Source organism: Rattus rattus, chromosome 14, assembly GCF_011064425.1.
Source record: "Rattus rattus isolate New Zealand chromosome 14, Rrattus_CSIRO_v1, whole genome shotgun sequence".
Taxonomy (NCBI): Eukaryota; Metazoa; Chordata; class Mammalia; order Rodentia; family Muridae; genus Rattus; species Rattus rattus.
In genome coordinates, this window is record NC_046167.1 from 40,749,162 (window position 1) to 40,821,250 (window position 72,089).

The 72,089-nt window shown below is 41.4% G+C and overlaps 3 protein-coding genes across 3 annotated transcripts in view; all 3 read right to left on the bottom strand.

Annotated features, from left to right (window-relative positions):
- Nucleotides 1-14,946: 14,946 nt before the first annotated feature.
- LOC116883200 (sperm motility kinase X-like) lies at nucleotides 14,947-33,022 on the bottom strand. The gene is given in 3 exon segments (XM_032884228.1): nucleotides 14,947-15,750; nucleotides 15,752-16,366; nucleotides 32,954-33,022. Coding segments are annotated over 3 exon segments (1,488 nt in total).
- A 10,688-nt stretch (nucleotides 33,023-43,710) lies between these two features.
- Nucleotides 43,711-45,521, bottom strand: LOC116883201 (sperm motility kinase X-like). The gene has a single exon (XM_032884230.1). The coding sequence runs from the start codon at nucleotides 45,472-45,474 to the stop codon at nucleotides 43,711-43,713; it is 1,764 nt and encodes a 587-aa protein (XP_032740121.1). The 5' UTR covers nucleotides 45,475-45,521.
- Nucleotides 45,522-68,107: 22,586 nt separating this feature from the next.
- Edaradd (EDAR associated death domain) overlaps nucleotides 68,108-72,089 on the bottom strand; it is a 29,698-nt gene continuing 25,716 nt past the window's right edge. Inside the window, exon 5 of the mRNA XM_032884993.1 lies at nucleotides 68,108-69,468. Coding sequence (XP_032740884.1) covers nucleotides 69,086-69,468 — 383 coding nt within the window. The 3' untranslated portion in view covers nucleotides 68,108-69,085. The remainder of the gene's footprint in view (nucleotides 69,469-72,089) is intronic.

A 72,089-nucleotide genomic window follows, 5' to 3' on the forward strand; every position in this document is an offset into this window, starting at 1 on the left:
AGTCAACATGTGTCAGTCATACTTGTAATCCATATTATATGCTGTACTAGTTGTAAGAGTTATGAAAGAGGGCCAGCGGAAATGTCATTCAACACATGGGAGGAAGAAGAAAGTCTGATAAAATATATGACAGAAGCTTATTTAGTTGGAAAAGAAAATGAAATCATGATATCTGTAGAAAAATAGATCTAGATAGATATTATGTAAAGTAAGATAATCACACTTTGTAAAAAAATCATGATGACAGAAACATCGCAGCAGCGTTAATGGTCTGCTGATGTGTTACTGTGTATGTATGAGATGCTTTTCAAGAAGATGTACATGTTGAACATTTATTCTCCCAGTTGATGGATCTAGTTATGGAAAAGTTATTGATACATGGATGCTCTATTATCCACTGATAACTGCTAGCCACTTTTGCATTTGTAATGTGATGGCATTGTTGAGAAGTGGTGGCAAGCCTTAGGGAGGCCTTATGGAGCTGGTAGACCACATGCTGTCATGTCCCTTGTTCTGACTTTCTCTATGTTTCCCAGTTGCCATGTGGTAAGCAGCCCCTATGACACTCTCAATGCTAAGAAAACATTATCTCCTGTCATCAGTTCATATCTACTGAAACATGAGAGTGAGGGATGCAAAGTAAATTAGCTCAGGGTATCAGGGGTATAGTTGGGAGCCCTTTCCCAGGTTACGTGAACAATTGGAAATATGAGTATACAGCTGGACTCAGTAGGTAGTACTGAGTACATAATATCTGTGGGGGGATGTTAGGGCCAGATAATGCAGTGGTCATTGGGGCCATGAGTCCTTCTCAACCATGCTTGAGCGTAGACTCCAGAGTTACCTGGGTACTCCCTAATCCTTTTCCCATGTCTTGTACCCTCAAGGTGAGGCAAGAGGATCACCAGAAGTTGGAATTTCATGCTAGTCCCAGACACAACAAGATCCTGTCTTAAATTCAAGTGAATAAATAGTAGTATTGTCTCAGCAGTGTGGAGGTTGAGGGAGGTTAATTGCTGCACGATAGATACTGCTGGACAAAATACTATGAGATCTGTTCATAGAGTGAGACCATTTCTCAGATAACCAATCAACATAGATACTGTATTTGTATACATACATGTGCATATTTGTCCTTATATGTATATCTACAGGCCTCAGACATAGCACAGCCATACAGACTTTTCTCAGCCTGAGTATGGATCGGGGTTCTATTCCTTTGCAGTAAAATAAATGTATAAAATAAGTAAAGGAATGACTTAATAAAAGAATAAATAAATATGCATAACAAATAAACAAATGTGATTTTGAGCCACATCAATGGTAAGAATCTATAGGTTACATAAGACTGCCTGTTCCTCATGCTAATAGCTCTCTCCTGGACCAGGGACTCTGGGCCGACGTAGCAAACAGAGGCATCAACGTGAAGAGTAAGGTGGTGGAGGCTCCACCTAAAGGTATCTCCCTACACAACAGCAAGAACCCTGAAGTCAACTCAGATTTTCAAGTTCTATGACCCCTCCCATTTCACCACCTGATATGTCGTTCCATAACAGATCAAGTATTTATTAAGGACCCAGACCTGCAGCTCTGAGGAATTTTGCTTCATGTCAAACTCACAAGGTAAATAGGTAGAGAGGGCATGTGAGAGAGATGTTCTGTGCCTGGTTCCCTTGGTGTGGCTCAGGGTAGGAGATGCAAAGGAAGATTAGGAAACAATATCAGAGACGAAAAACCCCAATACATTTAGGCACATTATATGCAACACTGCATCAGACATTTACATACCTACATGTATTGAAATATATTAAAGGGATTGTGGATGCAAGTCTTGTTTGGTTTGCTAAGACATGTGGAAAGAGTTTCTAGGAGAATGCTATACTTCTTAAACCAGCATCACGGGCAGTAGACAACAATTAAGATGATTGCTTTCAATAACCATTACTTTTAGGACAGAGGGGGCATTGTCTCCAGTGTGTCATTAGTCTTTGCTGTCTTTCTGGGATAGAGTGTCATCACACAAGACGGCAAGGGGATAACCATACACTTTGCACATATTGGCACTGCTTTGTGACACAGATAGGTTCTTTTCTCCTCTCTGTTCCTTCCTTACAACATGTTTGAGGCTTGTACTGAACCCACTAAGATTTAAGTTTATGAGGTTTGGTTGGAGCAGACGACACAAATTTGGTCCCATTTGCCAACTGTGAGTGATAGATTTTTGACCCACAAGTTATAGAACCCGGTTTTGGGGGCAAGGGTAAAGGTTCCAGCCACAGTTTGTGCCTTTTTACCCCCAAGGTTTTGAAAAAGTAGGGTTGAGAACTCCATGTATGGCATCAGATCTGGATAAGAGACCTGGAAACAGGAAAGACACCATGGAATCTGGCATACGATACATGCTAGCTGGCCTTGTTTCAACTCCCTAGTTCTATGTAAGTGACCACACTGTTCCACACTTGGAGTCCCATGCAATATGGCTAGGATATTAAGTGTATGGCTGAGGGAGTATCCTAGAACTCTGGACATAATGTAGTGGGTGGAAACCTATATCTCTCTGTGTGTGGAAAGGCTTTCAGGGGGAATAAGCAGTGTGGTTGGTTTTTTTTTTTTTTTTAAGAAGTTCTGGGATTTCCTGATGTCCTGGGCAACCCCATGGACTCTAAACTCAGTGTTGGGAAGAGAGCTTCAGTCCTCCATAAAATATGATCACATACAAAGCCACACTCGAGTTTAGAGGAACAGGTGGAGAAGACCTGATAATCTAAAAGTATAAGTCTTTCCTGGTGGAATGGAGGCCAGCACCTGTCCTATGATTTTGCTGGTTCAGTAAAGCAGCAAATGTAGGTTCTCCTACGACATCTTGACTTTAATAGCATTCAGCAGTTAGCAAGGTTTCCAGTACCAGTCATGTTTCGCCTCTTGTTGAGTAGGCTTTAACTCCATTTACAGAGTTGCTGTTTGCCACTATTGCACCCTTTGAGTTATTATACCTTCCCAGTAGTTGATCTGGTTCATAGCTTTCATAGCTGTGTAGAACTTCTGTCTCCTCTTTCCTTTTTGAGTTTCCATAGTTCCTTCTGGTATCAAGAAAGCTAGTCTTGAGAGGGAATCTTTTAGGTCAGTTCCAGCTAGGGGCCTCTCAGTTGTGTTCCTAAAGTACATATTGTCTTCTTTGGGGATTTACATTTCATCTCAAGGTGGCAACCAATGATAATAATAATAGGCTGTATATTTTTGAATCTCTTAGACAGCTCTGACCAACACTTCAATAGTGGGATTCTCATATCTAGTTTTGAGGTTTGTGTTAGGTGGTCTTTGGCTCCTGGAAGGAGAGTGAACTTTATCACACGTGCAGCATGTGTTTGTTGAGTGGCAGTGGGTGAGGATGTGAAAAATTACAGAGACTGGTAGCATGGTCTGAATACCAGATACGTTGATTCCTATGCTGAGCAGCTATGAACACAGGACATTCCTCTCATTCAGGTTCTCGAACACAAACATGGATGAATATAGGCTTGTGGCATAATGTCCTTCCTTTGGATTTGGTTTCTAAAGATGGGGGAGTCACACTATGTAGCTCAGGATGGCCTTAAGTTCATTTTTGGTAATATCATGGATAAGAGTATGTATGTATCTCTCTCTCTCTCTCTCTCTCTCTCTCTCTCTCTCTCTCTCTCCCCCTGTGTGTGTGTGTGTGTGTGTGTGTGTGTGTGTGTGTGTGTGTGTGTGTGCGTGCGTGCGCGCTAGGGGGGTTCAGTACATCTTCAAGGACACTTCGGTATATACACAGGTATGAATTAGCATACCCAAGTAAGAGATCTGGTGTCCATGTACCTTTATATTTGCCTGAATGTTTAAGACCACACTGATGAATGTCCAAAGCTTCTTTAGAGTGAGAGAGTCACAGTTGAGAACAACTTCCATAAGATAGTGCTGTATTCAAGTTTGTAGGGCATTTTCATAACTAGTGGTTTGTGAGGGAGGCCCAGCCCACTGTGTGTGGTGCCTATCAGGGGCTGTTGTTCTGGGTTCTATAAGGAAGCAGGCTGAGCTAGCCAGAATATACAGGCCAGTAAGTAGCACCTCTCATGCCTCTGCTGCAGCTCTAGACTTCATATTCTAGCCCTGCTTAACTTCCTATCCTGATTTCCTTTCAAGATGAGCTGTGAAATATAGAGGCAAATGTTGAATAAACCCTTTCTTCCCCAAGCTGTTTTGACCCTGGTGTTTCTTAGCAGCCATAGAAACCCTGAAAAGTGCTCAAATATGTCTAAGAACTGTGGGTAATTATGCACATTTTGAAGTACATAGGGCTTCATACTGAAGTCACGAGTCTTTGTGTGTCAAAGGATTGTTGCATGAACAGGATGTAAGCATGTGTACCACTTCTCTGTAGGCACCTGTCTGTGGGTTTCGGTGTACATGTTAAGTAAGTGTGTCTTTTCACTCATCCCTTAAAGATCAACTGGAGCTTGATTCAGTTTGTAGGAAGGGAAGTTGCCAAACCCCGTATAATTGAGCTACAAAGAGTTATCAAACAGTTCCCTTAGTTTTCTGTCTTTGAAATCTTGAGAGTCCAGGCAAAAATGGCTTCTCTGCCAGTAGCCAAGAACAGTTTCCTGTGTCTTACATAAGCTGGCCACCCTGCATTTGTCTTAGTCCTGTGGTCCATGGGCACTTTGCTGTAGCAGTTGATGGACTTGCTCAGTGCAATTTCACAGCTTTATCTTGGCATTCCATCTGAGGGCGGCCTTAGGGACAGATGTAGGCAATGACCAGGAAGTCCCTCTGTTAGTGCCATGAAGAGGATCCTGGCCTTCTGGCATCAAAGCCAGTTGTGCTCATCATCCTCTTACAAACTGAGCCAGCCATTTCTGGTTCTGACTGTCAATGTGACAGTGATGGTACCCTCACCTGGACACCTTAAACCTTAAAATGGCTTTGCTACAATGCAGCATAGGCTTGTCCTTGGCAACAATGACAGGACAGATAGAAGCAGGAAGAACACATGCCCAGAACTGGTAGGAAAGTCAGGGGCAGGCTGCAGAGGTGAAGTTGTGGTTATCTGGACAAGGGACCAGGGAGAAGAGAGCTGGCAGTGGGAAAACATCCTTGGCATCCTTACCTGGAGGCCAGATTGTTCTCTCCATGCCCAGAAAACCATGGAATGCACTATCTGACTTCAGGTCTAGCCTCCTGATAGTTAGGATAGCAGGCCCACTATGCTTATTTGGCTGTGTCTGAACAGTGTTTAGTGTGTTCCAGCAGGTGGGCATTCCATTGCTAGACATTATTTTTTCTTCTAACCACTATTCCTGTACTCACTGAACTGTTATGTCTTCCTGACCCTTGTCCCTGGCCCTTTCAGCCTCCAGTCTACTACAGTGTGTTGGAACCACCTGATTAGGCAGACAGAACAAGGATCACAGAACAAGGATCACATGTCCTTCAACTGAGGAATGGATACAGAAATTGTTGTACATTTACACAATGGAGTACTACTCAGCTATTAGAAACAGTACTTCATGAAATTCTCAGACAAATGGATGTAATTTGAAAATATCATCCTGAGTGAGGTAACTCAATCACAAAAGAACACACATGGATTGTATGTACTCACTGATAAGCGGATATTAACCTAAAAGCTTGGAATACCCAAGATACAATTCATAAATCCCATGAAGTTCAAGAAGAAGGAAGATCAAAGTGTGGATGTTTCAGACCTCTTTAGAAGGAGGAACAAAAATAATCAGAGGATGAAATATGGAGACAATGTATGGAGCAGAGACTGAAGAAATGGCCATCCAGAGACTGCCCCACCTGTGTGTGGTATCCACCCCTTATACAGACACCAAACCCAGACACTACTGCAGATGCCAAGAAGTGCATGCTGACAGGAGCCTGATATAGCTAGCTGTCTCCTGAGAAGCTCTGCCAGAGCTTGACAAATACAGAGGTGGATGCTGGCAGCCAACCATTGAACTGAGAACAGTGTCCTCAGTGGAGGAGTTAGAGGAAGAACTGAAGGGGTTTGCAATTCTATAAGAACCACAGTGTCCACCAACCAGATGGCCCAGAGCACCAAAAGAGATCACAAGAGATCACAGGGATGAACTTATGGCTCCATCTGCATACGTAGGAGAGGATGGCATTGTAGGGCACTAATGGGTGGAGAAGCCCTTGGACCTGTCAATGATTGATGCCCCAGTGTAGGGGAGTATCAGGGTGGGAACGTGGTGAGTGGATGAGGGAGCCCTCTCATAGAAGCAAGGGCAGAGTGGGATAGTGGGTTTCTTGAGGGGAAATCTGGAAAGGAGATAACACTTAAAATGTAAATAAAAAATCATCCAATCAAAGTTAAAAACAACAACAAAAAAAAGACAACAGACTCAGAATTGAAGGGGAAAATCATGGATTTATTATGCATATGAAGTAGCCAATTATAAGCTTATAAACATTATAAAATCATATTTTCAAGTGTTTGAATCCACTTTATTTTCTATCAGAAATGTGCAAAAATTTTAGTTTTGTTATTACATATCATTGTTCCAAAGTACAATTTTCATTTCTTATCTCAATTTCAAGTTTATGTTGTAAATTACAATAAATTTCAATATAAAAATTTACATCCTACATATTTAGTACCTATCTAAACATCAAAATTTGTTGGGACATAGAGTAAAGTAGTTTGTTTCACTCATAAAATCATATTTATTTATTTATTTGTGAACACAATTTAGAAGATGCCTACATAATACCGGATAAACTCCTTATCTCAAAATTTGTAGCTTGATCATGTCTGTAAATATATTTCCCAAACTAGGTTATACATAAAACTTTAATACTTAGAACAGGGTCTTTCTTGTGAAACAATTTTAAGTTCATATCAAAGCCTATGCTTTGGCAGTATTACAGTATTTTCTATTTTCTGTTATAACAGTCATACCTGACATATACAGTCATGTTCTTTAATATATAAATATCCTCTTGAATGTTAATAGTCCTATATAATGTTTATCCTGTTGTTGTACCCATATCGCCATAAGTTATTTTGTATTATTTCAATGTGTGGCTTTAATTAGTTAATAAAGGAATCATTTTTTTAATGTTAAAAAAGAAGTAGGTATGTTATTGACATGACTACTTTACATGGCTCTACTGAGACCTAGAGGGAAAAGGAATCTTGCCCAGAGCTGTACCACATGGAACAGTATAGACAATGCTTGAAGCTCTGAGCCTAGATGGTGGTCATGCTGTAAGCCCTGTATATGCTGTTCCTTCAGCCCCCTTTTCCCTCAGGATGTCTGATGGATATAGGACCACACACTAGTTCCCAGGCACTTTCACAGTGAGAGATGAGATTGTCATGAGTAGTTCTGAGTTAGTGAGTACAGTCTCTTGACTCACACATTACTCTCCTTCTTCTCCCACTTGCTAATTTTATTTTGCTTTGAAGAATTTTTTTCAGTTGGTAGAAGTTAAGTTTATTAGTTAACAGACTAATGAACAAGTGATCAAGGTCAACAATATTTTTTAGTTTAAATTTGATTCTTTGTTATTTTAGAAGCTATGTATGTTTTTCTACAAAGAATGCATTTCAAGAAGTTATCTTAATAAAAAATAATAAGCTAAGTATGGTAACTCATAACTGTAATTCCAGCACTGTAGAAGTTGAAGCAGGAGAGTTGCTGTGAGTTCAAAGGCTACAGAGGGAGACTACCTTAAAGAAGTGAACAAACAAAAACAAAACAAAACAAAACAAAAAAAAACCATAACAATACTGGAAAATAACTTATTAGCACCCAAACCACACAAATGTAGAGTGTGAGGGAGATATGCTTAGTATTCATTGTTTATTTTACATTCATTTTGCCATATTTTTCTTTCACACTTAATAAAAGTAAATCACAATAACACAATGTGGCAGTAGTCTTTTAATTGTGGCCATTTATTAGTCCAAAAATGAGGCAGTCATTGCCTCATTTCTTTCCTTTAATATATATGTGTATGTATGTGTATGTGTATAATGTATTCCTCTCTGGGCTGAGGAGAAGACTCAGCAGGAAAAGGCTCTTGTCACCAAGCCTAACAGTCTGAGTTCGATTCCTGGTACTCAATTGTGAAAATGGACTCCTACAAGTTTTGGACCTTAGTGCACATATAGACACAGAAATATACATAGATAAAAAATGTAATTTTAAAAATGAAAAACATTACTATTAAGTTAGTTGGCTTTATTTACTAAATGTGAATTAGATACTAAAGTTTTAAAATAAATATATTTAAAAAGATTAATTTCTTAAAGTTTGTTAGCCATGTAAGTCTCCATTTTCTAAATTTAGACTTTGCCTTGATAGGCCATCCTCATCATCTTAATATGGAGTTGAAGGTGACCCTGAAACAGGGGTGGACTTGCACTCAGCAGTGTCTCCAGGCGATGAAGTCCTGCCAACCTTTGTGTTTCTCTCTAACAAAGCCTTTCTTTTACCTGTCCTTGGGGACTTACACCTCTTCAATGGTATATATTCCTCCATGAAACATTTACAAGTTTTAAATGACACACATCTTACATAAATTAACCTGAGAGAAATACTGATCTCTCCTTCTTGACTTGTGTTTAGTAAGTACTGCTTTCCCAAGATTCTAACATTCACATTCAGGACATTTTTACCATTTTTTTTATGGAAACTTTCCTTACAGTTGCTATGTGATGTGGAGATGTGGTTTCTACCCTCATCCCATACACGTAATCAGCATTCTTGGGAAGTACAGTGACATAACTAGGAAATCTATTTATGTAAATCTTATCTATGACTTTTAATGTGTGTAGGGGTGTTTTGCCTGCTTATGAGTCTGTGTACCACAGATATAACTGCTGCCCACAGAATTCAGAAGAAGGGATGAGATTCCATGTAGCTGTAGCCACAGGAGATTGTAAGCTGCCATGTAAGTGCTGGGAATTAAGCCCAGGCCCTCTGCAAATTCAGTCTGTGCTCTTAATCATTGAGCTACTTCTCTTCCCTCTTTTATTCATGATTTTAGTGCACTCTATCCAAGTAGTGAATTTTTGCAAATACCATTTAAAAAGTATTAAGTCTGGATGGTTGTGTTTGGAGTGTATTTAGATTAGCGAAAATAAAGGCATGGGTTCTAATCTCATTCAAAATGAAATGAACCAAGAAAGAGTTTTCATCAAACAAAAATTTTAAAAGTCCTGATTTTAAAAAGAAAAACAAAACAAAACAAAGAAGCAGAGAGGTGGTGGCACACGCCTTTGGTCTCAGCACTTGGGGCAGAGGCAAGTGGATCTCTGAATTTGAGGGTAGCTTGGTCTAAAGAATGAGTGCCAGGGATGGGGATTTAGCTCAGTAGTAGAGCACTTGCCTAGCAAGTGCAAGGCCCTGGGTTTGATCCTCAGCTCAAAAAAAAAAAAAAAAAAAAAAAAAAAAAAAAAAAAAAAAAAAAGAATGAGTCCCAGATGGGCCTGGGCTATACAGAAAAAGCCTGTCTCAGAAAATCAAAACAAGAATAACAATAGCAACAACAACAACAACAACACCCTGTCACAAAGTGAGGGGTGGGCTGGGGATGTGGATAGATGGCTTAGAGGGGAGGAACATTCCTTGCTCTTGCAGAGGACCAGGTTCAGTTCCCAGCACACACATCATGGCTCACAATCATCTGTGACCCCAACTCCAGGTGATCCAGTGCCTTCTTTTAAATTCAGAGGCACCAGACACTCATGCAAAAAAAATGCCCATACAGATAAAAATACATAAATAAACCTTAAACAATGACAGTTAGAGCCAGGTACTCTTCTTCAGAGGAGGAGTAGGTCTGGCATGGTTGTAGTGCACCCACGTGGTGACTGTGTTCAACAGGATGATGAAATGTCCTTTTCACCTTGGTTTATGCTCAGCTTGGTGAAATCTTAACTCGTGAGGTTCTGGAACCAGGCCTGCTTCATAGAGGGTACATAATTTAGGCCAAACATATTCATGAGCCTATTGCATAGCTCTGACCTTAAATATTACATTATCATTTTTCAGTTCTGTAATAGCTGTCAACTGTAGGCTGGACACAATGGGGGCTAGAATGCCATCTATATCTAATATAGGGCAGAGGGAAGGAGCATCATGCAGTCCCCACCAGTCTCCAAGGCTAATTTAATTAAGGTCTCTTTTAGAATTTTATTAATCTCTTTTAACTTTTCTAAACTCTGGGGACGATATGCACAGTGGAGTTTCAAACTAGTCCCCAAGACCTTAGCAAGTCCCTGACTTACCTGAAATACAAAGGCCGTCCCCATTATCTGATCCTATTACATTAAGTGCTCTAATCCTGGGTCAGCTGGCAAGACTTCAAGTTTGTCATATGTCAGTGACTCTGGATCTTTCTGGGAACAGTTATTGTTAAAGAGGTGGGTACTATTACCTTACCTATAGTCGATCGTCACGAGCCCATTTAATTTCTTTTTCTACATATATCAGCTGTTCTGGGCAGTTTTGTTAGACAGTGAACAATCTAGAACTTTCCCACTGGTCTTCAATTGACCCACACCTCTGGCTCTTTCAAGAGTGAGTCCTTCCCACAGGCAGTGGTCTTTGTTGTAGTAGAATCAAAGATGGGGAGAGTATAGAAAGGAGGCAAAAGAAGGAAATAAATAATTTAGGTTAAATAAAAGTGGCAAGAAACCATTAGCCAGAAAAAGAATTTTAAGATGGGGAAGAGAAAATATCAAAAGGTAAAAATAGAAAGTACTATGTTGTCAAATACAGAGTAGTCAGTCTTGAACAAATATATACACAAACAACAAATATGGGCTCTGCAGGTATATTTATATATATTTGTGGATACACAAGATATGTAAAAATATATAACAAATTTAAGCACATAGAGGAGTCCATCAACTTAAGAGTGAAGGCATGAGAAATGTTTGATATAGGATAACTGGGAGAGTTTGGAGAGGAGGTACAAAAGAGGGAGGTGATGTCACTGTTTCAATTAAAACATTAAAATATTAGATAAATACAAATGTATGAACAAAATTATATACAAATAAGAGGAATAAAAATCAAACCTTACAAGCTTCAAGTGAAAACACACAGAAATAAAAGCCACAAGAAATCTATATCTCGGAGCATCTTCCTTTCATCTGCCCTCCTAGTGGAAGGAGCAGGATGATGGAGACCCTTTTGTTATACATGGATTTTAGTCCAGGTGAGTCCCAAATGGTCCAAGGGTCCACTCATCAGGCCACTCATTGTGTCCAGTCCGTTGTCCAGCAGGATCAAAAGTCGTTGGCTGCCTGGACTGCATAAAGAAAACTGGAGTTAAACAAGAGAAAGAAAAAAATATTGATCACTAGAAAACCCTGGTAGGTTTTTTTGCCACGGGACTTAGGTTTATGTTCACTGGCCAAGAAATAGACAGACATGACTGTAAAATTTAGACAGTCCATAGTTGGAAAAGTCTAGATAGATCTATAAAGAGTTAATGTGTGCATGATACATACATTACCTCAGTTACCCCTCTCTCTCTTTCTCTCTCCCTTTCTCTCTTTCTCTCTCTCTCTCTCTCTCTCTCTCTCTCTCTCTCTCTCTCTCTCCTCCCTCCTTCTGTGTGTGTGTGTGTGTGTGTGTGTGTGTGTGTGTGTGCTTGTGTGTTGGTGTCTGTCTGTTTGTCCTCATACCTGGAGGCCAGGAATAATCATCAAATGCTTTTTTTACCTCAATATTGAGACAGAGTAATATGTTAGTAATTTCAAGCCATCAATCTGCCACACCTGCCTCTGTTAACTTCAAGGCCTAAGATGACACCATGATTCTTCCTTGTCTGATGTCCAGAGTCCTTTTGTTGCACTGTGACACTTTACCCAACATCCATCTGCCCAGCTGCAGAGACCAGATCTGCCAGGTAAAAATATTTAGAATGTCCTTTTCTGACAGGATAGCACTCAGCCTGGTACTTCCTCTTGCCTATACTGGCCTTGAAGTTGTGTTACTTGACAGGGTAGAGTGGCTCAGAACTGAAACTTCTACATTGCAGAATCAGAGGAAGAACAGGATCGTGCTCAAGGTAATCTTTAGCTACAAGGTGGCCTGTTGGGATTTAAGAGACCTTGATGAAAACAGAAATGTTCACAGCATAGCATTACACTAAAGGAGGAACAGAGGCAGCAGGATTAAGAGGAAGACAAAGGTAGCCTGGGCTTTCATTCTATCCCGAGTGGTATTCTCTCTGAATTTTAGGTTTGACTGTGTGAACACTAAAACCAGCATAGCAACACTTTTCAAAAATAGAAAAAAAAAATGTCGGAAATAAAAGTGAAAGTATGCTTAATTTACAAAAACCAAATAAGAACCAATTTCTTGTGTTTATTGTACATGGAATATGTTCCCTTAGCATACACCTGTGACTCTGTTAGAATTAAGAGTGATATATTAAGGATTTTTTTGGAGTGGTTAGTGTTTTTCATCTGTTGGTTTTTAATTTTGTGAATCTATTTCCATCAATTGGGATTTTATATTTGATGTTTCTATTTTGTGTTTTCCACTTGAGGGATACATGGCTCTCTAGGAGTCCAGCATAAGAAACATCCATGGAGACCCACCTGCATGGAAGTAGTTCATGTAAAAGTAAAGACAGACACACTGACAGAGATATCGACTCACCAGGGCTTCTACATATCAGTGTATGGATGACAAGGAGTCATCAGGGTGTGAGGCCAACTCTTAAAACCTAGGCTGGCCAGGGTCTGTGAGAGGGTTTTCCTTGGTTTTGTCTGAGTAGTTAACCTGGTTCAGTGCTAGAGGCCAGCAAAGAACCCCTTTAGTGAACTTTCCCAGACTTGTGCGTTGTGGATTCAGATACACGAGTTCATATAGTGCTCTTCTTGCTCCAGAGTGGAATATAATATGCTTTCCCACTCAAATTAGAGAGGAAAAGATTGTCTGTCCTAAGAGAATTTAGTGTAACTCATGGGATAAAGCACATGAGAAATACGTATGTGATCAGAGTGGTAGAGTACTATAGGGACGTGCTGTTAAACTCAGCATATGTCACTGCAGGATTATTATGCCAGGAACCTTGATGTCCTTTGAACAGATTAAGAGAGACATTGGGTCAGAGGGACCCTCCATGTCAGTCATATGGTATTCTGTACACCTCATGCTGTGGAAGATGTTGGTACAGTCTAGTTAAAAAGAACACAGGAGATGATATCTTAACAAATGTAACAGTAGGAGGGACAGGGAAAGCTTCCCAGAAGCTCGCACAAAGGAATTGCAAGGCTGTTTAACTGGGCATAAAAAAGCAGTGTGCAAAGTCTCAGGGTAATGGAAGCAGCCGGGTAGATTTATCCAGTGGAATGTACACTCCAGGTGGAGGCCTGAAGCTGGCATGAGGTAGGGCCACACCAGTTTGCTGCTCCATCATTAAGTTGTTCTTTTGACTCTGCTCATGACACCTGCCCCTCCTCCTTCGAGGAGGCTGTGACACTGGTAGGAATCCTGTTACACATTTGAAAGTTGGCCTTGAGGGAGCAAACATAGAGAGGTGAGTAATTACAGGGCAGAACTGGTGAGACAGAGGGCACAGCTGCCTTGGGAGTCACTCCACAGTATGGGTTTTGTAAGCTTTACCCTGAGTTGGGTCTGAGGACTCAAGCAATATAAACTGTGAAATCTTTTGCAGGGCAGTAGGGGTGGGTGAGGGTCTGGTCAAAGTTTGACAGGAGGATTCCCTTCAGAGGAGACATACAGGCCTCATATTCAACCTGGGAACCCATTTTAGCTCAGGTCTGATGGGCTGACTAGGGAGACTTTTCTGAGAAGTCTACTTCATGATGAAGACCATGTTCTCTGCAAGAAACAGGAAGCAAAGAACAGCACAGTCCCACAGAACAACCTCTGATGTTTCCCTATGCTAGAAGAGAGGGCAGAGGGCTACTGATCCACTGACACTTTTAGGGCACTGTGCTACTTCACCCTCCCTTCTGAGCCAGACCCAGGGAAAAGGCAGGCCTTCCGGCCTGGGGTTTACCTGGGGAGACCTTGCTGTGCTGTGGACAGCTCTTCCTCTGGAGAAGGGGCCTGCAAGCACACAGGCACCTGGGCGTCTGGCCTGGCTCCTCTGAGACTGTATAATTTTCAGCCAGGCCAACCCCCACCACTGGCTTAAAAGCCATGGAGCTGAGGCTGCTGTTCTTCAGGACTTGAAAAGAAAAAGACACAGAAAAGAGGCTCTTGGTGTCTTTGAGAAACAGAGAACTTCCTGTGCTTTCTATAGAGGGCCATAGCACCCCACTGGTTGTCTTAGGACTCTCTCCCCATTTGGGCATGCCCCCACCTCCGTCTCGTCCTGCTTTAATCAGTGTCTCTGATTCCCCTTATGACTCACGAAGCATCAGATCACCCTTCAGGGGTTTCTATGGACTTAATCTTTCTGAAGTTACAGTTTGTCAAGTTTCTGTGTGCCTCAAGGACCATCATCATTTGTCACAAAGGACAGGAGGGAATATGGATGAAATGAATGAGGACATGTACCCACCTGGTCCTGTGGGTGACATAAACTTCTCCTCTCTTCCTGAGAGCCATGTTATTGCAGGAGACTTGATTTTCCGATGGTGGTGGCAGACAGCAGCACAGGTTTCGAAGGCTTCTACTAATTGTCTTTTTAAACTCCTTCCAGTGGTGACGCCATCCCCGACGGGAAGCTGGGCAAGGAACTTGTGGCTGGCCACTAGTGACAGTATCTTCATGAACCATGGCCCTTCCTTGATGAAGGTGTTTTTCGTCACGAAAGGGTCTCTCTCTGCCAGGTATCTCCAGAGCAGCCCAAAAGGCTTATGCCCTTAGGTGTCTGCAGTGATGCACAGAAATCATGTGGCGGTATGAAGGAGGACACATTCCTGACTGCTGTAGTGGAATAGGTGTATTGAAGTCAAGGTGACTGGATATGTTCAGTTAGACTACAAGACAACACAGTCTTGGAGTCTGAGAATGTCTTCCTGGTTTGCAGCCTGTTATCCTTGCATTCTTCAGCTATAGGACAATCCAGGAGGTCGAGGTGAAGAGTGTTGGTCCTTGTTTGCTGGTAGCCCATAGCATGCCTTCTGACAACCTTCCTGGAATTCTTCCTATCCTCCTTCTCCCGCATATTGGATGAATGTGAGGACAAGGTGAAGGAGGAGAGAAGAGGTCCCTCTCTCTTAAGAAAACGAGGGAAGGAGTAAAGATCTTCTAGACCTGGCTCCACTTGGTGGTATGTGCAGACTTTCCTGAGTGGCTTGTGCTGTTGAATCAAGTGTGTTGCCAGCACCTCGTTGATATTTTGGTCTATCAGAGACTCAGTGCTTTTCTCAGGTGTATGCCTCATGACTCTCATGGCTTTGATGATGCTAGGGCTTGGTGTTGCTGTGAACATCTGTATGGATGTCGGTGGTGAGTAGGCCTGGCTGTCTTTGATCATGGGGCGCATCATAATTTGCTGGATGCTGGGCCTCCTGCTGGGGTTTATCATCAGCAATTCCACTATAACATTGAAAATATCGTTGGCAACATGAGGCGGAATGCTGAAATTGGCTGAACTGATTTGTCTCCTCACCTCTGCAAATGACTTGCCTAGGAAAGGCAAGTGCCCAGTCACCATGAAGAAGAGGAGGACACCTACACTCCATACGTCAAATGGGCGGCCCTCATATTCCTCAGCTTCAAAGAATTCTGGGCACAGACATGGCAGCGCGTACACAGAAATCAATCAGCTTCTGCCCAGGAAGTGTTTTAGCAGCGAGGCCAAAATCACAGAGCTTGGCATTCCCCCTTCCGTCTATCACAATGTTGTTGGCCTTTATGTCTCGGTGGACAATATTATTGTCATGGCAGAATTGTACTGCCTCTAATATCTGTCTAAACATTCTTCGGGCCTCCCACGATTTTAAATATCCACATTCCCGGATTCGGTCCAGTAGGTCTCCCTGAGAGGCATGCTCCATGACCAGGTGGGTGGCCTCTCTTGTCTGGACCATTTCGACCACCTTGATGATATGAGGATGGCCCAGGGATTTTAGAATCTCAACTTCCCTGCTCATCACTGAGGAGCACTTCTCGGTGTTCTTGAGAACTTTTATAGCTACACAGGTGAGGGTTGGGATGTGGTATGCCACTTTTACCACTGAAAATCGTCCCCTTCCCAGGGTTCTTATGATCTTATAGTCAGTGGTAAAGTTCTCGATAGAGTCCCGGCTCTCTGGGTCCTGCTCCATGATCAGGTCCTCCTTTATATGGCTAGAATGAAACTTGCAATGAGAAATAAAACAGACATTTAAAATCAGGCCCCAGAATATGTTGATATGCTCAAATTCCTACATTAAAGAGATGAGAAAAAAAGCTCAGAAAAACATCAGACAATCTAGCCATGTACTTTACATACTTGGGAAGGGAAGGACAAGGACCTACTGCAAAGGAGCAGATGCAAAATATGACATAGAGGTGGTTGTCAGGGACCAACTGCAAACTGAGAGAATCCTAGACACTAAAAGCCACTAAATTGGAAAAGCTCACCATTCTCTCTCCTGATCTCAGCATTCTCTTTGAGTAGAGGCATCTAGAATATCAGCTTCAAGAGAAGGTGTAAAGAGAACAGATCCCCGAAAATTCATACTATGCAGGATGGCGATCTGCGTCTGGAGTTCCCAAATTTGACTACTCAGGCAGAGGACCTGTAGGTGGTTCTCAGAACACAGGTGGCCCACAGCTGCCCTAACCCCAGCTCCAGGGGTTACTACACCTCTGGACTCTAAGCGCACCTGTACAGCACACTCACAGGTAGTATACACCACTTAAAATAGTGATACAAGTCTTTCTATATAATTTTATTAACATGAGCTGTCAGGTTAGCAACGGAATCACATTTCGGGGAAGTGGAACTATAGACAGGTATAGAGAGAATTTATTTTCTTGAACAACTGAGTTATGCTATGTGAATATGTTATTGTGTCAATCCTAGGGATGGTGTGAGAGACTCACAACCACCTGTAACTCCAGACCCAGAAAACCTGATTCCTTCTTCTGACCTCCACAGAATGCATCTGGGATATGGTATTCAAGGCATGTGTGGATGCAAAACTGTCATACATATGAAGTGAAAAAATAGAATACTCTAACATAGCAAACATAATTTAATAAAACGTGAAATAGAAGATAATAAAGAACATGGAACTGTAAATGCATAACAAGCCAGCAAATACAGAATCCAAAGTCAAAAAGAGCAAGTTGAAGTGTCCAAAGTTGGAGAAACTCACTATGTCAGGGTCCAACAGCTCCTGAATGTCCAAGTCTAATTTCTGTGTCTTCAAACTCTAATTTCTTTCTAGCCAAACAACAGCTTCTGTACCTGTAAGGACAGAATGCAGCCTCAATCAGAGCTGTAAGTAGACAGTGTCCATCCATTGTCACAGGGTTCCTTGGGAGGTCAGAGCAAAGAGCAGCTGACACTGTGGCTAGGCACGGCCCATTGCTTCTCCTCTGCTTTGTCTCCATGGACAGGAAGGCTCCTCTTGGTCATTGGAGCACTAGAGGGCAGGTTTGACTCAAGAGTCTGTCCCCAATGTTACCCAGTGACCCATTTCTTCCTCCTTGTTCCCCTGCCCAAGGACCATAATTAACCCCAAATTGCACCACCTAGTGGGAACAATGTTCAAACACTTAACACTCCATCTTTAACAAGGACACTTTTGTCATTAATAATCAAACAAGGAATCCTGAGAATGACAATGGACGCCAGAGCTTTGGCACTCCAGTTTTTTATGGATTCTGATATTCAATGACAAGTTGATGGACATTGTCTTGCTTTTCACATGGACCCCAGACTTCATAAGTTTGTAATAATTCATGTCCATATTCAATGTATTCTATTTACTTTTTAAACTCCGACAAGTGGTTGCTAAAGGATTGTAAGTCCTGACTACCTTGATTGTTGTGACAAAATGCTATTATTCATTGCACCCCTGGGCATGAGACTACCATTTTTGGGGCTGAGAGGAATATGACACCATTAATCCCATATTGCCCTCAGGCTTGAGACTTCTGACCAAAGCTCAAGATCTAGAAACAGTGAGCTGATATGTTCCAAATGACCAAGTAAACACCGGTAAGCCAGGAACCTATAAACAACTGATGTAGTAGATGGTGCCTTGTTCTGGAACTCTGGGTCCTTCTGCTCTCAAACACAATGCCTTGTGTTTGACCTTCAAAACAACAGAAATTGATTACTTGTGCATCAGGATGTTAGCAAGGCAAGGACAAGTACCCAACAAATTAATTATGTACCAAGGCTGCTTTCTAATTCTAACTGGCCCTGTGTATGTCTTCCCAGAGGGTCAAGAAAAAGTATGAGATCAGTCTATCTTTGGTGAAGGTGACATGTTGTGCCCTGTAGCAGTTTCCTGTGTATCCGCATCTTACTGCTGTTGAATTGGGGTTGAAGGTTGAAGTAGGAATTGGCACAAAACAGTCAGATAGGAAAAATCTAGACTTGGGTAAGCTACCTGGACCCAGAGTGATGAGAGTCCCTCAGGGTCCTCTGACAGACATAGGACAAAGTTAAAGTCAGGATAGTCTCATAAAGATGAGCCCATGTTAATTATAAAATTTGTGAAAGTGGAGGAGGAAGATCATCACTTCAAGTAATCTTTGGCTACTCGGAAATGATGATTCCAGCCTGTGCTCCAGGAACGTCTGTCTCATGGAACAAAAACACACATGCAAAATGAAAGAAAGAAGTGGCTGCTATGTATTTTTGCTTGATCTATGTTCCCAAAGCTCTAAAGAGTAACTTTAGACCCATTGGGCTTACACATGAGATTATGACATTAATGACAGAGGTGCAAGGGCTGTTGTGAGCCATTTGCATGTGTTTGAATGTATGCTGCTATCCCCTCTCACCACAACTCATCAGTTTTACACATTAAAGGAATCTGACAGGACTCACTAAGAACCAACTCCATGGCAGATGCCAAAGGAAATGGACTGCAGTTTAGCAGAGGTCAAGGAAGGACATTCCCTCTTGAAATGCTCATAGTCACCTAGAAGCACCACATGTGTACACATTGCACACAAAGCATTTCCTAGCAATGCTAACAAGCTAAACCTTCAAACAATGAAACGGAGGTACAGGTATGGTCCAGCCATGGGCTTCAAAGTCCTACTTGTTAGGTCTAATCAGATGTTTGATTTTTGAATGTCCTAGGGAATACAACCCTCCTTCCTCAGCAATGTCATGGAAAGCAAAAAGGATCCTGAAAGGCTCTTTGTTGCTTGACTATGAAGGTTCTGTTCTCCACTCCCATTCCACTAACAGATAAAAACTATAGCAATGGTGGAAGGAGTTTTATTCAGGCCTAGGTTTGGAAATTTGGAGAGACACATTGTCAATGTAAAATTCCCTCTCTTTCTCTAAATGTTGTTTGAGTGAGTCCAGTGGAATGCTGGGCAGACCATTCCAGCACTAGGCACTTTTGTTCCTGGACATGTACTTTTGTTTTCCAGCAAGACTCAAAGGCCCATGCTTGTTCCTTTGCTTCAAATTCATTATTGGCCCCACCTCCTGTGCCTGGTACCACACTAGCTTCCGAGTCACATTTGTTCTGCTGAAGGTAGAAGATAACAATTCAATGGAATGACAGCTGCCAACAGAATGACCCAGGTAAATGAAGGGTCATAGTATCATATGTCTCACTTTGGAAGGTTCTTCTTGGCAGTATAAACTGGATCTTCTTAGGCTTTAATCTATTCTGTCCTTGAATTCTATTCAGCTACCTACTTTCATAGTTATCGTCAAAAAATTAGGATCTAAGCATTGCCCTGTAGCTTGCATAGGGTCATGACTTTTGCACTGCAAGGAAGATCCCAAGTTAACCGGCTAGGGGGAGGCTTCCTGCTAAATCCCAGAGACCTGTTGGTGCCTTTCCTTAATAGACCACCCAATGTAGCCTATCAGTCCTCTGAATAGGAGAACTTGAAACAATTGGGCCAGTACTTGGAAAGAAAGGGAACAAACTAAAAGGGAAAAACTGAGGAACCTGAAAGGGACAAGCAGGGAAAGTGTGATCATGGGAATATGGTCCAAGTTCTTCATGTACATGTCTGGAAAAGCCACTAGGAGATTGTTCGTGCTATGTAGTTATCATAAACTATTGTTCAAAATTAGTTCATGGAATAAATACATGTAAAATATGACAGTGTAAAATCGAGTGATAAATCAAATCAACAAAGAAAAATTCTCCTATTCAATATTCAAACAAAAATATACAGGAAGAGAGACTTAGTTTAAATACAGAAAACAAACAAGTCTAAAGTGAGACATAGGAATATAGAGGAAAACTCACTGTATTCAGATTCAACAATTCATGAATATCCAAGTTCAGTTGCTAACTGAATAAATGCAATTGCTGTCCAACCAACCAACCAACCAACCAGCCAACCAACCAGCCAACCAAACCAACCAAACCAACCAACTAACCCAGCCACCAACCAACAGCTAATGCCCTGTACAGACAGGATGTGTTTTCAGTGACTAAGGAAGTAAATGACCTCACAATGGTTCCTTTTGAGGTCAGAGCTGAAATGGACCAATGAGGGCGCGGCACAATCCACTGGTTTTCTTTATTTTCTGTCCTCCAGACAGGAAAGGATTAAGGTCGGTGAGGCAGTAGAGACTTGAGGAAGATGGTTACACCCAGTTAGCAGTCCCTAGATCTCCTATGACCTACTTCTTTTTGCTAGGTTATGTTTTTCAGATTTTCTACAACCTCAGAAAACAGGGTCACATGCCAGAGACCAATGTTCAAGCACAGGATCCTCTCTTGATAGTAGATATCCAAACCCCAATAAAGCCTCTTTCTACTTTAAACATAATGAGTGGTATCATATGAATCATAATAAATGATTCACGACGGATATCCAACACTGGTTTATGGACAGTGTATTAGTTTGCTTTATTGTTTGTAATATTATACAGTTACATACATATATAGAGCCATGACCTTATACTCTATGTCCTCAATCAATTAAAAGGTTCCATGACCTTACCTAAACTCAATTCAGTTTTTCCCCAAATTACTCCAGCTTGCTTTCAATATGACACAAACTAAAGGGCACACGCTAACATTCATGTATTAGTCAATGGATAACCTGGTTCATTTTTCACTTAGACCCTAACATTCTGTAACAACTGTTGGTTTGTGGAAGCTATCCCATCTGCACAGGAGAAAAATGGATCTTTTTCTTGGACTGACATAAGAATAAAATGTTAACTTCTCACTGACCCTGGCATAATTTGACCAAACTGCAGTGTGACTACCACCCCTAGGGGTGAGACTTTCCCATGTTTTTCCCATAGAGTCTTCATCCAGTTTCTCACCAGACAGAAAGCTAGGATTGACAGTTTCTAAATGATAGAGAAAAGAATTGATCAATAGTCATCTTAGACTCCTCAACCCCGAAGGCAGAGGCACACATGGTTTGTTAAACAAAACAAGCTTTTCCTCGCCAAGATTTGATAAATAGAGCAAAAATTTTCAACCAAACACCAACCAAAACAGTGAAGACATAAATGAAGATTTAGTGTACATTTCCAGGCTAAAGCTACTCCTCAAGTCTTCCCTGGGCAGCTTTGGGCACTGGAGCTCCCTTGACCCCTTTTGTGATCTTAGCTCTGTATTGTGTTTTGAACGCTTCTGGATTTAAAATCCTGGTACAGTTTGTGTCTACCTCATTCCAAGTTCTTACTGGAAATGACAATGGAGATGTTAGTGTATTTGCTTCTATCAAACAAATGAGGACATTTTCCCTTGTCTTAACGCCTTTAATATTTCAACAAAATATATTATTTTAAAAAATGTTAATATTATCATCATTATTTAAATTACATGTACATGCCTGTGCTTGTAGTTGTATGCAGACATGACTAGAGTTGGTGGTGGAAGCCACAGGTTTTATGTGTTTGTACATCTGGAGTTAGAGTTGGTTGTGAGACACACAGCATGGGTCCTAGCCACTGAACTCAACTCCTGTGCAGAAGCAGTGCCTTCTGTTAACCTGAGCTGTGTTCCAGTCTTAATTTCAATCTTTTTGTGATTGCAGTCATGGTATTCATTATATATTCATGTTCCTCTTCTTGTCTACAGCATATTTCTTTTGGAGATTAATATTTTATGTTTAAAAGCTTAAATTTTATGAATAGGAGAAATAAATATTTTTGTGTTATTTTACAAATTTAATATTCATCTGAAAGTACATTATATTTTTGTAGGTCTTCAAAGAAAACTTCAAATGAAAAGGACAAAGTATGAAAAAATTTTATTTAATCATATTTAATAAGATAGAGTATAAAAGTTAAAGTAATACGGTGATTTTGAAATATAGTAGAAAACAAAAATTAAGAATCTTTTGTTATATTCAAATATTTCTTTTCAAAACATTTTCAAAATACACCAATATCCTGCTAAGACTGAACCCACAGTGAAGGTGATTGTTGGGGTGAGGCGGCCAAGGGGGGAGGATGGGGAGGGGAACAAACATAAAGAAGGGGAGGGGGAGGGTCAAGGGGGATGTTGGCCCAGAAACGGGGAAAGGGAATAACACTCGAAATGTAAATAAGAAATACTCAAGTTAATAAAAAAAAATTTTAAAAAAAGTCACCAATAGTAAAGGTGTCCTTCCTGTAAAAGTCAAGCTTTTCAGAAGCATCTGCATTGGTACTTATGTAAAACGTGGGTATTTGTCTCTTCTGTATACTTAGTGTATGCGGTACATAATGTAAAGACATCTGATATGACTGTAATGCATTTTATTGGTAAAAGAACAAGGAAATCATATGTTTGAGCTTACCAAACTCACATCATCATCTGAGGGAAACTCAGGGGATTGTGAGATGTTCAGTCATGACACTATTTTGCAACTTATTGAACAGCTCAGGAGGCCAACCTAAGGTAGGAGTTTTGCATGCAGCCTCTGTGTGTTATAGACGAGCATGAATTAGAGTATCACTCATGAAATATCAAAGAACAGAAAACTAGTGTCAGCAGGAGCTGCCAGCAAACCTGAGCTTCAGTGAGAGAGCATGACACTGTGGCTTTGGGGTTGTTGCATGAGACTCATGGGTTACAACAAAATGCCACAGGCCAGTCAGCCAGTACATTAAATTGTGTGCTGTGCCTCTGTTGCATCTTCTTGTGGCTGGAGGATTGCAGCAGCTCTCTGGAGTGAGTTTGGTAAAGGAGGCTGAATCCAGACATGGTGTCTTTGCCCTATGATGTGTTGAGGAGACACTCTGAGACCACACCTGGTGTTTTGTTGGCTCCTCTCTTTAACTTAGTTATGTTAACATTGTCTTCTATACTCTTCAAAAAATATTTTGTGTGTGTGTGTGTGTGTGTATGTGTGTGTGTGTGTCTGTGACTGTGTGTATGTGTGTGTGTGTGTGTGTGTGTCTGTGTCTGTGTCTGTGTCTGTGTACACCTGGTTCTGAGCATTTGTTCACATGCACAGTCCAGAGGAGGAGTTCGGGTGTCCTGCTCTGTCATTGTCCTGCTTAGTCCTTTGAGATAGTGTCTGAACTTGAAGCTAGGTTGGCTGCCAGCACCAATATTTTGTCTGCAGCTCTCAAGGCTTGGTTTAGAGGCACATATGTAGTCAGATGTGCTTTTTTTGGAGATTTAAACTCAGGTTTATGTTTGCCCAGCAAACACCCATATACACCGAGCTAGTTCTCTTAAGGCTGATTGTATATAACTGTTTTTTTGTAGTTTGCTTCTTTTTATTTTTTATTTCATTTTATTTTTCTTGGATAATTTTTCTTTATACTTCTTTTTTCTTTTCTTTTCAATTTTTTTAAATTGTACTTAGATTTAAAATGTTATTCTCTTTCCTGGGTTCATATCGATAAGCCCCCATCCAATTTGCCCTCCCCCTTCTTCTATAAGCTTGTTCCCCTCCCCAAACATCTACCTTTCCTGTCTCCCTGCCCTGAAAATCCACTACAGTGGGAGGTCCAGACATGGCAGGACAAAGGGTTTCTCCTCCCATTGGTACCCAACAAGGCCATGCTCGGCTACATATGCAGTTGGAGCCTTGGGTCTGTCCATGTGTACTCTGTGGGTAGTGGATTAGTCCCTAGGAGCTCTGGTTGATTGGAATTGTTGTTCTTTTGGGGTTTTTATTTTATGTTGAAACATCTTTTGGGTATATGGCCAGGAGAGGTAGAGCAAGATCCTCAGATTGTCCAATTTTCAATTTTCTGCAAAACCTCCCCAGGGATTTCCAGAGAGGTTGTACCAGTTTACAATCCCACTATCAATGGAGGAGTGTTCCTCTTTCTCCTCATCCTTGCCAGCATCTGCTGTCACCTGAGTTTTTTATCTTAGTCATTCTGACTGGTGTGAGGTGGAATCTCATGGTTGTTTCAATTTGCATTCCATGGATGACTACAGATATATGTTGAACATTTCTTTAGGTGCTTTTCCGACATGCAATATTCCTCAGCTGAGAATTCTTTGTTTAGCTCTATACCCCATTTTTTTCATGGGTTTTCTGACTCATTGGAGTCTAACTTCTTGAGTTCTTTGTATATTTGGGATATTAGTCCTCTATCAGATGTAGGATTGGTAACGATCTTTTCCCAATCTGTTGGTTGCCTTTTTGTCCTAATGATAAAGTCCTTTGCCTTACAGAAGCTTTGCACTTTTATGAGGTCCCATTTGTAGATTCTTGATCTTAGAGCATAAGCCATTGGTGTTCTAGTCAGGAAAATTTCTCCAGTGCCCCTGTGTTTCAGACTCTTCCCCACTTTTTTTCTATTGGTTTGAGTGTATCTGGTTTGATGAGGAGGTCCTTGATCCACTTGGACTTAAGCTTTGTACAGGGTGATAAGAATGAATCTATTTGCATTCTTCTACATACTGACATCAAGTTGAATTAGCACCATTTCTTGAAAATGCTATCTTTTTTCCATTGAATGGCTTTAGCTCCTTTGTCAAAGATCAAGTGACCATAGGTGTGTGGGTTCATTTTTGGGTTTTCAATTCTATTCCACTAATCTATCTGTCTGTCTCTGTACAACTAACATGCAGTTTTCATAACTACTGCTGTGTAATACTGCTGAAGTCAGGGATGGAGATTCCACCAGAAGGTCTTTTCTTTTATTGTTGAGAGTACTTTTAGCTACCTTCGTGGGGTTTTTTGTTTGTTTGTTTTGTTTTGTTTTTTGTTGTTGTTGTTGTTGCTGTTTTTGTTGTTGTTATTCCAAACAAATGCAAATTGCTCATATTGTCTCTATGAAGAATTCAGTTGGTATTTTGGAGAGTATATTGAATCTGTACATTGTGTTTGACAAAATGGCCATTTTTACTATATTAATTCTGCCAATCCATGAGCATGATAGGTCTTTCCATCTTCTGAGATCTTCTTCAATTTCTTTCTTCAGAGACTGGAAGTTCTTGTCATACAGATCTTTCACTGTCTTGGTTAAAGTCACACCATGGTATTATGTATTATTTGGGAGTAGTATGAAGGGTATCATTCCCTAATTTCTTTCTCAGCCTGTTTATCCTTTGAGTAGAGGATCGCTACTGATATCTTTGAGTTAATTTTATACCCAGCCACTTTGCGCATTATCAGGCTTAGTAGTTTTCTGGTGGAACTCTTGTCATCACTTAAGTATACTATGATATCATCTGCAAATAGTGATATTTTGATTCTTACTTTCCACTTTGTATCTCTTTGACCTTCTTTTGTTGTCTGATTATTCTGGCTTAGACTTTGAAAACTATATTTATTATTAAATAGCAAGAGAGTGGGTAGCTTTGTCTATTCCCTGATTTTAGTGGGACTGTTTAACATTTGTCTACATTTAGTTTGATGTTCTCTGTGGTTTCCTGTACATTTCTTTTACTGTGTTTAGGTTTGGGCCTTGAATTCCTGATCTTTCAGTACTTTTATTATGCAAGGGTGTTGAATTTTGTCAATTCCTTTCTCAGCATCTAATGAAATGATCATGTAGTGTTTATCTTTGAGTATTTTTATGAAGTGGATTTTGTCAATGGATTTCCATTTATTGAACCATCCCTCTATTCCTGGGATGAAGTCTACTTCCTCGTGATGGATGATCATTTTGATGTGTTCTTGGATCTGGTTGCTAGAGTTTTATTGAGTACTTTTGTGTTGATATTCATTAGGGAATTTGGTCTATAATTCTCTTTCATTGTTGGGTCTTTTGGTGGTATAAGTAATTGTGGCTTCATAGAAGATATTGGTGTGCTTTGTTTGTTTCTATTTTGTGGAATAGTTTGGAGAATATTGGTATGAGGTCTTCTATGAAGGTCTGATAGAATTCTGCATTAAACCCATCTTGTGGTGGGCTCTTTTTGATTCGCAGACAATTAATCACTGGTTGTACTTCTTTAGGAGTTATGGGGTAATTTAGATGGTTTATCTGTTCATGGTTTAATTTTGGTACCTAATATTTGTCTAGAAAACTGTCCATTTCCTCCAGATTTTTAAGTTTTTTTGAATATAGGCTTTTTTTAGTAGGACCTGATGATTTTTTTAATTTCCTCAGATTCTGTTGTTATGTCTCCCTTTTCATTTCTGATTTTGTTAATTTGGACACACTCTCTGTGCCCTCTGGTTAGTCTGTCTAAGGGATTATCTATCTTGTTGATTTTCTCAGAGAACCAGCTCTTGGTTTTGTTGATTCTTTGTATAGACCTTTTTCCTTTCTACTTGGTTGATTTCAGCCCTGAGTTTGATTATTTCCTACTCCTCTTGGGTGCATTTGCTTCATTTTGTTTTAGAGCTTTTATGTGTGCTGTCAAGGAACTGATGTATGCTCTCCCCTGTCTTTTTCTTTTTTGCAGTCACTCACAGTTTTGAGTTTTCTTCTTCACACAGCTTTTGTCGTGTCCCATAAGTTTGGATATGTTTTACCTTCATTTTCATTAAACTCTAAGAAGTCTTTTAATTTCTTCATTTTTTTCCTTGACTAAGTTATAAGTGAGTAGAGCGTTGTTCAACTTCCACGTATATGTGGGCATTCTTTCGTTATTGTTGTTATTGCAGATCAGCCTTAGTCTGTGGGAATTTGATGGAATGCATGGGACTATTTCTATCTTCCTGTATCTGTTCAGGCCTGTTCAGTGACTGATTATATGGTTAATTTTGGAAAAGGTTCCATGAGGTTCTGAGAAGAAGGTATAACCTTTTTTTTTAGGATGGAATGTTCTATAAATATCTGGTAAATACATTTGTTTCATAACTTCTGTTAGTTTCTCTACATCTCTGTTGGATTTCTGTTTCCATGATCGGTTATATGGTTCATTTTTGAGAAGATACCATGAGGTGCTGAGAAGTAGGTGTATCCTTTTGTTTTAGGATGAAATGGTTCTATTAATATCTGTTAAGTACATTTGGATCATAACTTCTGTTAATTTCTCTATGTCTCTGTTTAATTTCTATTTCCATGGTCTGTCCATTGATGAGAGAGCGGTGTTGAAACCTCCTACTATTATTGTGTGAGGTACAAGGTGTGATTTGACCTTTAGTAAGGTTTCTTTTATGAATGTATATGCCCTTGCATTTGGAGCATAGATATTTAGGATGGAGAGTTCATCTTGGTGGACTTTTCCTTTGATGAATATGACGTTTTCTTTCTTATCTTTTTTAATGACTTTTGGTTTATTCAACATTAGAATGGCTACTCTCACTGGCTTCCTTGGACCATTTGCTTGGAAAGTCGTTTTCCAGTCTTTTACTCTGGGGTAGGGTCAATATTTGTCTCTTAGATGTGTTTCCTATGGAGCAAAATGCTGGGTACTCTTTACGTATCCAATCTGTCAGTCTGTATCTTTTTATTGGAGAATTGAGTCCATTGTTGTTGAGAGATATTAAGGAATAGTGATTGTTGCTTTCTGTTATTTTTGTATTTAGAGGTGGTATTATGTTTGTGTGTTTCTCTTCTTTATTTTGGTTGCAAAGAGATTAACTTTCTTGCTTTTTCTTGGGTGTGGTTTCCCTCCTTGTGTTGGGCTTTTACACCTAATATCCTTTGTAGGGCTGTATTTGTAGAAAGAGATTTTGTAAATTTTGTTTTGTCATGGAATATCTTGGATTCTTCTTCTATGTTAATTGAGAGTTTTGCTGGATATAATAGCCTGGGCTCACAGTTGAGTTCTCCTAGGTTCTGTATGACATCTGTCCAGGAACTTCTGTCTTTCATAATCTCTGGTGAGTAGACCAGTGTAATTCTTACAGGTCTTCCTTCATATGTTACTTGACCTTTTCCCCTTACTTCTTTGAAATTTCTTCCATTGTTTTCTGCATTTGGTGTTTTGACTTTTATGTGACAGGAGAAATTTCTTTTCTGTTCCAGTCTATTTGGAGTTCTGTATGTTTCTTGTATGTTTATGTGCATCTCTTTCTTTAGGTTAGGGAAATTTTCTTCTATAATATGTTGAAGATATGTACTGGCCCTTTAAGTTGGGAGTCTTCCCTCTCTTCTATACCTATTTTCCTAAGATTTGATCTCTCATTCTTCCCTGGATTTCCTGTATGTTTTGGGCTGAGAACTTTCTGCTTTTTCCATTGTCTTTGATGGTTGTTCTGATGTTTTCTATGGTGTCTTCTGCCCCTGAGATTCTATCTTCTCTTTCTTGTATTCTGTTGGTGAATCTCACATCTACGACTCCTAATCTCTTCCCTAGATCTTCTCTCTCCAGGGTTGTCTCTCTTTGTGCTTTCTTTATTGTTTCTATTTACATTTTTCACTCATGGATGGTTTTGTTTAACTCCTTCTACTGCTTGGTTGTGTTTTCCTGTAATTCTTTAAGGGATTTTTGTGTTTCCTCTGTAAGGGCTTGTACTTGTTTACCTGTGTTGTCCTGTGTTTCCTTAAGGGAGTTATTTATGACCTTCTTTAAGTCCCTCATCGTCATTTTAAAATGGGGTTTTAAATCTAAATCTTGCCGTTCCGGTGTGTTTGGATATCCAATATTTCCTTTGATGGGAGAACTGGACTCTGATGATGCCAAGTAGTCTTAGATTCTGTTGTTTGTCTTCCTGTGCTTGCCTCTCAACATCAAGTTGTCTCTCGTGTTAGCTTGTCTTGCTGTTTCTGCCTGTGGCTTGATTCTCCTGTAGGCCTGTGTGTCAGCACTCCTGTGGACCTGTTTTCCTGTTTGCTTTCAGCCAGTTCCAAAAACAGAGTGTTCTGTTCTCAGGGTGGTAGTTGCTGCTGGCAGCTGGTTTTCAGCTCTCAGGGAGGGCAGGAACTAGAAGGGTCCTGTCCTTCACTGCTCCTAGGTCCCTGTGTTCAGAGGGCAAAGATGACACTAGGTGTTTTCCACTTGGGGCTGGAATGGTGTCAGAGAGTATTCTCCTCAATTTCTCCCATTAGAAACTTTGTAACTAATTGATAGATTGGACAATGATGTTTAAGGCTCTTTAAATATTTGAGTGTTCTTCCACTATGAATCATTTTGGAGGACAATTATATTTTATGACTATTAAATATGAATTATATTTTATGAATACTTACTTCTATCAAATTTATAAACTAGTATGAACAGAGTAATTTCAAAACTAATATTTTTATTAATGCTTTGGCAATTTTAGATTATATATGTTAATCACTCATTCTGTATGCCCCTGGTTCTTCTCAACCTCTGGGTCATGACCTCTTGACAGGGGTAACCAAAGACCATGGGAAAATACTTTTATTTCAATACATAAAATGCACAGAGCTCATTTTACATTACAATATATAAAATATCCAAATTATAATCATGAATTAGAAATAAAAGTAACTTTATGGTCAGCAGTTACCTCAATGGGAATAATTATATTAAAGTGTCACAATATTAGGAAGTTTAGAATTGAGACCCTTTCCATCCATAGACTTGTACCCCTTCCAGTTTTCAACTGTACCCAGAGCAGAGCCTAAGCTCTGGATCCCCACCCACTGAGTCCACACGTAGAAGCAGCTTGACCCCGAAGAAGTTCTAATGTATCCAGGATCACAGAATGACAGGATCACAGGCTAACAGGCTTGCAGTAGGGACAGGCTCCAGTAAGAGAGAGACAGTTGGACCAATTAAACCCAGAGATAACCAGATGGCAGCACTCAAGCACAAGAACATAAGCAACAGAAACTGGTAAGACTTGGCAACATCAGAACCCAGTTCTCCCATCACAGCAAGCCCTGCACACCCCACACACCTAAAGGATCCAGATCTACATGCTCATCCTTGTCTACTCCACACACCATTTGTGAGTTAACTGCATACTTTTCAACCCAATTGTTCACCCTTTTTACTCTTGAATAATATTGTAAGCATAGCTAAAGCGAAGAGCATTAACAATGTGATACTCCAAACAGTAATGACTTTGGAATACTTTCCTCCACTAAATAAACCTGTCAACTATTTTTAAACTCCATATCAATGAGATTTTCAGGTACGCATCCTAATTCTAGGATGGAATCTAATGTGTATGGCCTCAGGCCAACTCTGTAGAAGAGTAGTTTATTCCACTTGAAAGCTCGTGATCTGCATTTAGATAAATGACCATTCTGGTCTTCTGAACTCGTGCATGAGTGGTTCCTTAGTCCAGCCTCATTATGAACCATTTGTAAACCACAGTTCCCATGTTTCCCAATGCCCACAAAACATGTTTCTACATCTACAAAGCACATGGGCAGTTTCATAGCAGAAGTTCCTTTTTAATCACTTTCCTCACTGCTGAGATGACTGCTCACAAGTCAGTTTGATATAGAAAAATGATATTGGCTCAGCTTTCAGAGAACCTGTAGTCTATCATGACAGGAAAGACCTGAAGGGGGTCTTCTGTCTTTGCAGCAGCAACACAAAGCCTTGTCTAGCTACTGCTTCTTTTAATTGCAGGAGGTAGTTTATGAACACTCAGACTCTGCATCATGAGTTTGGGACATGAGGGTCATTCACAGAGGTCTGTAGTGAACGTCATGTGCTGAATAACTAGTGTTTTCAAGCAAGCAACGAAGAAAGAGAAATCGCATAATTCATAGTAATTACACACTTTTGAGATCAGGAAAAATTCTGGTTTTCTGTATTTAAAATGCATAGTTTACACTGGGGGATGGAACTCACTCCATGTGTGTATGCTTTCTATGTGTGAAAGTTTGAAACCCACTGAGACGAAAAACAAAATGCCTATTGGTTCAAATTACCTCTAACCTTTATGGAAAGGGCCACACAAAGAGTTATACAGTTTCGAATTTCTATTGTTCAAATTTGTCAGAATTCCTGTAATCATTCACATGTTGTTTTCAGAAACTAGTTTGGTATTTTCAAATGTAGCCAGTTATACACAATCATTCTAAAATGTATTTTTAGGCTTACACTTGAAAATTCAGAATTAAAAGTTGCAATAAAGGTCCAAGCAAAGTAAAATGGACAGCTTCCAAGAACCCCAGTAAGTACACATTTATGAAGTCCATTATTTATTAATTTCTGGAAGACTCAAAGAAATCTTTGTCCAGCAGCAGCATATATCCACAATTTAGGAATTATGAATATTCTCCCCATTCAAATATTTGATATATCCATAATGTTACTCTTTTTAGCTGTCTTCAGAGTCCATTTAATTCTCTGTCCATGTAGCAGTACACTACTAGTGGTTTCTGTACTAAGGATGTGATCTATTTAGTCATAGGTTCTTGGCTCTGACAATGGTTCCAGGTTTGGGTTTCACATAGAGAATGAGCCTTACATCCAAGTAGAAAATGGTTGAATATTTTCATGATATCCAAGAGTCTTATTAACCACCAGGAATGTCTTGGAATGCTAGTCATAGGTGCAGGCACAGGGTTCACATCGGCGTTACATTGGTGATTTCTTTTCTCCTGTAGCCAAATGCATTGCAGCTCCTAGCACTTGAAAGCTAGCTACTGGGGATGTTACTGATTTCCTCTCTCCCTGCCTATCTAATCAGGCTTCAAATGTTTTCGCCTGTGGAGAAGATGTGTGTGTGTGTGTGTGTGTGTGTGTGTGTGTGTGTGTGTGTGTGTGTGTGTGTGTGTGTGTTGGCTTGAAATGGAGGCACATTCACTTAATTAAGATCATAGGTGAAAATTGTAAGTTTGCTATCTTTTGAATATGACATGTCACCCACAAGATCATGTGTTAGAACTCTGGGTCTCTGGGTAGCGGCAATCTTTGTGGAGACTGTGGAGGCTTGGGAGACAGGGCCTTTCAAGAGACAGAGTTACTGCAGGAAGGAGAGAGAGACCTTGAAGATTAATTATCTTTACCCTGTGCCCCTGCCTACATGCAGGCACACATGTCATTTAGAAATTCAGAGGTACAGCTTTGAGGAGTCTTTTCATGAAGCTTCTGACATTTAAAACAGTCAGTATAGAATTAGTATTTTTAAAATGACTTTTGTTTATTTTAACGTGTATGCCAAGAACCTATGTGAAGGTCAGAGAACAACCTGTGAAATTAGCTCTTTCCTGTCACCATGTGGGATCTGGGAATTGAACTCAGTTTATCCTGCATGTTGGTAAGTACCTTCACTCACTGAACCATTTCTTTGTCGTAAGTTACTATTTCTTAAAATCTTTCTAGGGCAAACATATTGGCATGCATTTTTCAAAGTGTATCTTTACTAGTTTTAATGGGTGAAAACTGGCTAGGTAAACAAGCCAGTTTGATAATTCTGGAGAAGGATTGCAAGACTGAGAGATCTTCAGATCCCAGGTGTGGTGGGGCAACCCTGGGCAAGGATTTCCCTGGACTAGCACTTTGGAATCAACACGCAATTGGCTCTCTAGAATTGACAGTTGCTTGAATGTATCATGAAGGAATCTGGACCCAACTCCTCTGAAATCTTCCCAAACTGATATTTAAGCATTAACTGACCGTCTCGTTAATTACCCTGCTTGTTCCCAGTTCAGAGGCTTTGCCAGGAACAGGTAAAACAATGTCCATTATGTGTTTTCTGTCGAACAGTGTGTAAAAGAACTGTTTCTTTCCATGAGTACGACTAGGAGTGAATCGTGGATCAGAACAGATTTCTGGGCATATCCTGGTACCAAGGGCGTGGTTAACTTAGCTTTTTTTTTTTTTTTCTTGGTTGTTTTGAAGTTTCACTTTACATTGAGTGTTTTTTGATTGTTTGTTTGTTTGTTTTTTCTTTTTTTTTCCCGAGCTGAGGACTGAACCCAAGCGCTCTACCACTGAGCTAAATCCTCTAACCCTACATTGAGTTTTTGAACTGCAGTTAAGTAGCCACGAATAAGACTTTGTTGTTAATGTTATTTTTAAATGGCTGTGATAATTTCAAAACAGATATCTTAGGGTCCCCAGATAGAGTCACAAAGAGTATCCTCGTTTTGAACTTGCAGAGATAGTTATGTTTGGATGAGATGGGAGAACAAGGAATTCAAACAGGTAATGACTTGTTTGGTTTTGATTCTGGGTCACTCTAACAGTCACGTGAACGATGAGATGTGGACTGAAGTGAGTTTGTGTGGGGCACAATTCCCAACATGGAGCAGCTGGGTATGCTGCATGGTGAGATGTGGGAATCCTAGTGATTGCTAGGCAGACGTGGGCATCCATGTGTTCTCGTGTGTGTGTTTGTGTGTGTGTGTGTGTGTGTGCACGCGCACGCGCTTGTGTGTACATGTGTGACATGCTAGGCAGCCAGCTTAGTCCAAAACCTGAGATCCAGGCCAGGGATAGATCCTGTCTCAAAAAACCAAGGTGCATGGCACCAGGGGAATGATGCTGGAGAACTGGAGATTGACCTCTAACTTCCACATGCATGTATACCCCAATCTATGTGCACATATATGTACCTTTGTTCTTGCACGTGGGTGCCCACACACACACACACACACACACACACACACACACACACAGACACACACACACCATACACAGAAGCAGTAATAATAATAATTTTAAAAAGCAGCTCAAAGAGAGAAATATACCAGTAGAGTCTTAAGCATTCTGGAGCTGCTGGTGAATGGTTGACACAGAAAACTCAATGAATCGTGGAACAGGTGAGTCTGAAGTGCTGATGAGGTTCCAGTCAGAGAGGGCAACCTCATAGATATCTAGAGGATGGACTGGTCAGGAGAAGAGGGTGGTAATAGACAAATGACCCTTCACATACAGACAGAGTGCACTTGGAAGGTTAAGTGCTTGTCCTTCCTCCTACTCAGCACATCTTGTGCCTGTTCCTTGACCACCTTTGCCCACATTCCCCAGTCCTGGCAGCCCTTACCCTCAGTGACTCTGCCTGTCTGCAGCTCCTGGAGTGAAGGGTTCTGTTGTTTGTCTCAGCATCTCCAGCATCTGGAACTCATTTCAGAAAGCCAGAGAGTGCTCAGGGAACAGAAATGGATGATGGGCTAACAAAAGATGGGAGCTAATGACCATGCTGGAGTCCATACAAAGTAGGCATTAGGGGATAGCTCAGTCAGGAAAGTGCTTTTTGTCCAAGCGTCTCCACCCATACCTTGGGCTGGAGAAATGGCTCAGTGGCTAAGAGCACTGACTGCTCTTCTAGAGGTCCTGAGTTTAATTCCCAGCAGCCATATGGTGGCCACAACCATCTTTAATAGGATCCGATGCCCTCTTGTAGTGTGTGTCTGAAGACAGCTGCAGTATACTCATATAAATAAAAATAAATCTTTAAAAAGGAAGACCCATAACTTACGTAAAAATGCTGGGCATGGTGGCATACACTTGTTATTTACACACTGGGGAGGCAGAGATAGGAAGATCTGTTGGGCTTACTGACCAGCTAGCCTGGCCAAATTCATGAGCTCCAGGCCAATGAGGAACCCTGTCTCAAAGAATGTGAATGATTTGTGTTTGTGCACCTGACACCTAAGGGTGTCCTCCTGTCTCTACATGCATGTGTGTGTGTGCAAAACACCCCTTCCCAGAAATGCATACACATTTAAAATATGAGGCACCCTTTGGAGGCAACCACAGTTTACATCATTCTTTAATTTTGTGTCGCCCATTATTACAGTTATAAAAACCTTTCCTTATTCATTAGAAAAACATACAGGATTAGAGAATCATACAGGAGATGAAGATGTAGACAGATTCAAAAGGCTAGCACCAAGGAGTACAGACGCCATCCCCATGGAAGCAAGACTTTCAGAAGCTTTGCCTTCCTGGGCTGAAATGTCTTCTGTACGTTCCCAGGGGGTGCTGCAGAGAACAGTGGTCATGGATGGTCACACAAAGGGGAAGATCCTTTGTAACCTCCAAGAGAGCTGGGCAACTCGATCATCTCATTTCCAGTTGCATCACTGGCCACTCCAGGCCCTTCAGTACATGTGATCACCCAGAGATTCCCCTGCCAGACATAGCTCTTACAGCCATATCCCTCTACAGCTACAGGAGGGAAGGAACAGGCCCTACTCCACCACGGTCCTTCAGGTCTTGGGAACCCACAGGTGCTCCACCCACTGATGATGAGGCTTCAGTAGCCCCAGCACTCAGCCCAGCATCTTGGCTTTGATTCTCTCTAAACACAGTAAAGGAAGACTCACCCCTCCTTGCCCATTCCTAACCAAGTGCCCATGAGTCCCAAGGTGGGGTTCAAGTCCCAGGCAGGTGATGGGACAGCACACCTATCTCTCAGTGTGCCTCCAGCTTTGGTCTAGAGCAGACTGGTTTGGCATTGCTAGGTCCATGGCATTGTTGTTTCTTTGTGTACACATGACAACATGAAGCAGAGGTTTGCTGTCATCTCAGAGAGGGCAATACTGTTTGCTGGTGGAGGAAGATGATTTGATATGTGCATAGAGCCTGCTCTGAACAAGTGCCACAGACAGCAATACCATGGCTTCAAAGGGGAGGGAAATTATAAAGCAGGGACAATAGGGTTGATTTTTTTTTTAAAAAAAAAAAGAGGTGGGTGAAAGTCTTTGCTCAAACCAAATGAGATCTGCTTAGCTGCACACAAAGAAGAGACCAGAAGAAAAAAAACTGTTCAGCCTCGGTTACTAACCCTGTCTTTAGAAGCATGCATTTCTGTAAGGTACATGATTGAAAGGCAGGTGAGGCTAAGACTGCTTCATCAGGGCATCCTTGCCTGATGAACTGGGAGAAGAAGAGACCTAGTAGACAGGACAGTACTCTCAGTCCCCGGGAGGAGGAAAGTCCATCAGTGGTGATAGATGAGTCCCAGGTCACTGTGCTGGGCACATCCTGGTGACAGTAGCCTCAGTCTTAGCCATGCCAGTGTTATATGGCCTTTGTCTGCCAAGTCACAGAGAAAATACATGCTTTCTCTTTCTGTCTTAGTGTGGTCGGCTTGGAAGCCTTAGAAGGCACCCAACCAAGCCAGACTCTCTGTCCTCCAGCAGGGGGCAGCACTACATAAGATTATTGTTTGAGATGGCCAGGTTTCCAGTATTATTACTGAGTATTATTACAGATTACAGTATTACTCCAGTAGGTGGCTGCGTTGTACAGAGGTTTTTTGTTTGTTTGTTCTTAGAGGCACAGGTTGGACATCCCAGCAGAGTCCTGAGCCCTAACTAGTTAAAAGCTCACGGTGCTAATATTGCAGGCTGTGTTTTTGTCTGCCCTTCTGCTGTGGGTCCCCGGACTGTGTAATCTGTCTCTGTGCATATGGCTGTCCAGTGTGGCTTTGGGACCTTCCCTTTCATTTGATTCTTCTCTACTGCACACAAATAAAATGTATATTATATATGACCTCATTATAGACCTTTATAGGGGGAAACTTTGCTAAAAGAAAAATGCCTTTGGAAACATAGTTAAGCAGATCTTGACATTTTAATAGGAAAACAACCTCATTCCCAAGCAGCTCACCTTAATACGGGTGTCCAGGACCAAAAGTTTTTAAGGATTAATGATGATGGGGTGGAGAAATGGCTCATTGGTTAAGATCTCATACTACTTTTGTTGAGGACATGCTCAGTTCCCAACTCCCATGTCTACCAACTCCAGCTACAGGGGTTCCAACACCTAAGGTCTCTACAAACACCTATACTCATGGGCACACATCATGCACAGATATGTAACTAAAAATGATCAGATATTTAAAACATGATGACCAAGCTTTCAGTAATTATTTAATCAGTTTAACATACAGTAACCTCCTTCTCCCTTGTCTCACCTTTGTGACGTTCCAGGGTATTTATGCTTCTGTAGACATCACTGACTATAAGCTACCTTTCAATAAACTGACTTTGTACTGTAGCTGAGAATAATCCTTGGCTTTCTTTGGGCAACCCAGATCCAAGCCATCTTACATTTACAGTCAGAGTTAACTTGAAGAAATCTCTCAGTTCATCTCTCTGATGATTCTGTGCCCCTGTGAGTTAAAAATTCTCACAGAGTAAAATGCTGGGGCCACATGCATTGGGACGAGCACACATGGCTTGCATGACATTTTGTTTTCTTCTTGAGGCAGGGGCTCATATATCGAAGGCTGACCTCACACTCACTTTGTTGCTAATGATAACTTTGAATTTCTGATCCTCTATTTCTGCCCACAAGTGCTTGAGTCATAGACATGTATCATCACATTGGTACATGCTGGGAACAAACACAGGCCTTTTGGCATGCTGGGCAAGGACTCTACCAACTGTGCGACATTCCAGACCAACCTTGACGTTATCTCTTAGAGATTTACTGTGTGTGTGTGTGTGTGTGTGTGTGTGTGTGTGTGTGTGTGTGTGTGTGTGTGTGTGTTTAGCTAGTGTTACAGGCAGTCGTGACTCACCCCATGTGAGGACTTGGAACTTATCTTAAAAGCAGCAAGAGTTCTTAAGTGCTGAGCCATCCCTCTAGCCCTGCTAGACAGTTTCAATCCAATGCTAGAAATGCAAGTTCAGTGAACACTTACAAGCACAGCTGTGTTCTGGAGATGCACCTTGACCAGTTCAGATTCAAGACTGAAGCGATGTGACAGTGATGGTTGAGATGATCAGCTGCCCCAGGCCAGTCATGAACAGTACTCAGTCTGGAAATGTCTGCTGTATGGAACTTGTGTTGGCTGGGTATGGTAGCACATCCCTCCACCCCCTACTCAAGAGGTGAGCTTAGGAGGGTCATAAGTTCAAGAACAGCCTCAGCTACCTACCAAGTTTGAGGAGACTCTGGGCTATGTGAAACCTTATATACCTAATATCCTTGAATCAGTTGTTTCTATAAGAGTATTTTTCATCTTAGTTCCTGGTTTAAAATCAGTAGCATTAGGAAGATTTTTAGTTTTTGGGTTTTTTTTTCTAGTATGTTCGACAGGAGAGCGTTGGAAGCCATCATTTTAGCTGCTGTGTCCAAACCATAGAGTCTGTCCCAATGCGTTAGGTAGAGCAGAGTTTCTACTGAACTGTGGACATAGGTAGAGAGGCAGGAGCTAACTCATGCCCTTTCTACCTGGGCCTTCTGCTGTGCCTCTGCCCTTGCCCCTTCCAGGAAGACGAGTGTTTAGGAACAAGGGTATCTTTCTATCTTCTTACCAGAGACAAAGAGTAGGATTCCTCCTCTCCCTTCTTTTCTGTGTGGGGGAATGGCAGGCTCAGAGGTAGAAGGAACAGGATAGAGGTTCCCCTACTCCAGTGCCTCTGGGGTGGCCACAAATTGGGCTTTGGTAGAGATGGAAATGAAGGGGCTTTCTTGAACCATCTGGCTAGACAGTGTCAACAAGATATAGGTCAGCCTGGAAGATGTTCCTTTCATCCTCTGGGAGCTATGGGGTACATTGGAATGGTAGGGCTGGCATTTCCTAAGGCTCCATCATCCCTCTATCTCTGAGCCTCACCTCCTGAGTTCCTTCATACACAGTGATTTCCAGCACCCCTCTCATTTCCCTGCATTTGTTTCTGCTCTAAGAAGTAAGAGCTAAACCAGATATGGTGGTCCAGCACCTGGAAGGCAGAGGCAGTCCATCAGAAATTCAGGGTCATCCTCTGCTACAGAGTGAGTGTGAAAGCATCTTGAGCTAGGAGACCCTGTGAAAACAGCCAGATCATGCCATGGACAGCTTAATGAGAAAGTAGGCAACCAATCACATCTGGGAAATGTTTAGAGCCCACCCCCACATTCTGCTGGGAGCCTAGATCATTGATGCTCACAACATCTGACTTTCCTATGAAGCTATTAATAAAAATATCTGTGTTTAGCGGCTGGAGAGATGGGCTCTGCAGTTAAGTACACCAGCTCCTCTTGCAGAGCAAGAGTTTCCAGAGTCCACCAGGAGATGGATAAGCAAACTCTGTAACTCCAGTTCTAGGTTTATCTGTCACCCTCTTCTGACCACTGCAGGCACCATGCATTTATACCAACAAATCTGAAAAAAACATTGAAACATCTGCATTTGGTCATCAGCTGCCACCTAAATATTTCTGGCAATAAAATAAGGTGGACATTGATTTTACTAACAGTGAACCAGAAGTGATAGGCAAGTCTCACTGTACACGAGGCATTTGGTAGTGCTTTCTCCATTTCTATTTTGTAGAATGGTTTGGAGAGTATTGGTATGAGGTCTTCTATTAAGGTCTGATAGAATTCTGCATTAAACCCATCTTGTGGTGGGCTCTTTTTGATTCACAGACTTTTAATAACTGGTTCTAATTCTTTAGGAGTTATGAGGTAATTTTGATGGTTTATCTGTTCCTTGTTTATCTTTGGTACTTGGTATTTGTCTAGAAAACTGTCCATTTCCTCCAGATTTTTTAGTTTTGTTAAATTTGGCCTTTCTTTTTTTTTTTTCTTTTGTAGTAGAATCAAAGATGGGGGGGAGTATAGAAAGGAGGCAAAAGAAGGAAATAAATAATTTAGGTTAAATAAAAGTGGCAAGAAACCATTAGCCAGAAAAAGAATTTTAAGATGGGGAAGAGAAAATATCAAAAGGTAAAAATAGAAAGTACTATGTTGTCAAATACAGAGTAGTCAGTCTTGAACAAATATATACACAAGCAACAAATATGGGCTCTGCAGGTATATTTATATTTATTTGTGGATACACAAGATATGTAAAAATATATAACAAATTTAAGCACATAGAGGAGTCCATCAACTTAAGAGTGAAGGCATGAGAAATGTTTGATATAGGATAGCTGGGAGAGGATGGAGAGGAGGTACAAAAGAGGGAGGTGATGTCACTGTTTCAATTAAAACATTAAAATATTAGATAAATACAAATGTATGAACAAAATTATATACAAATAAGAGGAATAAAAGGCAAACCTTACAAGCTTCAATTAAAAACACAAAGAAAAAAAGCCACAAGAAAACTATATCTCGGAGCATCTTCCTTTCATCTGCCCTCATAGTGGAAGGAGCAGGATGTTGGAGACCCTTTTGTTATACATGGATTTTAGTCCAGGTGAGTCCCAAATGGTCCAAGGGTCCACTCATCAGACCACTCATTGTGTCCAGTCCGTTGTCCAGCAGGATCAAAAGTCCTTGTCTGCCTGGACTGCATAAAGAAAACTGGAGTCAAACAAGAGAAAGAAAAAAATATTCATCATTAGAAAACCCTGGTAGGTTTTTTGCAATGGGACTTAGGTTTATGTTCACTGGCCAAGAAATAGACAGACATGACTGTAAAATTTAGACAGTCCATAGTTGGAAAAGTCTAGATAGATCTATAAAGAGTTAATGTGTGCATGATACATACATTACCTCAGAGTTACCGCTCTCTCTCTTTCTCTCTCCCTCTCTCTCTCTCTCTCTCTCTCTCTGTGTGTGTGTGTGTGTGTGTGTATGTGTGTGTGTGCGCACGCGTGTGCATGTGTGTGTGTTTGTGTGTTTGTGTGTTGGTGTCTGTCTGTTTGTCCTCATACCTGGAGCCCAGGAATAATCATCAACTGCTTTTTTTACCTCAATATTGAGACAGAGTAATATGTCAGTAATCTCAGGCCATCAATCTGCCACACCTGCCTCTGTTAACCTCAAGGCCTAAGATGACACCATGATTCTTCCTTGTCTGATGTCCAGAGTCCTTTTGTTGCACTGTGACACTTTACCCAACATCCATCTCCCCAGATGCAGAGACCAGATCTGCCAGGTAAAAATATTTAGAATGTCCTTTTTCTGACAGGATTGCACTCAGCTTGGTACTTCCTCTTGCCTATGCTGGCCTTGAAGTTGTGTTACTTGACAGGGTGGAGTGGCTCAGAACTGAAACTTCTACAATGCAGAATCAGAGACAGGAAGAAGAGGATCGTGCTCAAGGTAATCTTTGGCTACAAGGTGGCCTGTTGGGATTTAAGAGACCTTGATGAAAACAGAAATGTTCACAGCATAGCATTACACTAAAGGAGGAACAGAGGCAGCAAGATCAAGAGGAAGACAAAGGTAGCCTGGGCTTTCATTGTATCCCGAGTGGTATTCTCTCTGAATTTTAGGTTTGACTGTGTGAACACTAAAAGCAGCATAGCAACACTATTCCAAAATAGAAAAAAAAATATGTCAGAAAAAAAATGAAAGTATGCTTAATTTACAAAAACATATCAGAAAGTAAGAACCAATTTCTTGTGTTTAATGTACGTGGAATATGTTCCCTTAGCATACACCTGTGACTCTGTTACAATTAAGAGTGATAAATTAAGGATTTTTATTGGAGTGGTTAGTGTTTTTCATCTGTTGGTTTTTAATTTTGTGAATCTATTTCCATCAATTGGGATTTTATATTTGATGTTTCTATTTTGTGTTTTCCACTTAAGGCCATCCTGAGGGGTACGTGGCTCTCTAGGAGTCCAGTATAAGAAATATCCATTGAGACCCACCTACATGGAAGTAGTTCATGTAAAAGTAAAGACAGACACACTGACAGAGATATAGACTCACCTGGGCTTCTACATGTCAGTGTATGGAGGACAAGGAATCATCAGGGTGTGAGGCCAACTCTTAAAACCTGGGCTGGCCAGGGTCTGTGAGAGGTTTTCCATGGTTTTGTCTGAGTAGCTAAGCTGGTTCAGTGCTAGAGGCCAGCAAAGAACCCCTTTAATGAACTTTCCCAGACTTGTGCGTTGTGGATTCAGATACACGAGTTCATATAGTGCTCTTCTTGCTCCAGAGTGGAATATAATATGCTTTCCAACTCAAATTAGAGAGAAAAGAGTGTCTGTCCTAAGAGAATTTCGTGTAGCTCAGGGGATAAAGCACATGAGAAATATGTATGTGATCCCAATGGTGGAGTACGATAGGGACATGCTGTTAAACTCAGCACATATCACTGCAGGATTACTATGCCAGGATCCTTGATGTCCTTTGAACAGATTAAGAGAGACATTGGGTCAGAGGGACCCTCCATGTCAGTCATATGGTATTCTGTACACCTCATGCTGTGGAAGATGTTGGTACAGTCTAGTTAAAAAGAACACAGGAGATGACATCTTAACAAATGTAACAGTAGGAGGGACAGGGAAAGCTTCCCAGAAGCTCTCACAAAGGAATTGCAAGGCTGTTTAACTGGGCATAAAAAAGCAGTGTGCAAATTCTCAGGTTAATGGAAGCAGCCTGGGTAGATTTATCCAGTGGAATGCACACTCCAGGTGGAGGCCTGAAGCTGGCATGAGGTAGGGCCACACCAGTTTGCTGCTCCATCATTAAGTTGTTCTTTTGACTCTGCTCATGACACCTGCCCCTCCTCCTTCGAGGAGGCTGTGACACTGGTAGGAATCCTGTTACACATTTGAAAGTTGGCCTTGAGGGAGCAAACATAGAGAGGTGAGTAATTACAGGGCAGAACTGGTGAGACAGAGGGCACAGCTGCCTTGGGAGTCACTCCACAGTATGGGTTTTGTAAGCTTTACCCTGAGTTGGGTCTGAGGACTCAAGCAATATAAACTGTGATATCTTTTGCAGGGCAGTAGGGGTGGGTGAGGGTCTGGTCAAAGTTTGACAGGAGGATTCCCTTCAGAGGAGACATACAGGCCTCATATTCAACCTGGGAACCCATTTTAGCTCAGGTCTGATGGGCTGACTAGGGAGACTTTTCTGAGAAGTCTACTTCATGATGAAGACCATGTTCTCTGCAAGAAACAGGAAGCAAAGAACAGCACAGTCCCACAGAACAACCTCTGATGTTTACCTATGCTAGAAGAGAGGGCAGAGGGCTACTGATCCACTGACACTTTTAGGGCACTGTGCTACTTCACCCTCCCTTCTGAGCCAGACCCAGTGAAAAGGCAGGCCTTCCGGCCTGGGGTTTACCTGGGGAGACCTTGCTGTGCTGTGCACAGCTCTTCCTCTGGAGAAGGGGCCTGCAAGCACACAGGCACCTGGGCGTCTGGCCTGGCTCCTCTGAGACTGTATAATTTTCAGCCAGGCCAACGCCCACCACTGGCTTAAAAGCCATGGAGCTGAGGCTGCTGTTCTTCAGGACTTGAAAAGAAAAAGACACAGAAAAGAGGCTCTTGGTGTCGTTGAGAAACAGAGAACTTCCTGTGCTTTCTATAGAGGGCCATAGCACCCCACTGGTTGTCTTAGGACTCTCTCCCCACTTGGGCATGCCCCCACCTCCCTCTCGTCCTGCTTTAATCAGTGTCTCTGATTCCCCTTATGACTCACGAAGCATCAGATCACCCTTCAGGGGTTTCTATGGACTTAATCTTTCTGAAGTTGCAGTTTGTCAAGTTTCTGTGTGCCTCAAGGACCATCATCATTTGTCACAAAGGACAAGAGGGAATATGGATGAAATGAATGAGGACATGCACCCACCTCGTCCTGTGGGTGACACAATGTTCTCCTCTCTTCCTGAGAGCCAAGTTATTGCGGGAGACTTGATTTTCCGATGGTGGTGGCAGACAGCAGCACAGGTTTCGAAGGCTTCTACTAATTGTCTTTTTAAACTCCTTCCAGTGGTGACGCCATCCCCGACGGGAAGCTGGGCAAGGAACTTGTGGCTGGCCACTACTGACGGTATCTTCATGAACCATGGCCTCTTCCTTGATGAAGGTGTTTTCGTCCACGAGTGTCTCTCTCTGCCAGGTATCTCCAGAGCAGCCTGCAAGGCTTATGCCCTTAGGTGTCTGCAGTGATGCACAGAAATCATGTGGCGGTATGAAGGAGGACACATTCCTGTCTGCTGTAGTGGAATAGGTGTATTGAAGTCGAGGTGACTGGATATGTTCAGTTAGACTACAAGACAACACAGTCTTGGAGTCTGAGAATGTCTTCCTGGTTTGCAGCCTGTTATCCTTGAATTCTTCAGCTATAGGACAGTCCAGGAGGTCGGGCTGGAGAGTGTTGGTCCTTGTTTGCTGGTAGCCCATAGCATGGCTTCTGACAACCTTCCTGGAATTCTTCCTATCCTCCTTCTCCCGCATATTGGATGAATGTGAGGACAAGGTGAAGGAGGAGAGAAGAGGTCCCTCTCTCTTAAGAAAACGAGGGAAGGAGTAAAGATCTTCTAGACCTGGCTCCACTTGGTGGTATGTGCAGACTTTCCTGAGTGGCTTGTGCTGTTGAATCAAGTGTGTTGCCAGCACCTCATTGATATTTTGGTCTATCAGAGACTCAGTGCTTTTCTCAGGTGTATGCCTCATGACTCTCATGGCTTTGATGATGCTAGGGCTTGGTGTTGCTGTGAACGTCTGTATGGATGTCGGTGGTGAGTAGGCCTGGCTGTCTTTGATCATGGGGCGCATCATAATTTGCTGGATGCTGGGCCTCCTGCTGGGATTTATCATCAGCATTTCCACTATAACATTGAAAATATCGTTGGCAACATGAGGCGGAATGCTGAAATTGGCTGAACTGATTTGTCTCCTCACCTCTGCAAATGACTTGCCTAGGAAAGGCAAGTGCCCAGTCACCATGAAGAAGAGGAGGACACCTACACTCCATACGTCAACTGGGCGGCCCTCATATTCCTCAGCTTCAAAGAATTCTGGCGCACAGTATGGCAGTGTGCCACAGAAATCAATCAGCTTCTGCCCAGGAAGTGTTTTAGCAGCGAGGCCAAAATCACAGAGCTTGGCATTCCCCCTTCCGTCTATCACAATGTTGTTGGCCTTTATGTCTCGGTGGACAATATTATTGTCATGGCAGAATTGTACTGCCTCTAATATCTGTCTAAACATTCTTCGGGCCTCCCACGATTTTAAATATCCACATTCCCGGATTCGGTCCAGTAGGTCTCCCTGAGAGGCATGCTCCATGACCAGGTGGGTGGCCTCTCTTGTCTGGACCACTTCGACCACCTTGATGATATGAGGGTGGCCCAGGGATTTTAGAATGTCAACTTCCCTGCTCATCACTGAGGAGCACTTCTCGGTGTTCTTGAGAACTTTTATAGCTACACAGGTGAGGGTTGGGATGTGGTATGCCATTTTTACCACTGAAAATCGTCCCCTTCCCAGGGTTCTTATGATCTTATAGTCAGTGGTAAAGTTCTCGATAGAGTCCCGGCTCTCTGGGTCCTGCTCCATGATCAGGCCCTCCTTTATTTGGCTAGAACGAAACTTGCAATGAGAAATAAAACAGACATTTAAAATCAGGCCCCAGAATATGTTGATACGCTCAAATTCCTACATTAAAGAGATGAGAAAAAAAGCTCAGAAAAACATCAGACAATCTAGCCATGTACTTTACGTACTTGGGAAGGGAAGAACAAGGACCAACTGCAAAGGAGCAGATGCAAAATATGACATAGATGTGGTTGTCATGGACCAACTGCAAACTGAGAGAATCCTAGACACTAAAAGCCACTAAATAGGAAAAGCTCACCATTCTCTCTCCTGATCTCAGCACGCACTTTGAGTAGAGGCATCTAGAATATCAGCATCAAGAGAAGGTGTAAAGAGAACATATCCCCGAAAACCCATACTATGCAGGATGGCGATCTGCATCTGATGTTCCCAAATTTGGCTACTCAGGCAGAGGACCTATAGGTGGTTCTCAGAACACAGGTGGCCCACAGCTACCCTAACCCCAGCTCCAGGGGTTACTACACCTCTGGACTCTAAGTGCACCTATACAGCACACTCACAGGTGGTATACACCACTTAAAATAGTGATACAAGTCTTTCTATATAATTTTATTACCATGAGCTGTCAGGTTAGCAACGGAATCACATTTCGGGGAAGTGGAACTATAGACAGGTATAGAGAGATTTTATTTTCTTATACAACTGAGTTATGCTATGTGAATATGTTATTGTATCAATCCTAGGGATGGTGTGAGAGACTCACAACCACCTGTAACTCCAGACCCAGAAAACCTGATTCCTTCTTCTGACCTCCACAGAATGCATCTGGGATATGGTATTCAAGGCATGTGTGGATGCAAAACTGTCATACATATGAAGTGAAAAAATAGAATACTCTAACATAGCAAACATAATTTAATAAAACGTGAAATAGAAGATAATAAAAAACTGGAAATGTAAATGCATAACAAGCCAGCAAATACAGAAACCAAAGTCAAAAAGAGCAAGTTGAAGTGTCCAAAGTTGGAGAAACTCACTATGTCAGGGTCCAACAGCTCCTGAATGTCCAAGTCTAATTTCTGTGTCTTCAAACTCTAATTTCTGTCCAGCCAAGCAACAGCTTCTGTACCTGTAAGGACAGAATGCAGCCTCAATCAGAGCTGTAAGTAGGCAGTGTCCATCCATTGTCACAGGGTTCCTTGGGGGGTCAGAGCAAAGAGCAGCCCACACTGTGGCTAGGCACGGCCCATTGCTTCCCCTCTGCTTCTGTCTCCATGGACAGGAAGGCTCGTCTTGGTCATTGGAGCACTAGAGGGCAGGTTTGACTCAAGAGTCTGTCCCCAATGTTACCCAGTGACCCATTTCTTCCTCCTTGTACCCCTGCCCAAGGACCATAATTAACCCCAAATTGCACCACCTAGTGGGAACAATGTTCAAACACTTAACACTCCATCTTTAACAAGGACACTTTTGTCATTAATAATCAAACAAGGAATCCTGAGAATGACAATGGACGCCAGAGCTTTGGCACTCCAGTTTTTTATGGATTCTGATATTCAATGGCAAGTTGATGGACATTGTCTTGCTTTTCACATGGACCCCAGACTTCATAAGTTTGTAATAATTCATGTCCATATTCAATGTATTCTATTTACTTTTTAAACTCCGACAAGTGGTTGCTAAAGGATTGTAAGTCCTGACTACCTTGATTGTTGTGACAAAATGCTATTATTCATTGCACCCCTGGGCATGAGACTACCATTTGTGGGGCTGAGAGGAATATGACACCATTAATCCCATATTGCCCTCAGGCTTGAGACTTCTGACCAAAGCTCAAGATCTAGAAACAGTGAGCTGATATGTTCCAAATGATCAAGTAAACACCCTTAAGCCAGGAACCTATAAACAACTGATGTAGTAGATGGTGCCTTGTTCTGGAACTCTGGGTCCTTCTGCTCTCAAACAAAATGCCTTGTGTTTGACCTTCAAAACAACAGAAGTTGATTACTTGTGCATCAGGATGTTAGCAAGACAAAGACAAGTACCCAACAAATTAATTATGTACCAAGGCTGCTTTCTAAATCTAAGTGACCCTGTGTACGTATTCCCAGAGGGTCAAGAAAAAGTATGAGATCAGTCTATTTTTGGTGAAGGTGACATGTTGTGCCCTGTAGCATTTTCTTGTATATCCACATCTTACTGCTGTTGAATTGGGGTTGAAGGTTGAAGTAGGAATTGGCACAAAACAGTCACATAGGAAAAATCTAGTCATGGGTAAGCTACCTGAACTCAGAGTGATGAGAGTCCCTCAGGGTCCTCTGACAGACATAGGACAAAGTTAAAGTCAGGATAGTCTCATAAAGATGAGCCCATGTTAATTATGAAAGTGGAGGAAGAAGATCATCACTTCAAGTAATCTTTGGATACTCAGAAATGATGATTCCAGCCTGTGCTCCAGGAGAGTCTGTCTCATGGAACAAAAACACATGTGAAATGAAAGAAAGAAGTGTCTGCTATGTATTTTTGCTTGATCTATGTTCCCAAAGCTCTAAAGAGTAACTTTAGACCCATTGGGCTTACACATGAGATTATGACCTTAATGACAGAGGTGCAAGGGCTGTTGTGAGCCATTTGCATGTGTTTGAATGTATGCTGCTATCCCCTCTCACCACAACTCATCAGTATTACACATTAAAGGAATCTGACAGGATTCACTAAGAACCAACTCCATGACAGATGCCAAAGGAAATGGACTGCAGTTTAGCAGAGGTCAAGGAAGGACATTCCCTCTTGAAATGTTCATAGTCACCTAGAAACACCACATGTGTACACATTGCACACAAAGCATTTCCTAGCAATGCTAACAAGCTAAACCTTCAAACAATGAAACGGAGGTACAGATATGGTCCAGCCATGGGCTTCAAAGTCCTACTTGTTAGCTCTCTAATCAGATATTTGATTTTTGAATGTCCCAGGGAATACCACCCTCCTTCCTCAGCAATGTCATGGAAAGCAAAAAGGATCCTGAAAGGCTCTTTGTTGCTTGACTATGAAGGTTCTGTTCTCCACTCCCATTCCACTAACAGATAAAAACTATAGGAATGGTGGAAGGAGTTTTATTCAAGCCTAGGTTTGGAAATTTGGAGAGACACATTGTCAATATAAAATTCCCTCTCTTTCTCTAAATGTTGTTTGAGTGAGTCCAGTGGAATGCTGGGCAGACCATTCCAGCACTAGGTACTTTTTTTCCTGGACATGTACTTTAAGCTGTTTTGCCAGCAAGACTCAAAGGCCCATGCTTGTTCCTTTGCTTCAAATTCATTATTGGCCCCACCTCCTGTGCCTGGTACCACACTAGCTTCAGAGTCACATTTGTTCTCCTGAAGGAAGAAGATAGCAATTCAATGGAATGACAGCTGCCAACAGAATGACCCAGGTAAATGAAGGGTCATAATATCATATGTCTCACTTTGGAAGGTTCTTCTTGGCAGCTACCTACTTTCATAGTTATCGTCAAAAAATTAGGATCTAAGCATTGCCTTGTAGCTTGCATAGGGTCATGACTTTTGCACTGCAAGGAAGATCCCAAGTTAACTGGCTAGGGGGAGGCTTCCTGCTAAATCACAGAGAGCTGATGGTGCCTTTCCTTAATAGACCATCCAATGTAGCCTATCAGTCCTCTGAATAGGAGAACTTGAAACAATTGGGCCAGTACTTGGAAAGAAATGGAACAAACTAAAAGGGAAAAACTGAGGAACCTGAAAGGGACAAGCAGGGAAAGTGTGATCATGGGAGTATGGTCAAAGTTCTTCATGTACATGTCTGGAAATGCCACTAGGAGATTGTTCGTGCTGTGTAGTTATCATAAACTATTGTTCAAAATTAGTTCATGGAATAAATACATGTAAAATATGACAATGTAAAATCGAGTGATAAATCAAATCAACAAAGAAAAATTCTCCTATTCAATATTCAAACAAAAATATACAGGAAGAGAGACTTAGTTTAAATACAGACAACAAGTCTAAAGTGAGACATAGGAATATAGAGAAAAACTCACTGTGTTCAGATTCAACAATTCATGAATATCCAAGTTCAGTGGCTAACTGTATAAAAGCAATTGCTGTCCAACCAACCAACCAACCAACCAACCAACCAACCAACCAATCATCCAACCAACCCACCAACCAACCAACCAAACCAACCAACCAACCCAGCCACCAACCAACAGCTAATGCCCTGTACAGACAGGATGTGTTTTCAGTAACTAAGGAAGTAAATGACCTCACAATGGTTCCTTTTGAGGTCAGAGCTGAAATGGACCAATGAGGGCTGGGCACAATCCACTGGTATTCTTTATTTTCTGTCCTCCAGATAGGAAAGGATTAAGGTCAGTGAGGCAGTAGAGACTTGAGGAAGATGGTTACATCCAGTTAGCAGTCCCTATATCTCCTATGACCTACTTCTTTCTGCTAGGTTATGTTTTTCAGATTTTCTACAACCTCAGAAAACAGGGTCACATGCCAGAGACCAATGTTCAAGCACAGGATCTTCTCTTTATAGTAGATATTCAAACCCCAATAAAGACTCTTTGTACTTTAAAAATAAGGAGTGGTATCATATGAATTATAATAAACGATTCACAACTGATATCCAACACTGGTTTATGGACAGTGTATTAGTTTGCTTTATTGTTTGTAATATTATACAGTTACATACATATATAGAGCCATGACCTTATACTCTATGTCATCAATCAATTAAAAGGTTCCATGACCTTACCTAAACTCAATTCAGTTTTTTCCCAAATTACTCCAGCTTGCTTTCAATATGACACAAACTAAAGGGCACACGCTAACATTTATGTATTGGTCAATGATAACCTGGTTCATTTTTCACTTAGACCCTAACATTCTGTAACAACTGTTGGTCTGTGGAAGCTATCCCAACTGCACAGGAGAAAAATGGATCTTTTCCTTGGACTCACATAAGAATAAAATGTTAACTTCTCACTGACCCTGGCACACTTTGACCAAACTGCAGTGTGACTACCACCCCTAGGGGTGAGACTTTCCCATGTTTTTCCCATAGAGTCTTCATCCAGTTTCTCACCAGACAGAAAGCTAGGATTGACAGTTTCTAAATGATAGAGAAAAGAATTGATCAATAGTCATCTTAGAATCCTCAACCCCGAAGGCAGAGGCACACATGGTTTGTTAAACAAAACAAGCTTTTCCTCGCCAAGATTTGATAAATAGAACAAAAGTTCTCAACCAAACACCAACCAAAACTGTGAAGACATAAATGAAGATTTAGTGTACATTTCCAGGCTAAAGCTACTCCTCAAGTCTTCCCTGGGCAGCTTTGGGCACTGGAGCTCCCTTGACCCCTTTTGTGATCTTAGCTCTGTATTGTGTTTTGAACGCTTCTGGATTTAAAGTCCTGGTACAGTTTGTGTCTACCTCATTCCAAGTTCTTACTGGAAATGACAATGGAGATGTTAGTGTATCAAACAAATGAGGACATTTTCCCTTGTCTTAACGCCTTTAATATTTCAACAAAATATATTATTTTAAAAAATGTTAATAATATCATCATTATTTAAATTACATGTTCATGTTTGTGCTTGTAGTTGTATGCAGACATGACTAGAGTTGGTGGTGGAAGCCACAGGTTTTACAGTGTCTCTGGAGCTAGAGTTAGAGTTGTTTGTGAGACACACAGCATGGTTTCTGGCCACTGTGCAAAAGCAGTGCCTGCTGTTAACCGGAGCACTGTTCCAGTCTTAATTTCAATCTTTTTATGATTGCAGTCATGGTCCTCATTATATATTCATGTTCCTCTTCTTGTCTACAGCATATTTCTTTTGGAGATTATTATTTTATTTTTAAAACCTTTTACATTTTATGAATAGGAGAAATAAACAGGTTTGTGTTTTATTTTACAAATTTAATATTCATCCGAAAGCATATTATATTTTGGTAGGTCTTCAAAGAAGACTTCCAATGAAAAGGACAAAGTGTGAGAAAATTTATTTAATCATATTCAATAAGATACAATATAAAAGTATAAGTAATATAAAGTGATTTTAAAAAATAGTAGAAAAAACAAATTAAGAATCTTTTGTTCAAATATTTCTTTTCAAAACACTTTCAAAAGTCACCAATAGTAAAGGTGTCCTTCCTGTAAAAGTCAGGCTTTTCAGAAGCATCTGCATTGTTACTTATGTAAAACGTGGGTATTTGTCTCTTCTGTATACTTAGTGTATGCGGTACATAATGTAAAGACATCTGATATAACTATAATTCATTTTACTGGTAAAAGAACAAGGAAATCATATGTTTGAGCTTACCAAACTCACATCATCATCTGAGGGAAACTCAGAGGATTGTGAGATGTTCAGTCGTAACACTATTTTGCAACTTATTGAACAGCTCAGGAGGCCAACCTCACGTAGGAGTTTTGCATGCAGCCTCTGTGTGTGTTATAGACGAGCATGAATTAGAGTATCACTCATGAAATATCAAAGAACAGAAAACTAGTCTCAGCAGGAGCTGCCAGCAAGCCTGAGCTTCAGTGAGAGAGCATGACACTGTGGCTTTGGGGTTGTTGCATGAGACTCATGGGTTACAGCAAAATGCCACAGGCCAGTCAGCCAGTACATTACATTGTGGGCCGTGCCTTTTGTTGCATCTTCTTGTGGCTGGAGGATTGCAGCAGCTCTCTTGAGTGACTTTGGTAAAGGAGGCTGAATCCAGACATGGTGTCTTTGCCCTGTGATGTGTTGAGGAGACACTCTGAGACTACACCTGGTGTTTTGTTAGCTCCTCTCTTTAACTTAGTTATGTTAACATTGTCTTCTATACTCTTCAAAAAATATTTTATGCGTGCATGTGTGTGTGTGTGTGTGTACACCTGGTTGTGAGCATTGTTGGCATCCACAGTCTAGAGGAGGAGTTCAGGTGTCCTGCTCTATCATTGTCCTGCTTAGTCCTTTGAGATGGTGTCTGAACTTGAAGCTAGGTTGGCATGCCAGCACCAATATTTTGTCTGCAGCTCTCAAGGCTTGGTTTAGAGGCACATATGTAGTCAGATGTTATTTTTATGGAGATTTAAATTCAGGTCTATGTTTGCCCTGCAAACACCCATATACACCGAGCTAGTTTCCTTAAGGCTGATTGTATATAACTTCTTTTTTTTTGGTTTGCTTCTTTTTATTTTTTATTTCATTTTATTTTTCTTGGATAATTTTTCTTTATACTTCTTTTTTCTTTTCTTTTCTATTTTTTTAAATTGTACTTAGATTTAAAATGCTATTCTCTTTCCTGGGTTCATATCAATAAGCCCCCATCCCATTTGCCCTCCCCCTTCTTCTATAAGCTTGTTCCCCTCCCCAAACATCCACCTTTCCTGTCTCCCCGCCCTGAAATTCCACTGCAGTGGGAGGTCCAGACATGGCAGGACAAAGGGTTTCTCCTCCCATTGGTACCCAACAAGGCCATGCTCGGCTACATATGCAGCTGGAGCCATGGGTCTGTCCATGTGTGGTCTGTGGGTAGTGGATTAGTCCCTAGGAGCTCTGGTTGGTTGGAATTGTTGTTCTTTTGGGGTTTTTGTTTTATGTTGGAACATCTTTTGGGAATTTGGCCAAGAGAAATATAGCAGGGTCCTCAGAGAGTCCAATTTTCAATTTTCTGAATAACCTCCCCAGGGATTTCCAGAGAGGTTGTACCAGTTTACAATCCCACCATCAATGGAGGAGTGTTCCTCTTTCTCCTCATCCTTGCCAGCATCTGCTGTCACCTGAGGTTTTTATCTTAGTCATTCTGACTGGTATGAGGTGGAATCTCAGGGTTGTTTCAGTTTGCATTCCCTGAATGACTACAGATGTATGATGAACATTTCTTTAGATGCTTCTCCGACATTCGATATTTGTTTAGCTCTGTACCCCATTTTTTTCATGGGTTCTCTGACTCACTGAAGTCCAACTTATTGAGTTCTTTGTATATTTTGGATATTAGCCCTCTATCAGATGTAGGATTGGTAAAGATCTTTTCCCAATCTGTTGGTTGCCTTTTTGTCCTAATGATAAAGTCCTTTGCCTTACAGAAGCTTTGCAGTTTTATGAGGTCCCATTTGTAGATTCTTGGTCTTAGAGCATAAGCCATTGGTGTTCTGTTCAGGAAAATTTCCCCAGTGCCCATGTTTTTCAGACTCTTCCCTACTTTTTTTCTATTGGTTTCAGTGTATCTAGTTTCATGAGGAGTTCCTTGATCCACTTGGACTTAAGGTTTGTACAGGGTGATCAGAATGGATCTATTTGCATTCTTCTACATACTGACCTCCAGTTGAAACAGCACCATTTCTTGAAAACGCTATCTTCTTTCCATTGGATGGCTTTAGCTCCTTTGTCAAAGATCAAGTGACCATAGGTGTGTGGGTTCATTTTTGGGTTTTCACTTCTATTCCACTGATCTATCTGCCTGTGTCTGTACAAAAAACATAGAGTTTTTGTAACTACTGCTGTGTAGTACTGCTGAAGTCAGGGATGGAGGTTCCACCAGAAGGTCTTTTCTTTTATTATTGAGCGTACCTTTAGCTACCTTTGTTTTTATAGTTTTTTTTTTTTTGCTGTTGTTGTTGTTATTCCAAACGAATATTCAAATTGCTCATACTGTCTCTATGAAGAATTGAGTTGGTATTTTGGAGAGTATATTGAATCTGTACATTGCGTTTGACAAAATGGCCATTTTTATTATATTAATTCTGCCAATCATATACAGCCACCCAATTAGACAAGATGGATGAAGGAAAGAAGTGCAGACCGACAGGAACCGGATATAGATCTCTCCTGAGAGACACAGCCCGAATACAGCAAATACATAGGCGAATGCCAGCAGCAAACCACTGAACTGAGAACGGGACCCCTGTTGAAGGAAACAGAGAAAGGACTGGAAGAGCTTGAAGGGGCTCGAGACCCATATGAACAACAATGCCAAGCAACCAGAGCTTCCAGGGACTAAGCCACTACCCAAAGACTATACATGGATTGACCCTGGACTCTAACCTCATAGGTAGCAATGAATATCCTAGTAAGAGCACCAGTGGAAGGGGAAGCCCTTGGTCCTGCAAAGACTGAACCCCCAGTGAACGTGATTGTTGGGGGTAGGGCGGTAATGGGGGGAGGATGTGGAGGGGAACACCCATCTAGAAGGGGAGAGGGAAGGGTTAGGGGGATGTTGGCCTGGAAACCGGGAAAGGGAATGACATTCAAAATGTAAATAAGAAATACTCAAGTTAATAAAAAAAAAAAAAAAGGACATTAGGTAAAAGCTAGGAGCCACAGCAAACCATAGCCTTAATTTTTAAACTTAATAAAAATATATAAGCATGTAGCAAAAAAAAAGACATGATCCAGTATACACTGGCATGCATAAAATACGTTGCTTCATATATATGTCTACTTGTTGCTTGTTTATATCCTACAGATATGTACAGATGGTTTGAATATGCTTGGCCCTGGGAGTGGTACTATTAGGAGGTGCGGTCTTGTTGGAGTAGGTGTGTCACTGTGGGGGTTGGCTTAAGACCTTCATCCTAGCTGCCTGGAAGTAAGTATTCTGCTGGCAGCCTTTTGATGAAGGTGTAGAACTCTCAGCTCTGCCTGCACCATGCCTGTCTGGATGCTGCCATGCTCTTGCCTTGATGATGATGGACTGAACGTCTGAACCTGTAAGCTAGCTCCAATTAAATGTTGTCTTTTTTTTTTAAAGAAAAAAATTCTGCCAATCCATGAACATGAGAGGTCTTTCCATCTTCTGAGATCTTCTTCAATTTCTTTCTTCAGATACTTGAAGTTCTTGTCATACAGATCTTTCACTTCCTTGGTTAAAGTCACACCATGGTATTATATATTATTTGGGACTAATATGAAGGGTATCATTCCCTAATTTCTTTCTCAGCCTGTTTATCCTTTGAGTAGAGGATGGCTACTGATATCTTTGAGTTAATTTTATACCCAGCCACTTTGCTCATTATCAGACTGAGTGGTTTTCTGGCAGAACTCTTCTGGTCACTTAAGTATACTATGATATCATCTGCAAATAGTGATATATTGACTTCTTACTTTCCAATTTGTATCTCTTTGACCTTCTTTTGTTGTCTGATTATTCTGGCTTAGACTTCAAAAACTATATTTATTATTAAATAGCAAGAGAGTGGGCAGCTTTGTCTAGTCCCTGATTTTAGTGAGACTTTAACATTTGTCTCCATTTAGTTTGATGTTGGCTCTGGTTTCCTGTACATTTCTTTTACTGTGTTTAGGTATGGGCCTTGAATTCCTTATCTTTCAGGACTTTTATTATGCAAGGGTGTTGAATTTTGTCAATTCCTTTCTCAGCATCTAATGAAATGATCATGTAGTGTTTATCTTTGAGTTTTTTTATAAAGTGAATTATGTCGATGGATTTCCATTTATTGAACCATCCCTCTATTCCTGGGATGAAGTCTACTTCCTCATGATGGATGATCATTTTGATGTGTTCTTGGATCTGGTTGCTAAAATTTTATTGAGTATTTTTGTGTTGATATTCATAAGGGAATTTGGTCTGTAATTCTCTTTCATTCTTGGGTCTTTCTGTAGTATAAGTAATTGTGACTTCGTAGAAGACATTTGGTGTGCTTTCTCTGTTTCTATTTTGTGGAATAGTTTGTAGAATTTTGGTATGAGGTCTTCTATGAAGGTCTGATAGAATTCTGCATTAAACCCATCTTGTGGTGGGCTCTTCTTGGTTCGCAGACTTTTAATAACTGGTTCTACTTCTTTAGGAGATATGGGGTAATTTAGATGGTTTATCTGTTCCTGGCTCCACTTTGGTACCTGGTATTTGTCTAGAAAACTGTCCTTTTCCTCCTTGTTGAATATAGGTTTTGTTTTTTTTTAAGTAGGACCTGATGATTTTTTTTAATTTCCTCAGATTCTGTTGTTATGTCTCCCTTTTCATTTCTGATTTTGTTAATTTGGACACACTCTCTGTGCCCTTGGTTAGTCTGTCTAAGGGTTTATCTATCTTGTTGATTTTCTCAGAGAACCATCTCTTGGCTTTGTTGATTCTTTGTATAGACCTTTTTCCTTTCTACTTGGTTGATTTCAGCCCTGAGTTTGATTATTTCCTACCTTCTACTCCTCTTTGGTGCATTTGCTTCATTTTGTTTTAGAGCTTTTATGTGTGCTGTCAAGGAACTGATGTGTGTTCTCCCTTGTCTTTTTCTTTTTTGCAGGTACTCACAGTTTTGAGTTTTCTTCTTCACACAGCTTTTGTTGTGTCCCATAAGTTTGATTATGTTTTATCTTCATTTTCATTAAACTCTAAGAAGTCTTTTAATTTCTTCATTTTTTTCCTTGACTAAGTTATAAGTGAGTAGAGTGTTGTTCAACTTCCACGTATATGTGGGCGTTCCTTCGTTATTGTTGTTATTGCAGATCAGCCTTAGTCTGTGGGAATATGATGGAATGCATGGGATTATTTCTATCTTCCCGTATCTGTTCAGGCTTGTTCAGTGACCGATTAAATGGTTAATTTTGGAAAAGGTTCCATGAGGTTCTGAGAAGAAGGTATAACCTTTTTTTGGATGGAATATTCTATAAATATCTGTTAAATCCATTTGTTTCATAACTTCTGTTAGTTTCTCTACATCTCTGTTGAATTTCTGTTTCCATGATCCGTTGTATGGTTCATTTTTGAGAAGATACGATGAGGTGCTGAGAAGTAGGTGTATCCTTTTGTTTTAGGATGAAATGTTCTATAAATATCTGTTAAGTACATTTGGTTCATACTTCTGTTAATTTCTCTATGTCTCTGTTTAATTTCTATTTCCATGGTCTATCCAGTGATGAGAGAGGGGTGTTGAAATCTACTATTATCGTGTGAGGTACAAGGTGTGATTTGACCTTTAGTAAGGTTTCTTCTATGATGTATATGCCCTTGCAGTTGGAGCATAGATATTTAGGATTGAGAGTTCATCTTCCTGAATTTTTCCTTTGATGAATATGACGTTTTCTTTCTTATCTTTTTTAATAACTTTTGGTTTATTCAACATTAGAATGGCTACTCTCACTTGCTTCCTTGGACCATTTGCTTGGAAAGTCGTTTTCCAGTCTTTTACTCTGGGGTAGGGTCAATATTTGTCTCTTAGATGTGTTTCCTATGGAGCAAAATGCTGGGTACTCCCTACGTATCCAATCTGTCAGTCTGTATGTTTTTATTGGAGAATCGAGTCCATTGTTGTTGAGAGATATTAAGGAATAGTGATTGTTGCTTTCTGTTATTTTTGTATTTAGAGGTGGTATTATGTTTGTGTGTTTCTCTTCTTTATTTTGGTTGCAAAGAGATTAACTTTCTTGCTTTTTCTTGGGTGTGGTTTCCCTCCTTGTGTTGGGCTTTTACACCTAATATCCTTTGCAGGGCTGTATTTGTAGAAAGATATTTTGTAAATTTGGTTTTGTCATGGAATATCTTGGATTCTTCTTCTATGTTAATTGAGAGTTTTGCTGGATATAATAGCCTGGGCTCACAGTTGAGTTCTCCTAGGTTCTGTATGACGTCTGTCCAGGACCTTCTGGCTCTCATAATCCCTGGTGAGTAGACCAGTGTAATTCTTATAGGTCTTCCTTCAGATGTTACTTGACCTTTTCCCCTTACTTCTTTGAAATTTCTTTCATTGTTTTCTGCATTTGGTGTTTTGACCTTTTGTGACAGGAGAAATTTCTTTTCTGTTCCAGTCTATTTGGAGTTCTGTATGTTTCTTGTATGTTTATGCGCATCTCTTTCTTTAGGTTAGGGAAATTTTCTTCTATAATATGTTGAAGATATGTACTGGCCCTTTAAGTTGGGAGTCTTCCCTCTCTTCTATACCTATTTTCCTAAGATTTGATCTCTCATTCTTCCCTGGATTTCCTGTATGTTTTGGGCTGAGAACTTTCTGCTTTTTCCATTGTCTTTGACGGATGTTCTGATGTTTTCTATGGTATCTTCTGCCCCTGAGTTTCTATCTTCTCTTTCTTGTATTCTGTTGGTGAATCTCACATCTACGACTCCTAATCTCTTCCCTAGATCTTCTCTCTCCAGGGTTGTCTCTCTTTGTGCTTTCTTTATTGTTTCTATTTACATTTTTCACTCATGGATGGTTTTGTTTAACTCCTTCTACTGCTTGGTTGTGTTTTCCTGTAATTCTTTAAGGGATTTTTGTGTTTCCTCTGTAAGGGCTTGTACTTGTTTACCTGTGTTGTCCTGTGTTTCCTTAAGGGAGTTATTTATGACCTTCTTTAAGTCCCTCATCGTCATGATAAAACGGGATGTAAAATCTAAGTCTTGCCTTTCCAGTATGTTTGGATATCCAATATTTCCTTTGAAGGGAGAACTGGACTCTGATGATGCCAAGTAGTCTTAGATTCTGTTATTTGTCTTCCTGTGCTTGCCTCTCAACATCAAGTTATCTCTGGTGTTAGCTTGTCTAGCTGTTTCTGCCTGTGGCTTGATTCTCCTGTAGGCCTGTGTGTCAGCACTCCTGTGGACCTGTTTTCCTGTTTGCTTTCAGCCAGTTCCAAAAACAGAGTGTTCTGTTCTCAGGGTTGTAGTTGCTGCTGGCAGCTGGTTTTCAGCTCTCAGGGAGGGCAGGAACTAGAAGGGTCCTGCCCTTCACTGCTCCTAGGTCCCTGTGTGCAGAGGGCAAAGATGACACTAGGTGTTTTCCACTTGGGGCTGGAATGTTGTCAGAGAGTATTCTCCTCAATTTCTCCCATTAGAAACTTTGTAACTAATTGATAGATTGGACAATGATGTAAGGCTTTTTAAATATTTGAGTGTTCTTCCACTATGAATCATTTTGGAGGATAATTATATTTTATGAATATTAAATATGAATTATATTTTATGAATATTTACTTCTATCAAATTTATAAACTAGTATGAACAGAGTAATTTCAAAACTAATATTTTTATTAATGCTTTGGCAATTTTAGATGATATATGTTAATCACTCATTCTGTATGCCCCTGGTTCTTCTCAACCTCTGGGTCATGACCTCTTGACAGGGGTAACCAAAGACCATGGGAAAATACTTTTATTTCAATACATAAAATGCACAGAGCTCATTTTACATTACAATATATAAAATATCCAAATTATAATCATGAATTAGAAATAAAAGTAACTTTATGGTCAGCAGTTACCTCAATGGGAATAACTATATTAAAGTGTCACAATATTAGGACATTTAGAATTGAGACCCTTTCCATCCATAGACTTGTACCCCTTCCAGTTTTCAACTGTACCCAGAGCAGAGCCTAAGCTCTGGATCCCCACTCACTGAGTCCACACGTAGAAGCAGCTTGACCCCGAAGAAGTTCTGATCTATCCAGGATCACAGAATGACAGGATCACAGGCTAACAGGCTTGCAGTAGGGACAGGCTCCAGTAAGAGAGAGACAGTTGGACCAATTAAACCCAGAGATAACCAGATGGTAGCACTCAAGCACAAGAACATAAGCAACAGAAACTGGTAAGACTTGGCAACATCAGAACCCAGTTCTCCCATCACAGAAAGCCCTGCACACCCCACACACCTAAAGGATCCAGATCTACATGCTCATCCTTGTCTACTCCACACACCATTTGTGAGTAAACTGCATACTTTTCAACCCGATTGTTCACCCTTTTTACTCTTGAATAATATTGTAAGCATAGCCAAAGCGAAGAGCATTAACAATGTGATAGTCCAAACAGTAATGACTTTTAGAATACTTTCCTCCACTAAATAAACCCGTCAACTATTTTTAAACTCCATATCAATGAGATTTTCAGGTACGCATCCTAATTCCAGGACAGAATCTAATGTGTATGGCCTCAGGCCAACTCTGTAGAAGAGTAGTTTATTCCACTTGAAAGCTCATGATTGGGGGTTGGGGATTTAGCTCAGTGGTAGAGTACTTGCCTAGCATGCGCAAGGCCCTGAGTTTGGTCCCCAGCCCAAAAAAAAAAAAAAAAAAAAAAAAAAAAAAAAAAAAAAAAAAAAAAAAAAAAAAAGCTCATGATCTGCATTTAGATAAATGAGCATTCTGGTCTTCTGAACTTGTGCATGAGTGGTTCCTTAGTCCAGCCTCATTATGAACCATTTGTAAACCACAGTTCCCATGTTTCCCAATGCCCACAAAACATGTTTCTACATCTACAAAGCACATGGGCAGTTTCATAGCAGAAGTTCCTTTTTAATCACTTTCCTCACTGCTGAGATGACTGCTCACAAGTCAGTTTGATATAGAAAAATGATATTGGCTCAGCTTTCAGAGAACCTGTAGTCTATCATGACAGGAAAGACCTGAAGGGGGTCTTCTGTCTTTGCAGCAGCAACACAAAGCCTTGTCTAGCTACTGCTTCTTTTAATTGCAGGAGGTAGTTTATGAACACTCAGACTCTGCATCATGAGTTTGGGACATGAGGATCACTCACAGAGGTCTGTAGTGAAAGCCATGTGCTGAATAACTAGTGTTTTCAAGCAAGCAACGAAGAAAGAGAAATCACATCATTCATAGTAATTGCACACTTTTGAGATCAGGAAAAATTCTGGTTTTCTGTACTTAAAATGCATAGTTTACACTGGGTGATGGAACTCACTCCATTTGTGTATGCTTTCTATGTGTGAAAGTTTGAAACCCACTGAGACGAAAAACAAAATGCCTATTGGTTCAAATTACCTCTAACCTTTATGGAAAGGGCCACACAAAGAGTTATAGAGTTTCAAATTTCTATTGTTCAAATTTGTCAGAATTCCTGTAATCATTCACATGTTGTTTTCAGAAACTAGTTTGGTATTTTCAAATGTAGCCAGTTATACACAATCATTCTAAAATATATTTTTAGGCTTACACTTGAAAATTCAGAATTAAAAGTTGCAATAAAGGTCCAAGCAAAGTAAAATGGACAGCTTCCAAGAACCCCAGTAAGTACACATTTATAAAGTCCATTATTTATTAATTTCTGGAAGACTCAAAGAAATCTTTGTCCAGCAGCAGCATATATCCACAATTTAGGAATTATGAATATTCTCCCCATTCAAATATTTGATATATCCATATTGTTACTCTTTTTAGCTGTCTTCAGAGTCCGTTTAATTCTCTGCGGTGTAGCAGTACACTACTAGTGGTTTCTGTACTAAGGATGTGATCTATTTAGTCATAGGTTCTTGGCTCTGACAATGGTTCCAGGTTTGGGTTTCACATAGAGAATGAGCCTTACATCCAATTAGAAAACGGTTGAATATTTTCATGATACCAAAGAGTCTTATTTACCACCAGCAATGTCTTGGAATGCTAGTCATAGGTGCAGGCACAGGGTTCACATCGGCGTTAGATTGGTGATTTCTTTTCTCCTGTAGCCAAATGCATTGCAGCTCCTAGCACTTGAAAGCTAGCTAGTGGGGATGTTACCGATTTCCTCTCTCCCTGCCTATCTAATCAGGCTTCAAATGTTTTTGCCTGTGGAGAAGATGTGTGTGTGTGTGTGTGTGTGTGTGTGTGTGTGTGTGTGTGTGTGTGTGTGTGTGTGTGTTGGCTTGAAATGGAGGCACATTCACTTAATTAAGATCCTAGGTCAAAATTGTAAGTTTGCTATGTTTTGAATATGACATGTCACCTACAAGATCATGTGTTAGAACTCTGGGTCTCTGGGTAGCGGCAATCTTTCTGGAGACTGTGGAGGCTTTGGGAGGCAGGGCCTTTCAAGAGACAGAGTTACTGCAGGAAGGAGAGAGAGACCTTGAGAATTAATTATCTTTACCCTGTGTCCCTGCCTACATGCAGGCACACATGTCATTTAGAAACTCAGAGGTACAGCTTTGAGGAGTCTTTTCATGAAGCTACTGACATTTAAAACATTCAGTATAGAATTAGTATTTTTAAAATGACTTTTGTTTATTTATTTTTAACGTGCATGCCACAGAACCTATGTGGAGGTCAGAGAACAACCTGTGAAATTAGCTCTTTCCTGCCACCATGTGGGTCCTGGGAATTTGTTGTGGTTTGCCTTGGAGTTCTCTCTGAATTTGTAAAATAAAGACAAGAGTTGAGATTTGGGCAGAGGGAGGAGTCGGGAGCGAAAGGGGAGGAGTCAGGAGGGGGAGGAGTCAGGAAGGGGAGGAGGCAGGAGGGGGAGGAGGCAGGGGAGGAGAAAGGAAAGAAGCAAGGAGAGAGTTGTCTTGGGAGCAGGAGAAGCTGGAGACCTGGCAAATAAAAGGTGCAAGGGATGAGGGATTTGGGAGCTAGGAATAGGACAGTGTAGGGTGGATCTGCCCAATCTAGACTCTAGATTGTTTTCATATTAATTGAGTTGTGTTTTCTTTGTACTGGCCGATTCGGGTTGGAGAGGAAACTGCAACAAACTGCAACAGGAATTGAACTCAGCTTATCCTGCATGGTGGTAAGTATCTTCACCCACTAAACTATTTCTCTGTCCTAAGTTACTATTTCTTAAAATCTTTCTAGGGCAAACATGTTGGCATGCATTTTTCAAAGTGTATCTTTACTAGTTTTAATGGGCGAAACCTGGCTAGGTAAACAAGCTGTGACTTGATAATTCTGGAGAAGGATTGCAAGACTGAGAGATCTTCAGATCCCAGGTGTGGTGGGTCAACCCTGGGCAAGGATTTCCCTGGACTAGCACTTTGGAATCAACAAGCAATTGGCTCTCTAAAATTGACAGCTTGAATGTATCGTGAAGGAATCTGGAACCAACTCCTCTGAAATCTTCCCAAACTGATATTTAAGCATTAACTCACCGTCTCATTAATTACCCTGCTTGTTCCCAGTTCAGAGGCTTTGCCAGGAACAGGTAAAACGATGTCCATTATGTGTTTTCTGTCAAACAGTGTGTAAAGAAATGTTTCTTTCCATTAGTAGAACTAGGAGTGAATCATGGATCAGAACAGACTTCTGGAAATATATGGGTACCAAGGGCGTGTTTAACTTAGACAGTATTTTTTTTTCTTGATTGTTTTGAAGTTTCACTTTACATTGAGTGATTTTTTTTTGTTTGTTTGTTTGTTGTCTTTTTTTGTCCGGAGCTGAGGACCAAACCCAAGCGCTCTACCACTGAGCTAAATCCCCTACCCCTACATTGAGTTTTTGAACTGCAGTTAAGTAGCCATGAATAAGACTTTGTTGTTAATGTTATTTTTAAAGGCTGTGATAATTTCAAGACAGATATCTTAGGGTCCCCAGATAGAGTCACAAAGAATATCCTCGTTTAAACTTGCAGAGATAGTTATGTTTGGATGAGATGGGAGAACAAGGAATTCAAACAGGTAATGACTTGTTTGGTTTTGATTCTGGGTCACTCTAACAGTCACGTGAAGGATGAGATGTGGACTGAAGTGAGTTTGTGTGGGGCACAATTCCCAACATGGAGCAGCTGGGTATGCTGCATGGTGAGATGTGGGCATCCATGTGTTCTCGTGTGTGTGTGTGTGTGTGTGTGTGTGTGTGTGTGTTTGTGTGTACACTTGTGACATTCTAGGCAGCCAGCTTAGTCCAAAACCTGAGATCCAGGCCAGGGAGAGATCCTGTCTCAAAAAACCAAAGTGGATGGCACCAGGGGAATGATGCTGGAGAACTGGAGATTGACCTCTAACTTCCACATGCATGTATACCCCAATCTATGTGCACACATATGTACCTATGTTCTTGCACACACACACACACACACACACACACACACACCATACACAGAAGTAATAATAATAATTTTAAAAAGCAGCCTAAAGAGAGAAATAGACCAGGAAGAAGAAAAGAGTCTTAAGCATTCTGCAGCTGCTGGTGAATGGTTGACCCAGAAAACTCAATGAATCGTGGAACAGGTGAGTCTGAAGTGCTGATGAGGTTCCAGTCAGAGAGGGACCTCATAGATATCTAGAGGATGGACTGGTCAGGAGAAGAGGGTGGTAATAGACAAATGACTCTTCACATACAGAAAGAGTACACTTGGAAGGTTAAGAGTTCTTCCTTCCTCCTACTCAGCACATCTTGTGCCTGTTCCTTGACCACCTTTGCCCACATTCCCCAGTCCTGGCAGCCCTTACCCTCAGTGACTCTGCCTGTCTGCAGCTCCTGGAGTGGAGGGTTCTGTTGTTTGTCTCAGCATCTCCAGCATCTGGAACTCATTTCAGAAAGCCAGAGAGTGCTCAAGGAACAGAAATGGATGATGGGCTAACAAAAGATGGGAGCTAATGATCATGCTGGAGTCCATACGAAGTAGGTATTAGGGGATAGCTCAGTCAGGAAAGTGCTTTTTGTCCAAGCGTCTCCACCCATACCTTGGGCTGGAGAAATGGCTCAATGGTTAAGATCACTGACTGCTCTTCTAGAGGTCCTGAGTTTAATTCACAGCAGCCATGTGGTGGCCACCACCATCTGTAATAGGATCCGATGCCCTCTTCTAGTTTGTGTCTGAAGACAGCTGCAGTATACTCATATAAATAAAAATAAATCTTTAAAAAGGAAGACCCATAACTTATGTAAAAATGCTGGGCATGGTGGCATACACTCGTTATTTCCACACTGAGGAGGCAGAGATAGGAAGATCTCTTGGGCTTACTGGCCAGCTAGCCTGGCCAAATTCATAAGCTCCAGGCCAATGAGGAAACCTGTCTCAAAGAATGTGAATGATTTGTGTTTGTGCACCTGACACCTAAGAGTGTCCTCCTGTCTCTACATGCATGTGTGTGCATGCAAAACACTCCTTCCCAGAAATGCATACACATTTTAAAAAAATGAGGCACACACATTGGAGTCAACCACAGTTGACATCAGTCTTTAATTTTGTAGCACCCATTATTACACTTATAAAAACCTTTCCTTATTCATTAGAAAAACATACAGGATTAGAGAATCATACAGGAGATGAAGATGTAGACAGATTCAAAAGGCTAGCACCAAGGAGTACAGACGCCATCCCCATGGAAGCAAGACTTTCAGAAGCTTTGCCTTCCTGGGCTGAAATGTCTTCTGTACGTTCCCAGGGGGTGCTGCAGAGGACAGTGGTCATGGATGGTCACACAAAGTGGGAGATCCTTTTTAACCTCCAAGAGAGCTGGGCAACTCGATCATCTCATTTTCAGTTGCATCACTGGCCACTCCAGGCCCTTCAGTACATGTGATCACCCAGAGATTCCCCTGCCAGACATAACTCTCAGAGCCATATCCCTCTACAGCTACAGGAAGGAAGGATCAGGCCCTACTCCACCATGGTCCTTCAAGTCTTGGGAACCCACAGGTGCTCCACCCACTGATGATGAGGCTTCAGTAGCCCCAGCACTCAGCCCAGCATCTTGGCTTTGATTCTCTCTAAACACAGTAAAGGTCTTGACTCACCCTTCCTTGCCCATTCCTAACCAAGTACCCATGAGTCCCAAGGTGGGGTTCAAGTCCCAGGCAGGTGATGGGACAGCACACCTATCTCTCAGTGTGCCTCCAGCTTTGGTCCAGAGCAGAGAGTGGTTTGGCATTGCTAGGTCCATGGCATTGTTGTTTCTTTGTGTACACATGACAACATGAAGCAGAGGTTTGCTGTCATCTCAGAGAGGGCAATACTGTTTGCTGGTGGAGGAAGATGATTTGATATGTGCATAGAGCCTGCTCTGAACAAGTGCCACAAACAGCAATACCATGGCTTCAAAGGGGAGGGAAATTATAAAGCAGGGACAATAGGGTTGACTTTTAAAAAAAGACGTGGGCAAAAATCTTCACTCAAAACCAAATGAGATCTGCTTAGCTGCACACAAGGAAGAGGCCAGAAGGAAAAAAAAAACAAAACAAAACAAAACTGTTCAGCCTCGGTTACTAATCCTGTCTTTAGAAGCATGTATTTTTGTAATGTACATGATTGAAAGACAGGTGAGGCTAAGACTGCTTCATCAGGGCATCCTTGCCTGCTGAACTGGGAGAAGAGACCTAGTAGACAGGACAGTACTCTCAGTCCCCGGGGAGGAGGCAAGTCCATCAGTGGTGATAGATGAGTCCCAGGCCACTGTGCTGGGCACATCCTGGTGACAGGAGCCTCAGTCTCAGCCATGCCAGTGTTATATGGCCTTTGTCTGCCAAGTCACAGAGAAAATACATCCTTTCCCTTTCTGTCTTAGTGTGCTCTGCTTGGAAGGCTGGGAAGGCACCCAACCAAGCCAGACTCTGTAACCTCCAGCAGGGGGCAGCACTACATAAGATTACTGATTGAGATGGCCAGATTTCCACTATTATTACTAAGTATTATTACAGATTACAGTATTACTCCAGTAGGTGGCTGCTTTGTACAGAGGTTTTTTGTTTGTTTGTTCTTAGAGGCACAGGTTGGACATCCCAGCAGAGCCCTGAGCCCTAACTAGTTAAAAGCTCACGGTGCTAATATTGCAGGCTGTGTTTTTGTCTGCCCTCTGGTGTGGGTCCCCGGACTGTGTAATCTGTCTCTGTGTATATGGCTGTCCAGTGTGGCTTTGGGACCTCCCCTTTCATTTGACTCTTCTCTACTGCACACAAATAAAATGTATATTATATATGACCTCATTATAGACCTTTACAGGGGGAAACTTTGCTTAAAGAAAAATGCCTGTGGAAACATAGTTAAGCATATCTTGACATTTTAATAGGAAAACAACCTCATTCCCAAGCAGCTCAACTTAATACGGGTGTCCAGGACCAAAAGTTCTTAAGGATTAATGATGATGGGGTGGAGAAATGGCTCATTGGATAAAATCTCATACTACTTTTGTTGAGGACATGTTCAGTTCCCAACACCCATGTCTAGCAACTCCAGCTCCAGGAGTTCCAACACCTAAGGTCTCTACAAGCACCTATGCTCATGGGCACACATCACGCACAGATATGTAACTAAAAATGATCAGATATTTAAAACATGATGACCAAGCTTTCAGTAATTATTTAATCAGTTTAACATACAGTAACCTCCTTCTCCCTTGTCTCACCTTTGTGATGTTCCAGGGTATTTATGCTTCTGTAGACATCACTGACTATGAGTTACCTGTCAATAAACTGATTTTGTACTGTAGCTGAGAATAATCCTTGGCTTTCTTTGGACAACCCAGATCCAAGCCATCTCACATTTACAGTCAGAGTTAACTTGAAGAAATCTTTCAGTTCCTCTCTCTGATGCTTCTGTGCCCCTGTTAATTAAAAATTCTCACAGAGTAAAATGCTGGGGCCACATGCATTGGGATGAGCACACATGGCTTGCATGACATTTTCTTTTCTTCTTGAGGCAGGGGCTCATATATCGAAGGCTGACCTCAAACTCACTTTGTAGCTAACGATGACTTTGAATTTCTGATCCTCTACTTCTGCCCGCAAGTGCTTGAATTATAGACATGTACCATCACATTGGTACATGCTGGGAACAAACTCAGGCCTTTTGGCATGCTAGGCAAGGACTCTACCAACTGTGCAACATTCTAGACCAACCTTGACGTTATCTCTTAGAGATTTACTCTGTGTGTGTGTGTGTGTGTCTGTCTGTCTGTCTGTCTGTGTCTCTGTGTGTTCGCATGAGCAGTGTGCACACACATTGTTGTTGCACATGTATACAGATGTGCATGTACATGTGTGTGCATATAGACTCCCAAAGTTGATGTTGAAAGTTTTCCTCAACAACTCTGCACATTGTTCACTGAGAAAGAGTCTCTCGGTTGAACCCAGTGTTGATCCATGTGCCTAGTCTAGCTAGCCATCTTGTTCTCGGGATTGCTATCTCTTCCGGAATGACAGGTGAGTTGCCATATCATTCACTCCCTCACTTATGTGGGTTCCAGGGACCTGGACTCTGGTTCTCGTGCTTTATTTGGTGAGCACTGTAACCACTGAGATAGCTCCCTAGGGCCCAAAAGGCCATATTGAGCACTATTCTTTGTCAATGCCATTCCTAAGACACTAACCCACTCTCTTCTCCCATAAACCATACATTTTGTATTCCTTTGTAAAATGCTAAATTCAATGACAGTGTTGATAGCCTATAGATTACAAAAGTATTTGATAATAATAAAACAAAGGAGCCCATATATCTGGGCCACATTGCATAGTATCTTCTTGATCTCCAAAGCCTTTTGCAACAGAAACACACTGTTGTGAACAGTGAACAGGCCAGGGTGACTTCTACATGCTGTCCTCCGCTAGGCAGGGAATGCAAAGGTCCTGTATGGGATGACGTGCACATGTCCAGAGACACTGACAGTTTGGGAAAGCTGCAATCTTTGGCAGTTTTTAAGAAGAGTTTTCGTTCCATGTTGGCATGGCTCTGTCCCAGCCATAGGCTGTGGCCCTATGTGACCTATAAAATATTCTTCCCCAGTTCCAGGTTCAAATATTAAATTAAAGCAAATGTGCAAAAGGAAACAAACACCTTCTTTTGAAACAACCTGTCCTTCCCCAAGCCACCAGCTTCAGGGATAACCACTGCCTGTGTTATATTCTCATCCGAAGACCTTAACAGCAGGGACACATAGGTCCCTGTGATCCATGCTGTTCTAGCATGCAGTACGGCCAATGCCAGGGGAGGGGATTCTAAAAGTGCATGGAACCATCCAAGGGTCCCCTGTGGGGCCACTCCTCATCAACCCACCTGCGCAGGATCTTCTCCACATCAGCCCTGTGATAAAGTCGGCAGAGCTCCATCAGTTGGCCTACAGTCCTCTGGCTGTTTCGGAATAAGAACTCCAGCGTGGGGCTCTGGGGCCTCTGTTCCAGGAAGCAGAGCTCATCATAGGGCATGCCCCATTTGCTGGCAAAATTCCTCCAGTTCTTCACAGTCGGGTGACATGGATCCAGCTTTATCCTGATCACATCTAGCAAGTCTTGATCGTTGAGCAAGTCGCTAATGGTGGGAGCCCGAGGAGAGCAGGAAGAGCAAGGGCAGCCTTCCTTGCATGGCTGGTTTCTGCTGACACCTGAGGGATGACACAGGTTACCTGGGAGCCTCACACACTGCACAACTCATGAGCAATACTCCCTTTATTTTTCTACCACATTGGTGACATCATCTAAATGTCATACACAAACACACACACACACACACACACACACACACAATTCCTTGGAATCTGGCAGAACAGTCGTTTCTCATTGCTTACATGATATTCTTCTTCTCTGTATGTACACATATGTGCGTGGAGGCCAGAGAACAACCTTGGGTGTCAATCCATGGGTGCCATCCTTCTCACCACCTCTCTTTGAGGGCGGGGTCTCTCAGTGGCTTAGAGTTGACAGATTAGGCTAAACTGGCTGGTCAGGAAGCCTCAAGGATCTACCTGAATCTGGATCAAGTTACTGATGTCCATTGCCTCTGAGGTACCCGACGTTTACTTTTAGGTAGGTACACAGCAAGAACTTGATCTACTGAGCCTGTTTTTGTTTTTGATTTTGATTTATTTGTTTAAGACAGTATCTCTCACTGGCCTAGAGCTTACTAAGTAGGGTAGCAAGCCCCAGAGATCTCTTCCTCCTTAGCCCTGGGGTCACAGACATGAGCATGACTGCAGGGCGGCTGGCAATAGAGCTCAGATTCATTCTGCAAAGCAAGCACTCTGCTAACCGAGCCATCTCTGTAGACCACACAGAGTTATTCTTTACGTCAATGGCTCTGAACCTTCCTAATGCTGCTGCGACCCTCATGCTGTGGTGACCACAATCATAAAATTATTTTTGTTGCTACAATTATGAACTGTAATGTAAATATCTGATATGTGACCCTGTGAAAAGATCATTTAACCCCATAGTGGGTATCACAACTCACAGGTTGTGAATGTCTGCTTTACAGCAAAAGAAGGGCTGTTGAACTTCGAGCAGTAGCAAGATTTCACAGTCCCATCCTGCCTCTTCACCTGCCTCATTACCTCTGCTCTAGCATGTAATTGTCAGGCCATTGGCCAGACCCAGGGTTCCAGGACCAGCTCATTTTGTGCATAGATCCACCTCCTGTACCTGACAGCTTTTCAAAAGTTACATTTATTGTTGCTATTGGTGTGTGTGTGTGTGTGTGTGTGTGTGTGTGTGTGTGTGTCCTGGTGAATGTGTGGATAGAGAACAGACTGCAGGAGTCAGATTTCTCGCCTACCACATGGGAGCACCCTTCCCTACTAAGCCATTTCACTGGCCTCCCCAGCAGTTTTTGACAACAAACCTAGCATGTGATGATATCGTTGTGACCGCCCAACCCCTCAGAAGTTCTTGAAAAGAGGGAGCACTGGTCTGCTTGCCTCATGCTCAATGATGGTGGCAGAAAGCTGCCGTTCAGAATTTACAGCCTCCTTATCGCTCCTCTGCTCTATCTGTTCTCTTCGCTCACATAGGCTCTGTCTGAAGTGTGGCCAGCATCCCAGGGGCAGGCAGAGAGCTGGAGGTAGGCTGAGGAGAGCACCAGGCTGTAGCCTAGGCCTCACCCCAAAACTGGTTCCCACCCTATGAGAGTGGCCTCCCTGCTCCAGTCCTCTCCGAATTGTTTATCAGCAGAGGGTAAATGCATGATTGGGAGGTAAAGTTAGAGGGGAAGAGATATCAGGAAGTCACTCACTAAAGCTCTTGGTGTTGCCACACTGTGGACACAGCCACCGAGCAATTAGACAGCACTGTCTCCAGAGTCTGAATTAAAGGCAAAAGACCACAGGCCTAAGATGACAAATTCCTACACAAGAGGTCACTGAGTGGTAGCCTAAGAGCCAGGTCAGTGAGGGCTACAAAGCATGACTTGTCTTGAAAATAAACAATAGAGGGTCCTACAGTATACAGTAGGCATTTGATACAGTGGCTGAAGCATTTGCTGAATAAGTATGAAGACTGACGTTCAGGCCCTCACACCCCCTGCAAATGCTCTGTGATAGCTCAACTGTAACTCCAGCCTCAGAAGGTAGAGAGACAGGACCCACAGAGCAATCTGACTGGGAGGATTAGGGTTTGACTGAAAGACTTGCCTCTGTAAATAAGGTGGAAAAGCAATACTGGAGTCCATATGCATTGCTTACTGAGAAGATTTCAAACCTCCTATTAAAATCACAAGCTATGCCAGGCATGGTGGCACACACCTTTAGTCCCAGCCCTTAGAGGCAGAGATAGGACTTGGAGTTCTAGGCCAACCTGGTCTCATAGGGAGTTCCAGGACAGCCAAACCTACGTAGAAAGACCCTGCTAAGGAATTGAAAAGAAAAATTATAAACTTTAACTACTTTCTTTATTTCTCATATCTCATGCAATATTCAGCAAAAGGCAAACGTTGAGGTGTCTTTCTAGAGGAAGACATCTTTCTCTAGAGAATATCTGTTCTCTTGAGAACAAAGCAAGTGTCAGACACCAGGGAAAACTAGATCATGACCCGGTACCTCTTAAGTGATAAGCCTTGGGTATACGGGATACATTGGAAAATGATAGTTACGTAACAATAAGGAATTAGCCCTTCCTCCAATGCTAAATTCTCTCTGGACATTAAAAATGTAGAGGCTGGTGAGTTGGCTCAGCAGGTAAGAGTATTCACAAACATCTGTACCTAACTCTAGCTCCAGGGGATCTCATACCCTCT

Excerpts from the sequence above, each read along its gene's own strand:
- LOC116883201 (XM_032884230.1), bottom strand. The coding sequence starts at position 45,474 with ATGGAGCAGGACCCAGAGAGCCGGGACTCTATCGAGAACTTTACCACT.